The following is a 60,212-nucleotide window of genomic DNA, read 5'->3' on the forward strand; positions in this document are numbered from 1 at the left end:
GTTGTGAATTATAAGACTGATTTATGTCAGTTGTGTTTTGTTTCAGTGTCACAGATGTATTCCCTCAAGTTAGTTTCAACTTTGCACAAGGCGCATCCTTGATTTTGAGTCCTATCGACTACTTGATACAACAGAATTCTATTGTGAGTCTCAAGCACCATGTAATTGTCTGATTGCTTATTTAAAAGATCACATCTTTTGTCACTCTTTTTTCATCTCGTTCCCTCTGTATTAATGCTCGATTTGCATACACTGCTTCTCCGGAAAGGAAAACATATTTCATATTAATAATTACTTTTCACATGTTACCAAATTCCTATTTAAAGAGCTTTCGGTGATACAGGGTGGTTCAACCGTGTGGTGCATTGGATTTTCAAAGAATCAGGTTCAGGGGATTACAATTTTAGGAGGTACTCACTCTATCCTACTACTGCTTAATCTAAGTTCTGAACATTTCTTTAATGTTTGTCTTTTAATTGGTTGAAATATTTTACTCTGTTTATAGATCTCGTTTTGAAAGACAAAATCTTTGTCTATGACTTGGCTGGAGAACGTATTGGATGGGCAAATTACGACTGTAAGTCTCTATTTGCCTACTTGAAATAAACTGAACATATCTTGTTTATAAACATATCCACCAGTTCTGAATGGTAAAAAATGTTTGATCAGGTTCGACTTCGGTGAATGTCTCGGCAGTTATTAACAATGGTAAAAGCGAGTATGTGAATAATGGGCAAGTGAGTGGCAATAGTTCACCCAAAATTGTTTTGACAAGAGGAGTTATAAAAATAGCATTTTTTGTGCATATGTTAGTAATTGGTGGCTTCCTATATTTATAGCAACTGTGAATGGATCATTCCTTTTATTTTATTTTTTTTTCTTGCCAGCTTATATCAATAGCAACTGGCAAATAGGTTTTTTGGTTTTTTTTAGAGTTATAATTGTTGTAAGTAGCAATAGATGTGATGTGAGTGACTTGTCTTGTTCTGTATGTTAGGCAGTGTTGTAGTAAAAAAATAGTACTAGTATATGACATTCATACATATGTAACAACAATTGTTTGAAGATCAGAATCAATTTTCACACGAACCACTTTGTGTTTTCTTTTATGCTAAAAACCCAATTTTGGTAGTTTACTTATGTGTGGAATCATCTACACTTGTTCAAGTACACATTGTTTAGTTTGATTCTCCTTCTTAATTTCAACTTCAAACCCAAATAAAATTCTACTTGAGAAGCCTGCTCAAAATCTGAGTCTGGCTGGAAACTGAAATTAGAACGATCGCAATTCCTTGCAGAGTTTCAACTTATCAAGTTCAAGATTATAAGAAGTTGAAATTTTATACAAGTGGTCAGTCCCTTTTACGGAAAGTGTGTAGTTATAAAAAAAAATGTTTATTCATCGTGTAAATAATTATTAATTTGCATAATAATATTTGAATTTAAATAATTTTTTTAAAAGAAAATAAATTTTAATAAAATATAGAGAGGGAATAAGTTATAATAGTATTTATAGATTTTAGTTAGGAATATAAAATAAACTAATAATAATTATTTTTTAAGAATTATAAGCCTATTAAACTGTTGTTTCTATTTTCATTAATAATAATTGCATTGCCAACTACGATTTGATCGAATGGTTAAAACCATATGCCTCCCTCATTGAGATTGAAGGTTCGAATTCCGTTGGAAACATGTTACAAAAAAAAATGCATTAAAAAATTAATAAACTGTCGAAATTCGATTTCAACGATAAAAATAATTACAATCTGATAGATAATAGAGAGACTTTTTCATCAATTGCAAAATTTATTGTCAAATCAACATCCGACACGTGACATTTTATTGATAAATAATAATTTGACACATGTATTTTAGAACTTTGAATTTAGTTAAGTTTCAAGTTAAAATTTTAAGTCAGTCATATTTTTTTCCCTATTCTAATTAGGAAATCAAAACACAATAAAAATATATTCCTAATAAAATTATAATACACTATATTTATCTAATTTTTTATTTAACAATTTTTCCTATATAAATCCATTATATTTATTTTTCCTATTCCTAATTAAAACGGTCACATCTTCTTTTTTCCTATTCAAACGGGAATATTAATTAAAAAATTATTCCTAATAAAATTAAAATATTTTTTTCAATTTTTTTATTAAACTATTGTTTTTAATAAAAATTTATTGTATTTATTTTCCTATTCCTAACTAAAATGAGCATATCTTATTTTTCAAACAATAGAAACAATTAAATTAATTAGATGCAATTATAAATTTTATTATAAAATCAAATCTTCGTGACTTTTACTTTTTTTTATGTTTATTATTTTTGAAAATAAAATAAAATAAATTTTTTAATTCTAATAGGATTATAGATTTTGAAATAAAATCAAAATAATTATAATTGATATAAAATTAAAATAATTTCCTTTTAATATGATATTTAACATATATTTAACATTGTTCAGTACAAAGAATGATCATATATTTTATTTATGATACATTTAAATTATTAATTTTTAAAGATATGGGCTCACTGACTTGTTTGGACAATTCTATCCTATGCATATAAGATTTGTACATAAAAGAAATTATTGGAGGCCTCTCGTTAAATAAATCATAAGCTCGAGGACTGAATAAAAATTACATAAACAGTGAAGTCCTACTTAAGTTAGGATTCGGGGTTTTGTGTTATCTATCTATCACTATAAACAAGACAATAAACCTTGTTTGTTTTTCACCGTCGCGACGAGTTTTGATTTTCTTGTCAGAATGCAAGAATTATGTGCATTGTATGTGGGAGATCTCCATTCTAGTGTGACAGAAGCAAACCTAATTTCATTATTTTCAAGATTCGATGGCTTTAGGTCGGCTTTTCTTTGTAGACATTGGATTACCAGAACATCTCTTTGTTACGGTTATGTCAATTTCGATACCTTAGAACGAGGTATTGTATATATAATCATGTCCACTTATAAATAAGTACTAGTTGTAGGTATATATACATATTTCTTCGTTTTTCTTGTTTAACGATATATGTTTTTATGAAGAAGTAGAGAAGTTTGCTTAAACTTTTATCGAGGGTAGTTTAGTTCATTGAATTAGAGATTATATATAAATTGATACAACTCTATTTTTTTCAATTGTGTAGCGATCATGGCAATGAAGGCTATAAATTATGAAGTACTGAATGGTCAAAGAATTAGGGTGATGTTGGCTGCAGAAGCTAGAAGCTGGAAGGATGGGATCGGCAATGTATTTGTTAAGGTGAAATTCCGTTATATAAGTAATTCTTTGCTTAATTTATTATTAAAAGTATTATTATTAAAATTGATGAATACTATTGACAGAACTTGGAGGCCGCAATTGATAGTTTGAAGCTCCATGACACATTCTCGAGATATGGTAGAATCATATCTTGTAAAGTTGCATTGACTCCTCAAGGAACCAGCGAAGGCTACGGCTATGTCCAATTTCAATCACCTGAATCTGCCGATACAGCGATTCGGGAGGCCAATGGTTCCATCATTCAAAGCAATCCAATGTTAGTAATTAACATTTGTTTAATTTTTATTATTTAATCTAATAATATATTTTTCTTACTTTTCTTTATACATATATATATATATGTTATTATTAAGTAGTAGTACAGTATATGTTCTTTCAGTCTATTAATTCTTCAACAATATATTTTAATTTGTCTAGATGTGTCGAAAAATTTATAAAGAAAAGCGAGAGAAGTAGTAGTGAACCAACATTCACGTTTAACAATCTTTACGTGAAGAATTTGGATTCAAGTGTGACAACGGAAATGCTAAGGGGAAGCTTTTCTGAGTTTGGAAAGATAACGAGCTTGGTTATTCAACGAGACATCAATGGCATCTCCAAGGGTTATGGTTTTGTATGCTTCGAGAATCCAGATGATGCGAAACGAGCAATGGAGGCCCTTAACGGAACAACATTTGGTATATATATATTCCAACTTTATTATAGTAAAATATTTAACTATACAGAATTCTAATGCTTAATTGTTTGTTTTGTATTTTATATATATATATATATAGGCTCAAAGACACTCTACGTCGCAAGAGCTCAAAAGAAAGCAGAAAGGCAGCGATTCTTACGGTCTCAATATGAGGAAAGAAGAAAGGAAACTAAGGTTAATATTTAACTTCTTTAAATCATCATATGATTATTTGATCTGAAAGTAGAGTTAACAAGTTGTTATTTGTTTTGTATATTATGTTAGGGTTTGAATTTATATGTGAAGAATATAGTTAGCAAAGTGAACGAAGAGCATTTAAGAAACGTGTTGGGTCAGTGTGGGAGAATAACTTCAATCAAGATAATGAGAGATGATAAAGGAATTAGCAGAGGATTTGGATTTGTGTGCTTTTCTACTCGAGAAGAAGCCAACAATGCCATTCATAGGCTCAGAGGTAAGTGAACTTAATCTACTTAAGTGTGATATTAATGTGTAAAGGAGTAGTTATAATAAAAATTGTGTATGGTAAATGATGGTATGGACAGGAATATTATTTCATGGAAAGTCGTTATATGTGAGCATAGCTCGAAGCAAAGAAGAAAGGGCTGCGTATCTGCAAACATTGCGTACAACTATCATGCCATCATTACCATGGGGACTTCCTCCTACTCCATTTCCTATTCACCCTCCACTTTTGCCTTACGGTCAGTTCTCATTACTTACTTACTTACTTTCCATTATCAAATTTAATTTAATTACACCATTTACTCATTATTTTTACTTTATTAGGTGTCAATTAATCCTTGAAGCCAATATGGAAGAATGATGGGCGGAAATTAACAAGCTAGTGCCATTTGAACCGATTTCAATATAATTGCCTCGAATCTACGGCCTTGTTTTTTTTTTTTTTTTTTATAAAGTTATTTTCACTTTTCAATACACTGGTACATAGACACTCTTGTTTAATGTTCTCTCGACTCTAGATCCTGTTCATCACAACCCAATTTTGTTTGTCTGTCTATCAATGGAGAAGTTGGGGAAAAGAAAAGGTCTCTCCATATATAACTATTGTCATTCCTACTTTCTTAGGAAGGAAGCTACTACTGTATATCATTACAGTCTGGAACCCTGCAATATATATTCCTCTAGCTACATCCAAAATTAAGGGTTTTTGCAGAAGGTCCTAAAACAAATGAACCTCTAATGAAATAAAATACTTAAACACAAGGCTACTGTAAAAGTATGATCTAGTATGCCAAGATAAGAAATTCACAATATCAAAAGGAAAGACGAAAGAGAGATGAAATTCCTAAAAAGATAAAGGCCACATCTCATATTAGCATATATAGTTTGGCAGTCACATATCCAAAAGCACATATCCAAAAGATGTCTTGCAAAAAACACACAAAGGGCAAGAGTTCTAAAGCCAGAGTTCAGTAAACAGAAGGTCTAACAGTAAAACATATGCTTCCTGACGCTCTCCATAACGGGAGGCACATTCACCACAGGAGCAGTCTTCTCCAGGGTACTGTTGTTGCAACTCGAACCAGCATCCGAGAACTCCCCCTCGATGTAGTACCGTGCTCGGAATGCAGCCAGATGCGCATAGTACGCCGGAGGGACAACAGAGACAGATTTCGTGCACCTTGCATAGCTGAAAATACATACAAACACTTCTTTATTAAACTCATACAAACAAAGAAAAGTAGATTCTCATATAAATTCAATTCAATAACAAGGACATATATACTCACGTGTAACAGAGGCTGTTTGTCAGATTTTGCATATGGTCGGCAGTGAACTTATTCTCATCATACAGCACATGGTAGTGAGCCGGCCTGCTTGTTCCCTACTCACAAAGCAACAGCACGAAATCAACATTTTGCATATATGGCACAAAATCGACAATTTTGCATATAGGTAATCGTTTATTTGGCATAAACCATCTTCTTACCTGAATTCCAGCATGACTATTGAGATAGAAATCAAACTCTGTAGGGTGGCATATGTGGGTGTCCACAACAGTACCTGACATTAAAAACTAGTTAATTATATTTCGCAACATTGAAAACCAAACAAACAAAGGAAACTAAAAGAACCTGGTAAAATATTTCCACTCTTGTCCATCAGGTTCTTCTCATTATGGTTAGCAGGGAAGAAGCGAGTGTGATGCCTCTTCTGCACCACAACAAATGTGACAGGTGGCAGATATCCGGGTTGAAGCGACTGGCAAGCCTGGAGAGCAATTGTGATTTTATATCAGACAAGCAGTCAACCAATATACGTATGTATGTATATAGGAGAGAAAGAGGTAAATAAAGATCTTACTTCTCTAATAGCAGTCATCTCATACTGTAGCACCTGGCTGAACTGTCCTTCTGAGACACCATCTCTGTTATGGAAAGACAAGAAAACATTTAGCATCTAAAAAACAATACTAATGAATATACAGTTGATTTATTTTGTAAAGAAGCATATTTATATAAATATATATTATATTATATATTCAAACCTGTAAAATATGATCTGATGAGGCTTCTGCTTTGTTGCTTTGTAAAAAGAAAGCAGCAGCTCTCTGCATAACAGAATTAAGAGAAGGATTAACAATATCATTGGACTCATTCAGTAGACAAAATTTAAGATCAGTGTATTATTATACCTTATCATCCCACCATGGACAATTCCCTTCTGAGGATCTACAGTTTTCTTATAGAGATCTTGAATTATCTCTTCTCTGTGATGCTGGGATGAGACAAGTCCCATGTATTTTGTGACTTCTGGCCAGTCCATGGACGCCACAACCTGTCGGATAGGATGAATAAAAAGAATTAAAGACAATCAAGCATCAAACCAAAAGTAAGAATACTAGTACAAGGCAACCAACTTACAGCAGCAATAGAAGGACTCGTGTCCTCTCCTGGTTGAGGATGTGTGACATCTGCTCCGAAGATGATTGTAGGACGATCTGTGAGCATAGGAATTCTCTTTTCCAAGATGCAGTTTCGCCCGCCGGTCTATTACCATGTTGCAAGAAGAAGCCAACTGATATTGATTAGAACTTGAGCAGTGAAACACAGATTGCAAAGCACAAGGTAAACAACAGCACATACCTTAACATTGATCTTCATTGCAACATTTTCAAAGTACTGCTTGTTAAGCTTCCCTACATTTTTGGGATGACAGCACTGAGAAACAATCCCCAATTGTGTTTCACAAATCTTCTTTATCTTTCCTGTAAAGAAAAATGTGATTAGTAGCAAGGAGAACCCTGATTCTGACAAACAAAAGCAACTGACCGCAGCAGTACTCACCGTAAGACCCACTGACATCTGGCAAAATCACGATTAGTAACTGGATTTGCTTATCCTTAGAGCCCCTACGCTCAAGTTCTGCAGATGATTCTGTATGAATCTCGTGAAGAGTTTTCTCGATATTCCTTGGTTGTGCAGAGCGAACAGGAACAATTGGATGACTTGCAAATTTCTAACACCACAATCAAAGAAGATGGAAACACAATTCAATCTCTCAAACATTGAGGACTCCACAGTAAAAATATGATAATCAGCGTCCTTACCATTCCTTTGTCAACACACATGCTTACAAGGTGATGACAAACTTCCTCTTCTCGAACTCTCGTAGAGAAGTTGACACAAGTCCAAGAATCAATCTTTGCCCCTTCATACAGTACCTACAAAACAGCCATCCACAGCTGCTCATTACTATTTTGATGATACAGAGATTACATTTGAATGGAAAGGGAAACTCAGATAGAAAATTTCAAGTAGGCATCACTAAAAAAACATGTCATGAACATCAAAGAGTCGAAAGGAAAAAAGAGAAGACACCAACTCATCAACCAGGAAAATCACTCTCACCAAGTTTGAATGCAGTTACCTTGTTGATCATGTTCCATGATCCAAAACGGGGGTTAACAGTAGATTCACGTCCACTGCGATGATATTTAACCTATACCAACAAATGGTCAGCGAAAATGAACAATACAAATATTAAAAGTATATATATATAGTTGTCATAGTAAGCATATTTGCAACCTGTGGTGGTTCCAGTACTCTAGCTTCAACCACAGTAAGGTCGTTCTTTACTCGTATACCAAATTGGTCCTTCACCAACTCATCAGCTCCAAAGTTTATCCCATCAACCATCTGCAAGAGAAAAAGATGCATGGGTTTTTGAACCAGAGAAAGAAAGTAGAAACAAGAATAATGTACGAATAAATACACATAGGATTCACAAAAATTAAATTGATACCCGAGCAACACTGGACTCCCTATCCCGAGGACGCTGGCAGGTGGCTCTCAGCATGTTGGTCACTTGAGTCTCATTCAGCTTTCTTGCATATCTCTGCCCTTGGGCGATAGTGCACAACTGGAAAAACAATGATGGTAAAATGTTTTAAATAATGCTCAAACGACAATAAAGATAAAGTAAGCTTTACAAATCACCACAGAGTAAATACAAACCTCCATAGGGAGATACACAGGTTTTGATTGACTTCCAGCTTGCAGGGCTGGCAAACTTTTATACTTTAAAGTAATACCATATTTCTCACGGAAATACTGAGCCACAGAAATCTGAGTATTCTGATCATCGAGGGTAAACCTACAAAATTAATTTATAAGCGGAATAGATTTGTTGAATGATAATATTTAATGCATAAATATAATAGCTTACATTAGTTGTCCGGCTGGTTGGTCCGATACACCAGAGATTTTGTGAGTTTTAACGTATTTTCCGTGCGAAAGCTTGACTCTAATTGATTTCAGCGCCTTTTTAACCTGAACAGAACAAAATGCAGAGAGCACAAACCAGTCCATCTTTAAAAAATAGATACAAGGGTTCATGACACTAGATGACCACAGGTAAAACTGACACATACATTATAAGAACAACCCAAATCGAACAATGAGGTGCACCTACCTTAACACGGTCTTGATCAGACAGAGGCCTCGAAAGGTCTCGCACGCTTAAATATTTGCTGATAAAGTCTGTCACACAGATTGGTTCATAAAAGGCTCTAGCAGAAACATCTGCAACACAAATAACAAAAACTTTGGTCAGACGATAATCCAAATTAGAATAACCTAAAATCAGATAACTGACAAGCACACTGCATACCAATGTTCAAAGATAGTCCCATCTGAGTTGGACGGAGACTTTGGTAATAACCACGCCAATATTCCATACCATTGCCAAGTTCACCTTTAGGGCCAAGAGAGGAGTGAAAGAAGGATCTCCCAACTACAGTATAACTGAAAATATCCACTTTAAAAAGTCAAACGAGAAACAACAACTATATCAAGAGATTAATTAATTCAAAAAAGAATTTAACCAAAGATTACTTCTCTGATGGTGATGCTCTCAGGACAACATCAAGGAGTTGAATTATTTCATGTGGAGCATCCATTTGCTTCCTGGCTAAAAATTGCTTAAGATGATAAATGTCAAGCTTAGCTACCCACTTGATCGACACGGTGAACTCTCTGTCCCTCCTATAAAATCAGCATAAGATGATCAAACCTACATATATCTCCAAAAAAAATGAAGTACAAACACACTACCAGATAAATAGATCCATCTCTACCTCGAAGTGCTAGATGATCCAGCTGACTCTCCGCCATTTTCCACCAACTTGATTTTAAAGTCCTTCGACTTGAAAGGCAGCTCTCCTGGAGTGTATAAGCTTTTACGCCCATCATAAGCTGGCATCATTTCCCCGAGGTGTGATTTACGATACTGTGAGACGAGCTGTTTTATGATATCCCTATTAACTTTCTTAGAGGGACAATCAGGGGATATGGAAACCTGTAATAATAAAATGGTCGAGTAAGAAACTATATAGAATAAAAAGATAACGCCGATAACTAAAACAAAAATAGCAGATCGAAAACAATAAATGAATAAACACATAAAAATCGTAGAAAATCAAACGAAGATAGTTAGATACAGCCAGATTTAACCCAGAGAGGGATCCGTAGAACACAGGCTAAATATCAGAGACTAAATTTTTTTTAAAAACAGAGACGAACAGAAAACAGAACTGAACGATTTTCGGTACACAAACAAGGAATGAACGTTTAAGAAAAAAATCAAAATTACAAAAACGAAAACAAAGGTGGTTAACGGAGAGTTACGTCGTAATGATTCAGGTCCTTGTCCGCGACGTCTACAAGAAAGTGATTGGCTCTAACCAAACACTTCATTCCGAGCTTTCCGTAGCCTGGCCTGGCCGGAAACCTACTCCCCTTAGAGGAGGCAGGCGGCAGCGCATTAGGAGTCGATTCTGCCAATGTCAGCTTCTGCATGTCGCCGGACAGCGTCGAGGAACCGGAGGTCGAACCGCCGTAGGTTGCTGGTACAGATACAGAGGTGGCTGCAGGAGGAGGAGCAGCCACAGAAGGAGAAGACGGAGGAGGTTGAAAATGGGACTGAGACGGAGGAGCACCTCCCGCGTAAGGAGATCTTTGTCCACGGCCGCTTCCGCCAACGGTACGACCACCAGTGCGACCTCCGTCTCCACCAGCACGACCGCCACCACGCCATGCTCCGCGACCGCCGGCGGTTGGCAAGGAAGGAAATGGCTGATCACGAGAGTCGTTGTGACGACCACCACCACCACCACGGCGAGACATTTTGTGTAGAGGGAAAAATTGAAGATGCGATTAGGGTTTGTTCGAGTGATTTTTCAGAGTGTTTGGTAGTGTATGCTTCTTCTGGTGTGTGGAGTGAGGACACTTTTTTCTTATATAGAATAACTGAACGGTTTTGGCAAGGAAAGCGACCAATTAGCAGTTATGAAAAATTAAATATAAATAAAATAAATAAAGAAAAAAACAAAAAATGGAAAGAAGCGCGGAAATTTAGTTGACGATTTTCTCCTCCGGGGATTCGTAGGGTGAAAGAAAAAAATGATTGTAATAATTTTTGGATAAATTTGACCGTAATTTATGGATTTATTTGCAGTTGTTTTCGTAACTGATATTTTAGTTTGTGAGTGAGGTACGTGGGGCATAGTGGGAAGTTAAAGAAAACTACCGTGAAAGAAGAAGACTTGACGGTAACTGCTAATTTGAGCACGGTCTAACTGACGGACATCGATATATACTTCTTCCGTCTCAAAATAGATATAAATTTTTACATATAAATTATATTGAAAAATTCATATCTTCCAAATCGCCACCTCCAGTGGAAAGTTTTGCCGTTTGGGCTAAAGACGGCCCCTTCGCTGTTCCAACAAGCGATGTTAAAGATCTTCAGACCCATTTTGCACAGGCCCTAATCTATATTGACGATATGCTACTATTCTCTTCGTCAACTGCAGATCATATTCAGCTTCTCCAGCAGTTTCAGTCCATTACTGAAGAATATGGAATAATGCTCTCAGCCCGAAAGATGGTGTTGGCCCAGCCCAACATTGATTTTTAGGTGTCCATATTACAGAAGGAAGATTTGCACCACAAGCCCATTTAGCAAAAGAATTGCTCACTTTTCCAGAAGACAACTTGTCCAAAAAGCAAGTTCAGCAGCTCTTAGGCGTCATCAATTACCTCAGCAACTTCGTCCCGAAGTTGTCCAAGCTAACTCAACCCCTCAGAAAGATGTTAGTAAAGAATCCTGCAGCATGGACGACAAAACAAACAGCAGAGAATCCTCCAGCATGGACGACAAAACAAACAGCAGCAGTCAACTCTTTAAAGCAAGTCATTCAGGAGCTGCCACCTCTCAAGATTCCCTATACCGGGACGCGTATCATTCAATCTGATGCAAATGACAAGTACTGGGGAGCAGTACTTCTTGAAGAAGTTGATGGTAAACGACAGATATGTGGATACAAGAACAGTCGCTTCAAAGATTCCGAGATGCTCTACCATTCTACATTCAAGGAGATATTAGCGGTCAAAAGAGCAATAGAGAAGTTTGAATTTCACCTGATTGCCCACAAGTTCAAAGTCGAAAAGGACATGTCATCTTTTCCAAAGATGTTATAGTTCAAGCAGAAGGTGGTTCCACATCAGCAATTGTTATGTTGGAGTGAATGGTTCTCAAAATATGACTTTGTTTCAGTCTATTTAAAGGGAATTAAAATATTCTAGCAGACATACTCAGTCGAAAACAAGTATCTCTCATTAACTTTATAAATCTCATAATGTCTACAAAAAAAATCTCTTCTTCTTCTGTCTCGTCTAACTTGAGCCAGTTCAGTCTTTATGATTTCGAAAATAATCTTCCTTATGATGCTAAGGAATTAATCCAGTCTGAAACTCTTCTTCAAAAAGCCAAACACAAAGTTTTTTGGTACCAATCCATGATACTTCAAACTTTTGGCCCCAATAATGATTTCATTAGTTCCCTAGGAATTCATCCAGATTACCCCTTTGCTCATCTTTACCACTTCAGAAACCTTAATATGCCAGAAGAAGTTATGTGTTTTCTCTGGTATCTTTGTTCTATCTATATAATAGGTGTTCACTTTGATGTCCCTACTCTTTACCAATATACTTCCAATACTAATCCGAAAAGATTTCCTGGAAGCCTCTCTACTTTTCTCACTTGGTTCCAATCTCTAGCCTCATGGAACAACAAACTAGTCAGATCAGCGAAGAATGTGATGTCGACTCTCACTTCAAAAAGATTGAAGCAGGAGTACCCAAAAAGCACGTCTTACTGGCATCCTCATTCAATTTGGTTCTTTCATTGTCCGATCAACATTAATCCAAGCTCCAAAAAGGTTTATGCAATGCCAACTGTAAGTCTTTACAAGGACTACCGCCATTGAATAACTCCTTCAGTAAACCCGCCTGATCAGAAGATTTATGAAGACTTTCAAGCAGAAGCATTCGGCTTGAATCACACCAGGCAGACTTTTCTTATCCCATACAACAACCATTGGCAGTACTATCCTTTCGAATACCAGCAGAACCTAGACGAAGATCTCATGTTGTTTCGAGAAAGAGAAAAAGCTCAGCAAGCAGAACAGGCCCGGTAAGATCGACAGTTTCAACAACAAAGTCAACAGGATTCGACCCAAGACAGCCCATTAAGAAATGAGTCTCTGTCAGGCTACTCACAAGATCCGCAAGATGATATCATGACAGATTGGGAACTTAAAGCCCTTATGGCCTAAGGTTTAGATCTAAATGCTAAAACAGGCCCAAATTCAAGAAAGAGTCCAGAATACTATTCAAGTCCAAGCCCAGACTGTCCTCGAGATTCTTTTGGAAATTACGAGTTTGGTTGTTGTGAGTGTTTGAGATGGACCATTAAGTTAGAAGACAAGAAAAAACTATGTATAATTATTGGTGTTTACTGTGTGTCATAAATTATTGGTGTTTACTGTATTTGTAATAATGCGACTGCGTCCGCACGTTTTATTCTCGCAGAGTTCAGTGGGTCTGTCCACTAACTTTTGCAAGTTGTCATTTATCTTATTATTGCTAAATGACGTCACTAATGATGTCAGGTATCACTAGAAGATCACTAAGGATAGACGTGATCTGTTTCCTATTGGTCCGTGAGATTTCCCTTATCTTATCTCATCGTCTCCAAAACTAGTATAAATATGTATGTATGTTTGTTAAGGAGGGCAAAACTTCTGAAAACGAAATTACACCCCCCCTCTAAATAAAATCATGTCTTTCTAAACGTTTCCTTCTATTTTCCATTTCTATTTTTAATTTGCATATATGCTTCTATACATAGTAGAATAGTTATATAATAGTTGAGGTCCTATGTTCGCTAGTTGATTAGGAAAGGATGTAACGGTCGGTAAGTAAGGTTAGTAGAATATATATAATTGCTTTTTGATTTTGTGTGGTGCCTGTATGAGTGATTCTCCGTCTGACAGTGGGCTTGATTGGCGTTATGGCACAGGCCGCAGCCACATAATCGTCCTTTACTAGACGATAAACCTCTATCAGGCCGTCGCATTTCTCAAAGCAATTTGCATGTATTCTTCTTGAATCCGATTTTTCGTCTTAAAACCTTATTTCGACTTACCGTAATGCCCTACCCCCAGTTACTGGTATCAGAGCCTTGACTATTATATTGTCGTTTTTCTTTGAATGGTTGCTTATATGTAAGATTGCAGATGCGAAATTGGAAGGTGAAAACTTTCAAATATGGCATCCTCTTCAACTCTCTCAACAATAGACTCTCAATTTGCTATTTCTACGATTCCTAAGAAAAATAGTTATACTTCTTCTAAAATAGATTTTCTTTATGAAATAGAATATGTTTCCAGGAGATCAACTTCCTGAAACAACTCTTCATTTAGTTAATCCCTATGAAATATTTATTAAAAGACCAAGCCTCTTTTCCGTTCGAGGTGTTACTCAGTTAATAAAATCCAATTCAGAAAATAGAGTCAAAGAGTACGTCCAGTTCAGTAAATTCTCTTCCTATCAAGTACCAGCTGCTGAGAAAGAACAGTTCATTTCCCTGAATATCCCAGCAGACTTGCCGTGTCAGTGGCAGCAAGAATGTTTCACGCATCTACACTTTGGCATGGTTTGAATAGGTCTAACCCTTCATGCAAGGAAAGGACTACCAGTTACAACTAGAATTGCGTTGCTAGACTCTCGTCTAAAGCAGTACCAGCAGGCGTGTATTGAAACAATCCAGACGACTTTGAATGCAATGAACAGTATTTGTTACACTATTTCCTAACTTCAATGTCTCTCTGAAAGATCCAAATCTTTTAAAGGCTTTGAAAGTGCAACTACAGATCGTAGGAGCACCAATGCAGGAAAAAGTGTGGTGGCCACGTTACACCACCAGATAGTTTATTGAGTACAAGATCACGCCCTTGATCTTGTCTTACCTTCATCAGACGAAGCACTTTTTTTGGAAGTGTCTTCAGCCTCTCAAGCTCCGAGCTCTATTCAGATTCCACGGCAAATTTCTCGAGAAGAACTTCTCAAGAAATTACCTGAATCATGGGTGACCAACTACGAAAAGCTGCACCAGTCTAGTCACTCTCCAATTCAGATGATGGAAGTTAGCTATTCTTCGAAAGAAGATGGCACAACAGAGATCAAGTTTGAAAAGCCGAGATCATCCTCTTTCCGGAGACCTTTATTCACTCAGTTCTCTTTAGAACTTCCAAAACCAAGAAGTCCATTCAAACCAGGTCAAGTTCGGCCCATCCATTTTCAACGGAATGGATTACCTATCTATCCTTTCAAGGATGAAGACGATCATTATTACTTTGATATTTGCTTTTGCTCCCATTGTCTCGATGACAAGGAAACACCTGAAGAAACAAGAATTTGCAAGCGAAAGCAAAAAGATCCGTTATGTCGACGGTATCTTGAAGGAGATCCAACAGTCGGACCTTTAGGAGAAAGTGGCTATGAATTTATAGTCAACTATGGAAGTCCCGAAAAAAAAGTCCCGACGACGAAACCTCGTGGTTGCAAACCTGCAACTCGTCTCCCTAGGGAAAAATCGAAGCCTCTAAGCTGTTATACATAAGCTCTCAGAATTCTGGATGATAGAGATAAGCTTTTAAAAGCTTGTCATAGACCAGTGGCATATCAGCCAGTTCAAACTCAATAGCCGGTTGAAGTCATGATGTTTACTCCAGAAGATTTCCCTCCACTAATTGATTTCAAAAGAAATGAAGTCGAGCATACTCCAAAGGTTGTAGCTACTACGGTTACATCAGGAGGTCCAGAGTCAATCCAGCAAGTTGAAAAGGTTTTAAACTGGCAAACAGAAAATGCCATCGCTCAAAACCGAATGTTGAAAAACATCAACAACAAGGTTGACAACATGGCAGCCAAGCAATCAATGCAAACAAATATTGTACAACAAATGATTAATGAGATCCATGCACGATTAGATAGTCTGCATGTGGAAATGCTCTCAATGGCACAAAAGATGCTCGTAAACACTAGCAGTTTCAGATGCAAGGAAACTGAAACAGCTAACTTAAAAAATCTATTACGAGATTTGCAAAGAAATCTCGATCAGATGAAGCAGCAGCATCAGTCAAGGAAAAATGTCGAAACTCCATTGTTTGGGCAATCAGTCCCATGGTATTCAAGTTACCAGAATTACCAGAGTCCTCAAGGACCATCAAGTACTTCTTCTCAACCAGGATTCTTGTCGAAAGACCCTTCGCTAACATCGAGGTATGATACATCATCACTAAACCTTTTTCCCTCCGAATATCAGGCTCAAAGAGCAAAATTAAAGAAACAAGCTATGGAACCTTCACCCTCTTACTACAAACCAAAAACTCCATACCATCAAACCCAAAAACTCTCTTCATCACCCTCCAGTCAAGAATCCCAGGAAACCAACCCTATTTACAACAATCCTCCCAGACCACCCAAAAAACAAAATGATCTTGGTATGATTGAATTCTCAATGACAAATCTGTTAAACAATTTAACAGATCAAACCAAGTCATTAAAAGAGCCCAACCCATTAAACCAACCAATTTACCCTGTTCAACCAAAATCAATACATAAGCCCTCTCCAAGATTCAAGTACTTTTACTGAATCAGAAGGTGAATCCATTTCTAGTGATGAATTCATATCTAGTCTACCTAAGCAGTTCATGGCAGGAACGTCAAGTAATGAACCTTATGAAGAAGTCGTGAATACCTCTGATGATGAGGAAATGTCTCCTCAGCAGCCAGCCCCACCAGCTAGACCAACGTCAAGCAAGAAACAATTTGCCTCCAAAATTCTTGTTTTCACTTTGGATGACATTCCATATGAAAAGTGGAATAACCAACTTGATGAGTTTCACGCTTGGTTGACATCAGAAGCTTTAACTGCACCAACTCCAGATGTCATACGGTAGTTTACTGCTAGATTCTCAGGTGCACTGAAAGATTGGTGGATTTCACTCGGTGAATACAGATAACTAATGGTTCTACAAGAATCGATCCCGGTTCTCATGGGAGAACTGCACCGAGAGTTTCTTGGTCAAACAGACCATTTAATAGAATAAATTCGCGAAGAGTTCTTTGCAGCTAAATGTTGCTCGCTGAAAAAGAAAGATCTGGCAAAGCACTTTGAAGCTCAGGCACGAAGATTCCATCATCTTGATAGAAACAACAATTCAAACCTGAAGTTTGTCTATCTCTCCTCGATAGACTCCTATCTCAGCCAGCAAGCAGCAACATATATGCGAGATCAAATGATGGAAGTCAAAGATGCAATTCTGGGTCAGATCCAGCAGTGTATCCTTAAAGCTCTCAACAAGCTGTGTAAACAGAAAGAATTCTGGTCAGAATTTATGAACAAGACAAAGGATCTCTCCAAAGTCTGATCTCGACCAGACCTTTCTATCAAATGCCTTAAATCGAAGAATTCGTGTAGTTGTGACACGAAAAAGAAGCGTCATGTCCGGAAGTACAAGAAATTCTCCTCAGATAAGTTCCGAAAGAAGAAATTTTCCAGATTTTGAAAATGGAGATTCTTCCGAAAGAAAATCGGATCCTCCAAATCCAATTGCTGTTTCCTTTGCAAAAAGGAATGACATTTTGCAAAACATTGTCCAAAAAAGAGCAAGAAACAGATGCAACATCTGGTCCACTCTATTTCAAAGTTGGCACCAGATCTTGACATTGATCGTCACGACCTTGAATCCGTTCTTTCATATGATAGCGATGACAGAGAAGCTCTATGTGAATATTCGGATTCTGACGACAACTATAGTTCATATTCTAAAGATATTGATGAATGCTACAAGATCAGTAGACCGCCGCAAATGGAGGAAATAAAAACTCCTCATGTACCAGTCACTATTCTTGATCCCGATGGAATCTATGATCCTGTCCATATAATTGCATTCTTGGATACATGAGCTCACACCTCCATTCTAAATCCAGATTTCTTGCCGACAAATATGTGGTTGTCATTTCAACAAGAATTCAGAGTTGCAAACTCTTGTTCTCTCGTCATATCTCTCATTTTCTCCCTCGAACAAACCACATTGAATGAGTTTGAGAAGATCAAGTCAGATTTCATTGCTCGTTCTTGTGCAGATTCTCATACCTGACTTTCTTTAGAAATGTAGTAAGCCTCTTTGGTTAAATCCAGAGTTTTTCGTCAGGTTACCTTTCAGGTCAAATGTGTTGACCACTCCCACAAAAGCCAGCCATGCAGGCATGTCGCCTGATTTACTTAAGAAAGCAAATGAGGAGTGCGAACAGTTAATACAGCAAGGATTAGTTGCTCCAACTAATTCTCCATGGGCATGCAAGGCCTTTTACGTCGACAACAGAGCAAAACAGGCATGAGAAAAACTAAGGCTTGTGATAGACTACAAGCCATTGAACGACTTTCTGCAAGACGTTAAATTTCCTTTGCCAACAAGGAAATCTCTCCTCCAACATCTCTCAAGAACAGTCATCTACTCTAAATTCGACCTCAAACATATTTTTTGACAAGTAGAAATTCATCTTGAAGAGCAGTATAAGACAGTTTTCTATCTTAGTATAATATATATAGTAGTATTTCCTTTCAAAAAAAGAAAATTTTTAAAGTATATGTTTCAGTCACATCAATTATTAAAAAAAATGGTAGTTTTGGATTTATAATTTTTTTGGTTTTGATTTTACCAACTTTGACTCAAATTGACTTGGATTTATTTGCTTATATAATCATATTTATATTAAACCAACTTATCCAATCTATTTTTTTTTTTTTTTTAGTTCCAATCTAATCTTATTGGACCTTAGTATTTCTATACAAATAGATTATTAACCACATTTAAATACAAATCCATACAACATACAAATGAAAGCATATTCGGAAGGTACTTAACAACATGTCATGATTTAGTTAAATAATTTCGTTAATAAAATTTATTTTTATTTTCTTAAAACAATTTACTAGATTTTAATATACTTTTGTTCTTAAAAAATACCTATCTACAAATGTCTTTAAGTTTTTCCAAATGTTACTAAATTACTTTTTATATATGAAATAACATGTCACATCTTCATCATGATGAAAAGAGATTCTTTTTGGCTAAAAACCCATTTAATACGTTATATTTATGTTTGTTTTCATGTCATATAATTATTTATAAAATTTTATTATAAAATAAATTCAAAATTATATATTAAAATAAATTTTTTAATGTATGCATAAAACATAAAAATATGTATAATTTATGATAGTAAATAAAATATTGGAGTATAAAAATTGGCCAACTTATGTGATTTGTATTAAAGCTTTTATGGATCTTCACGAATGGCAGCACTAAAGGAATATAAGGATCGAGGCTTTTCTAGTGAGAAATGGAATTCTAGATGTGAGCAGATGGACTAGACCTCCAACGGATTGTTTAAAATGTAATTTTGATGGTGCTCTTAATTTGCATGCTAATAAATTGACATATGGAGTTGTGATTCGTGATGTTGATGGACGATTTGTAGGTAGACTTTTCGGTTTTTTCTCAGTTGCATATACTCATATCATTACCGAAGTTTTGGTGTTCGTAAATCATTGCAGTAGATTATTGACAAGGGTTGAAAGATCATTATCATGGAAACAAATTGCTTACCATTAGTACAAGCTTTTACTTTATCTGTATAGGGATTAAATGAACTAGGTGCAATTATATATGATTGTAAGAATTTAGATTTACGGTTTGAAGTGTTCTCTATTATGTGGATCAATCGCCAGGTAAATTTTGTAGCTGATAAATTTGCCAAAAATACAAGTTTAGAAGTTAGCCATATTTTCTAGGATGAACCACCTTGTATGTATTAAATTGTTTATCTGCTGATCGATTTCAATAAGTTAATAAAGTATACAATTTCAAAATAAATAAATCGTGAAGAACATATTTTTATTACTTGAAACTTATCGAATTTGCATGTATTTGGGAAAAAATATATTCATATTTACAATCTAATTTTAGAGTAGTTAATTCTTAGTCATATATTTTTTTCTGCTTATTTTTTTTAAATAACTTATAATATATTATTTCCGTCACAAAATATATAATATTTTGATTAATGAAGTATAATATAATTAAGTGTATATAGTGAGAATATTTTTGTAAAAAAATTATTTTTTAAGTTATTTCGAAAAGTTTAAGCAATAATTCTTTTAATAAAATATCTTCATTACATCATATTAATTATATCATGTCATATTGATCAAACATGTATTTTGACACGAAAGGGGTAATTAGTTTTTGGTAGTGTGTGAGATGATTAGGATCGATCATCATGCATAGAGCAAGTGTAATGCTCATTTCCTACTAGTTTGTCACATTTCATCTGCGACAATATACATAATATAGTTTTCATTTGAGCGAAGTTTAGTGATCATCCATTATTTGACAGTCCTCTCGTAGATATTCGTTTCAATTCAATCTTAATTTTTAATAAGTGTAACATTTACTATTATTTTTTTGAAGATCCAGATTTACTATTATTAACATAAACAAAAAAAAATTACTATTATATGAGGAGTGAAAATAAATTGTGCATAGAATCATTACAATCGCTAAAACGATGGAGCTATTTTAATGCTGATTTTATATTTGTCAGGTTTGTTTTAGGAAGAAAGTAATGACGATTCATAATTAAATAATCGGCCACTAACTTTATTTTAATGTTACATCAAGGAAACTTTATTTTAATGGAGATGATGAGTTCTCGATGGGACTATGAGTTTTTGTTCAATTGTTTTGTTGTTGGAAATTGTTTGTTTTATAGGAATTGGGCTAAGCGTTATCTTCGGTTTTTTTATTGGAATTCGAGTTTTACTCAGTTGAATTATGACATTTATCTACAATCATGAATGTTTTTGTTTCAAGTTAAAGTTTAATTTTGGGAAAGTTTCGAGAGGTTGATCAAGTTTAGCGCGCATTTAATTGCGTTGAGTCTATGACTTTCAGGCCATGAATTTATTACTCTCGAATAAAAAAGATTTATTAGTACCGATTTTTAGACATTTTGTATTGATCTTTGATTAATCAATCCTATAACTTTTATTTTATGCATTGATTTATTGTTTAAGACACTTTTCTCAATTTATCATCACAATTAATATGATTTCACTATTAATTAATGAAATATAAATTACAAATTTAAAAAAAAAAGAAGAAATTATACTCTATATTTAGGGTCCGTTCATTTTGCAGTTTACGGATATTCGAGCTTGTTTAATCTTGCTCCAAACTGTCTCAAAAACGTGTTTTTTATTAAAAATATAAAAAAAACACGTTTTTTAAGACAATTTAAAACAAATTTAAGCATGCTCGAGAATTTATAAACCGCAAAACGGACGCAACCTTACGTAATTCCTAATCTGGTTTTCTTTTTCATAATGAATCTTTTATCCACTTGCATGGATTATAGTTGAAGTGAAAGAAAGAAAGAATAAGAGCATTAAATATAAAAATGGGGCCCAAATTCTCGCGTCAGCAGTGAAGGAAGGAAGGAAGGAAGATCCACTAGTAAAAAAATAAAAATGGGACCCAAAAATACTACTACTACCCTCCAATTCTCATGTCATGCACATCGGCAGGAAATCAAATGAATAGTACTCCATTGTCCATAGTATAGTACTAATTGTATAGGTGTCCTCTCCTCTCCTATGGGCCCCACTATTATTCTTTTTTTCTTCCCTATGAACCAACTAACTACTACTTGTATTATTAACTCGTCCTCGCTCCCATGAAATTAATCAAATCAAATCGAAATTATATATTTTCTTTATTTTAAAATAGATATAAATTTTTTAATATAAATTATAAAATTTATGTTTATTTTGAAACATGAAATAATATGTGCCAGTAATTCATATTTGCATGGATTGACGAGTATCATACTACTAATTAATTTGTATCAACTGATTCTTTAAAAAAACTGACATGGAGGCGCATTCATATTAAACTACTACATACATGTAGGCGCATTCATATTCATAATCATTTATTTATATATATAGTTAAAACTTACAAGTTCTTGTATGGGAAATAGTAGTTAAAATAAATAAATAGTTTATCATGATTAATTTGCTCTGAGATTGACATGACAGTTGAAGAATTCATTGGTTGAGAACGCCAATGTGGGGCCGACGAATTCAATATTCGCAGGAAATCGATCATTTCGACTTATCATCGATCGGCTCCCTAATTTTCTCCCTACTATTCATTCCTTGTCAAAAAAACTACTAGTAGTCGTATTAATTGAAGATTGTGTAATATATTTTTTTTAAGTAAATTTAAAATTCAATTTATATAGTACTTACATTTCCCAATAGACGATATTAATATATATTAATAATTATGACATTTATCTTTTAATTCAGGTTAGTAATTTAGCTATATTTTACATTAATGATAATTTGGACTCAATAATAAAAAGATAAATTAAATAATTTATATTAAAGATTTTATTAGAAATCTAAAATGGTAATTATTTTATGACAAAATTTTTCTCTAAAAAATGACTACTGATTGTATACGGAGGTAGTAGTTTTCTTAATACTCTCTCTGTAAAATAGATGCATAATTTATTCTTATTTTTCAATTTAACTATTTATCATTTTCTATTAAAATAATGATTGTGATGAAAATATTAGTGTGAAAGAAAGTTAGAGGAAGGATAATTATGTAAATAGTATAATGAAATGCTAAAAAGATAATTATTTAAAGACAAAAAAATCATAAAAGACAACATATGTAGTAATGTGGAAAGAGTAAAATATATGATATTTTCTAATTTTATATTCATCCAAATAAATATGTATCTGACGTTTTTCTGAATGAACATATATGTATTGAAATAATTTTGATAAAAAAATGCTATCATTATGACAAAATTTTATATAAATTAATTAATCTGCGATAAATACTTTTTTTATTTTTAGGTTCTGCGATAAATATTACTGGGAATAAATTTATATATCACACTATTACTTTTTTTCACATTAGTACTAGTAGTCTTACCTCAAAATAAAAAAATAAAAAATACTAGTAATAGTACTGGTTTACTACCAAACCAGAGATAATTGACCTTTTTCCCTTGTTGATCCAGACAAACAAGGTACATAATGGACTTGATTGGATATTCAGCTTAATTATAGAAATGGATAGTTACACGCTTCGCAGTATTTTTGTTTTCAATTGATAACTCTTACTTTTCAATCCCTTCAATAAGTATTTGTTTTTTATTGTGCATATTTTCTTTTCTTTTCTTTTCTTTTCTTCAGATATTAATTTCAAAGGTTTAAATACTTGCATACATAGGAGTATACGGTTACATTGGTAGGTGACTTTTTCCTTTTATGGAACTCAGTAGGTGAAATTTTTCTTTTCAGAAGATCTCATATATATATATATATAGCATAGATGCATTTTTATGCATCTTACTTGATTGAAATTTTTTTCCTCTTGTGAATGAGATGGTCAACATATCGGAGTAGATTCGAGGAAGCTACATATAATTAAAGATAAAGCAAAAATGAAAAAGGACAATGACACTTCCGTTTACTTGGGACACCGACTTGAAAACGTCCCGAAAACTGGTATATAGTGAGAACGGATACGAAACGTTTCGAAGATGTTTTGATTGAAAGTAAAAAATGTTTTGAAATATATTTTTTGGAGTGGAACTTGATAAAAAAACCGTTTGAAAATATTTCCGACTTTGTATATTTCATATTTAAACTTAAATTATGAATTTTTAAGGTTTAATTTCTCTACATTTTTAAAATTATATAATAATTTAATTATTTTTAATGTTATTTAGCATTTTTTTTAATTATTATGTTTTAAAATTAATTTAATAATTGCCGTCCCATACCGTAACTTTTTAGAACTTATCGTTTTCGATCTCCGTTTCCGTATCCGTCCCCGATTCTTAATACCATAAGGTAGTAGCAGTAGCCAGTAAGGAATAAAAGAGACCTCATAAAAAAAGAAGAAGACCTCTTTAAGAAAAAACTCATTATAAATTAGATATACATCGTTTGATCTTCCTTTTGATAATAACTGGTCGATAAAATCGGTCCGTTGAATTGAAAATTGATATTTTAAAAAATATAATAAATAAATCAAATAAATAATTATGTCATAATAATTTGTGTTAAAAAATTTATTTATATTTAAAGAATAGACTAAAAAGAGAAATAAATAATAATGATGGTCAGGGTGAGACTAAATACAAGAATAAATTGCTAATGTCGAGGGATTTGGAGTTATTTGGCTTTTTTATTTAATTAATTCCCTTTAATCAATCATCACCACACAATTAGACCTTACGTTGCCTTTTAAATTTTAGTTGCCACCACCGTATACCGATGGCCACCAGGTACTGCTTAATAATCGCCACCACTCCGGCCACAACAACACTGTTCACCGGCATTTACACCACCACCTACAACACGACAAACCAACCCAGCCCGTCTCTCTCTCTCTCACTTTCTGGTTTCTCTAATAACATTCATAATCAATCAAAACAAAATCGTTCGCCCTCTATATGCATCAATCCATCTCTCCTCTTTCTTGTGTTGGTGGGTAATCTTTCAATTCTTAATTACGATGTACCATTTGCCTTTCTAATTCCAAATTCTACGTGATTGAAAATTCTGTGAATTTTTCTCTGTTACAAATTATATTAATGTGAGGAAGATTTGTTTTGCGGTTTAATTTGTGTTCAAGTCGATGCTTTAGAGTTCATGAACTAGATAGAGCATAATAATTAGAACTGTTGTTAAGTTAGTGAGTAGATAATTAGGTGTAGATGATTTTAGCTTCTCAAGAACAATGATCTTGTTCCTATTGGAGCTGGGATTGCTCTTAAAATATATTGAAATTAGTTTGGAGTTTGAATCGACCATCTGGACCTGTAGAACAACTTTATCCTTGTTGTTGGTGGTGGTGTAGTGGAGCATAGGAAGGACAAAGGCCATGGTGGAGAAAAAAAAAGGAAGGGTGGCGATGTCATGTGTACATAAAAGAGTCCAGTCAAATTTCATTTTCTTCTCTCAAGGGCACTGATATAAGTAAAGTGTCTGCTTTTGCAACATTTCTTCGGTGACCTTGCCAATACCTCTAATATGCAAACAAAAGAAATGCAAAACTAATTCCCTTATTCAAGAAATCCCAACACATTAAAGTAAAATCAACAAATAGATCCAGAGAAACGCGCATTAAATTTAATTAGAACTGAATTAATAAATACGATATATTTAATTAAAATTGAAGGTGGTTGTCGTTGCTGTCGGAATCAGCTGCTCTGTCGCCGAGAGAGGAAAACAGAGTTGAGGAAGTTACCAATTGAATCAAAACTCAAATGTGTCACGACCGAAAATCATCTTTGTTGTGACCGGCGTCTCAATCTTTTCGAGCGAGATTAAGACCGGCCTATTTACTATTTATAATCCCACAAGTATTAAATTATTAAATAATTTATCAATTTACTTAACAAGTCATTACATTTTTACAATTTAACTCTACCAACATGAAGTAATATCTATTTGAGAATGATGAAAGATTATACACAAATGAAAGAAGTTCGAACGTTATCACGCGCTTCTTTGAGTCGCTTAATCTATGCACTGCAAGAAAAATAATGTAGTATTTGGATGAGTGACAACGCACTCAGTAAGTACCAAATACAAAATATAATAATATAAAAATAGACTAATAAATTATACACTCACAGAAGTTTCAAATCGATTAAAGGTTTTGCAAACTCTGTTTCTTCCCAAAAAAATGTGGATATATTTATATATATTTTTGCAAAACCCAACATCCCGACACTCAAACAAACCCATGAAAGTTCAAAAGTTTCTCAAAACCAGAACACAAACCAACAAAGATCCAAACAACCAGAACTTCCTTACCAAAATCCAATAGCCCGACACATACCGAATCGAAACCAACTAGCATAAAGAATGCCCAGGACACACAAATACTCTTACCCAATCCAACGAAAACTCCGACCTTTAACCCGGTCGGTCGGGCGGCACGTGGTACCTAGTGTGTCTATGTACAATCGTAACGACGAGTAACCGCTTCTTTTGGCTCAGGTTGCACAAAGCAAAACCCTCGACCTCACCACAACCTCCGTTACGCAATAAGTCGTATGCCCTCAATGACAAAGACGACAAAGTCACTCTACCTTCAATGATAGATAGTGACGGGATCCAAAACTAGATAGTCCCATATAATCGGTCTATGGCCATAACCTACACATGTGCTTGAAAACCAAATCACAACCACAAACTCAATTCCCCATTCTATTTCACAAAACAATTCCTACACAAATTTCCCCATACCAACTCACAACTCTATATTTCAAACCAATTTTGAAATATATATAATCATTGATCAAGCTAATTGACGACATACATTTTATCAAACCAATTTTTAGAATGCATTATTCCCAAAATATATAAATATATATGTTTATATATTTATAAATCCCACCCAAGGACCTACCCAATTTTCATAAAACCAACCCATGACTGCATATATCAAATCAATTGACACTAACAATTTATATCAAACCCGTTTTTTTTCAAACACATCATTTCCATATATATATATATAATATTTATAAGTACCAATCAAGAGCCTATGCTTTATTAGTAAACCGTTATACTAGTATATCTTGTAGTCGATACTTATCTTCTCCGCAACGCAACTCCTATGTCGAAGAACACCCCGTCCGCACGCTATTACTGGATCGTGCTTTCCAACCCGAACTAAGTCACCTAAAGTAGTTAGAGACGTTATAACAACTTCTTTTAATCCATACCGATTCCCATATATTTTTATGAGATGTCATGAATGCATGAAATGAAATGAAATCTAAGTGTCATGATGAATACACATAACTCCATTTAACAACACATCACGACAAGCCTTCACAACAAATCATACATCCTGAAATTTTAAGGTGAGTACATTCTTCACAATATTTCTCATTTGTTCATATCATAACCAATCCATAACTAATTTTAGATACTGGAATAAGACTTCTTTATCTTTCTAATGATATATTCCATAAGGTTCAGTTTCATCAAATAAATTTACCATGATTTATCATAGTTACGAAATTTGCAAGTTTCACACAGCATGACATACCAACATTCAAAACTCCATAAGTCAAGCTACAAAATACCGATAGACATACCATTTAAAGCATGATAAAGTAGACATACAGAACTTTCTATACATATATCATACATGCCAATTGGATGAGTTTGACATGACCGAAAATATCACGAAATACAAAACATCAACAGAAGAGTTACCCAGTTTTACAGATTGACACTCTTTCATTTAAAAATATTTAACTCAGACTTGAGAGGTCCAATTCACAAGTTGTTTAAATCTCATTAAACTAGACACACACATTTTTATATTAACATCTTATTCAACCTCTAATTATATCTCATTAATTTATTATGATTTTTCAAAATAACAGTACCTATAGGTATCCCTCAGACTGACACAATAACGTTCAAAAATTCATATTTAAACCTTCCATGATCCGTTTGAGAATAAATTTATAATTCTGGAAAGTAGACTCAGTCTATCTACTCAACTCCATCTTACACACATTCTGTCTTTATATCATGATTTTTCTATAAATTTCTAAAATCATATCAACAGCAAAATTTTCCAGATTAACACACCAACGTTGTAAAATTCATAATTAATTCATCTTCGATTGACACAAAATTTACATAAATTAAAAGTAGACAAAACAAGCTTTTCGGAGATATATTATTCATGGTATTACTCAATAAATATCAAAACCAAAACATCTAGAAAACACAGAACACGAATTCTAACCTCATCTAAACAGCTGAAGATGTCGATCCTAATATCTTCTTAACCAGCTATTGGAATCTAAATTCCTTTGACCAAAATAAACAAGGCCGTATTGGGAATACTATATCCAAAAATCAGGACGATCGGACTCTGATTGATATTCCGTTCGTCCGTTCTATCATGACTGTGCACACCAGAACTCATCTATCTCTTTCTCTCTTCTTTTCCCGTTCTCTCTTTGATTGTTATTTTTTTTTTTATTTCTTTTGATTTTTTGGAATGATGGAGAAGATAAGGAAAAAATTATTTATTTTATATTAAGTTTTTGAATTATGATAATCCTCAAAGTTTAGTTATTTGAGTTAGTAGTCCTCTATATTTCATTACGAATACAATTCTATACAACATTCAAAACATGTCATGTTAAGTAATAAATCTAATTCTTCAAAAAATAATAAATTTAATTATATCATGTCTATTAAATGTATGATTGATTTCAAACTAAATTTTAAACGGTAACGTCAGAGTGTAACAAAATCTTTCCACATTTCAATTAAAAAACCCAAATAAAGAAAATTGAACTCAATAAAATGAAGAAAAATACAGCAAATAACATATATTTGTTATCTATTTTCAACGTTAAGGAAGTCAATCAAAGAGCTTGAAAGAGATGTATTTTCATATTTTTTAAAGACCAGATCGATTACAGTTTTTCAGAGATGGAAGTTATAAACGTCAAACAATAAATAAGAACGGATTACGGAACTAGTAACGGTAAATGAAACTATTGGTCAGAATAGGGATTATAATGTCATCACAGTAAATAGATTTAAAATGTTCATGACATTAACCATTTAATTCATGACAATAGCGTTACCGACATGTGGTCTCTAGTAGGTATAACTTATACATTTATTACTAGTTCAATCAATCATTTTGTTTTCCTGAATTTTAATACGAATTTAACTAATACAGAGTATTTAATACTAGTCTAGTCCTCCTAGTACTAATTTTGGATTTCACTACAACGTCAGATTCCTCCTCATAATAATTACACAAGTTTCCCGAGGAGGAAAGCGTCTCTTTCTGCTTTTCTCGACTTCTTTTTTTTTGAAAGAGCCAGTTAATTTAGTTTTATATCATCCATAATAGGAGTGAGTGGCTATTAGAATTTGACAGATAAAAAAAAAATTAATTGGGCCTATCTAAAACACATCATTTTTACACAAGGCCCATTGTTTACCCACGCACGCATGACTTGTGACGCACGCAAACTTGTCCGCCACGCGTGACCCTAGCTAATCTCATTTGAAAAAAAATTTGCTCCTCCCACCGATTAAAGTGTATCACGTAGAAAAGATAAAAGCGCCGTAGAATTTATAATTAAGGGGTTGTTCGGTTTTTATTTTTAATGTTCATAGTTAAATTCACGTAGAAAAGATAAAAGCGCCGTAGAATTTATGATTAAAAGATTGATTGTTCGATTTTTATTTTTAATGTTCATAGTTAAATTTGACAGTACATAATTTTATTATTTTTTTTCCTTAAGGTTCACCATTTTTCCATAAAATACAATAATATATATCTATTTTTATGAATCCCAAAATCAACGAGTAAAAAATAGATAAAAACAAATATAATCTTATGTCCATTTTTTCTCTTTCCTACTTAATGGATGCAGTGAATGTCTTTCATCTCATTTAATCAGTATTTTTTTCTTTTTGATAGATACCATCTAAATATGTGAGAACGATGCTGCTTTGACGTCATTTAAAATAAAATCAAAATTAAATTTTTGAAAATAACAAGTGTAAACAATACACACGATGAATAAATACTTTTTTTTATTCCTTAAAAATGATTCTTATACAAAGGAAAATTCTGTTTAAGAAATTATGTACCTATCAAAAAACAAAAATTTGGAAATTTAAGCCATAAAAGGTTTTATATTTTAGGTATATATCATAAAGGTTTTCTAGAGAATCTGGAATATATATTTCATTATTTGTAATTTGTTTCTCCCATAGATAGATGTATGTGTCCTCATGACCTATTAAATGTCCAATTTGTCTATTAGAAAATAGAAAAAGAACAAGTCCTCAATTTGGAGTAGAAGAAGAACAGAGTTCATGAATTTGCTCCTCATACATGCATATTATTTCATTTCAATAGTCAATACATAGATTGAAAATAAAAATAATTACTTTTTTTAGTTTCATTTGTGACCGAAGTCAGAAGGTTTTCTAAAGCAGGTGAATTTACTATCTATGGCGATAAATGCAGTAATATTGCCTAGGTACGTTGGACATTATTCTTTATTTTTTGCAAAAGAAAATAATTAAGGAAAAAATAAACGAATTATATTTCTACTAGAAGAACATTCCTTAATGTTACTTGGAACAAGTTTGATTTTCTTATGCATATGTATGGAAATATTGTTGTATGGACTATGGTCCGATCGAGTACGCAATTGTTTCTTATAAATAGAAGATGAATGAAATTTCTTCTCACAAACAAAAATAGCTTGACAAATCAATCATGAAGGTGACTATAGAGAGTTCAAAAATCATAAAGCCATCTTATGAGTACAACATTCCTCCACCAACCACAGACTTTTTACCACTGAATGTCTTCGATAGAGTCACTTTCAATACCCGAATGGCACTTGTTTATGCATATCGCCCTCCAACCCTGACCCCAATGCTGCAATCGAGCAAGGCCTGCAGAAGGCCTTGTCCGAGTATAGGGTATTGGCCGGGAGGTTTGGTCAAAGTCAAGAAGGCGATCCCATCATACTTCTCAACGATGAGGGAGGGAGATTCATCGAAGCTTCCACGGATATCAAGCTTCAACAAATTTTGCCCTTGAAGCCATGTAAGGATTTACGACGCCTTCATCCTGACTTGAAGGATGTGGAGGAATTGATGCTCGTTCAACTCACTAGGTTCAAATGTGGTTCATTGGTTGTTGGGTTCAGTTCTCACCACTTCACGGCTGATGCGAGTTCGGCAAGTAATTTCTTCATGATCTTACAATTTTCGTCCCTAGAGACCCAACAAAGATTGAATTCAAGCACAGGGGAGTCGAGTACATGTGCAAGAAGTTCGACCAGACTAATAACAATATTGAAGATATTGGTGAAGATATTGTTGTGCATAAAGTTCATTTCACAAAGGACTTCCTCGCCATGCTAAAGATCAAGGCTGCTGCGGGAACAAATAATCGGTAAGATTAATTATAATTGTGAATGTACTATATATATATTACATCCGTCCCAAATACTATATCATGTTTCCTATGCAATATTATGTCATGTTCCTATGCAAAATGCATATAGAAAAGGCCAAATATTTTAGGACGGAGGGAGTATATATTATTTTTTCATTAATAAAATGATATATATGCTGATCGCAGGCCTTATAGCACATTTGTGAGATTGCTTGCTCACTTATGGAGAGTTATAACAAAAGCTCGTGGACTCAACAACCTAGAAACAACAAAGATAAGGATCTCAGTCAACGGGCGTTCGCGAATGATCCATAGAATACCTGACGAATTTTTCGGTAACCTAATTTTATGGGCATTCCCTAGCGCTAAGGTTAAGGATCTAATGTGCGAGCCATTGTCGTACCCAGCCCAGCTTATCCGCAATAGCATAGCCAATGTGAATAACAAATACTTCAAGTCATTCATCGACTTTGCGAGCTATGAGGGTGAAGACGAGAAGCTAATCCTGACGGCCGACATGAATAAGCCATATTTGTGGCCTAATTTGGAGGTTGATAGTTGGCTTCATTTCCCATTCCGTGATCTTGATTTTGGAACCAGAGGTTCCTTCATATTCATGCCGTCTTATTACCCGACGGAAGGGATGATATGTTCCTTTTGCCATCATTCTTAGGTGATGGAAGCATAGATGCTTTCATTCCTCTCTTCAAGGACAATTTACCTACCTTCACCAAATTCATATATTCTATTTGATCATTAGAATTAATATTTCCTCTCAACCATTATTACTCTTTTTCATTACCCAAGACACTATATCTCATGAATTATTTTGCTTTTCCAGCAGGTCGATCGCGACCGGGTCTCATTTACGCAATATTGTTTTTTTTTTTTTTTTTGGGTTATATCTTGTGTCTCCATTTTGATAATTGATATTGTTGCGGTCCATCAAACGTATTATCTAAAATTCTACTTGTTTTTCTTTAGTGAACTGCCCATGCACATAGGTGACATTGTCCTTCTGGACATTATTATGAATAAATGAAATTGAAACTTCCGCTGATTACTATAAATATAAAAAATAATAAGAAAAAAAAGAAAAGGTTACTAGGTAGCTCGAGGTAGCTAGTAAACTTTTTTTTTTCCAACCTCCCAAATTATAAGTCATATTTTTTTTATGTAAATACATATAAAGTATTTTGAACATATAACTTCATCATAAATTAATTAATCTTCTAATCTTTACTCCAAATACATGTCGACAAACCTAATATTCATTCAATTCGACCTTGATAAAGCTACTTTTTCTCTTTGCAACCTGGAAAAATAATTAACCAACATTAATTACATCGATTATATTATTCATAAATAAAGTAAACTTAAAAAAAAATACTATTTCCGTATCAAAATAAATACATGATGTTTTGTAATTTTATATTATATCGCGTATTTTGATACGTGGATGGAGTATTATTCAATCTGTCATGAGGTTCCCTCAAGCACACAAAGAATCTGTCATATAGGAAAAACCTGATTTGATCTGTTCTTGCAATGCATTAAGATTAAAGAGAATCTCACCTAGAAGATTGTTTAGAACTATATATCCCCTTTAAACTTGTACAATTTGACCCTAAACGGGTTGATATTAATCATTAATCATTCCGATAATTAGTTTAGGGTGAGATTTTCTTCTAATAGGGCAAAGACGCAGTCTACAACGTCTCTCGTGATCAAAATGAGGTATTCGATGATGAAGTTAGCCCCAGGTATCACGATTTCCATCAATAACTATAGGTTGAGCTAAATATTCATCGTATTTTGCAACGACGAAGCTTTTGATGGATGAATTTGAACCCTCTCAATAAACAAATTTCTAGAAACATGAGCTTGCTTGCCGATAAAGTAGGATATATTTGATCACACAAACGAATTAACAAGTTCCATATACTCATTCCAAGTGATTTGGAAAAATGTATGCATATACTTCCCCAGGATTTCATAGCATGTCCTATCCAATTTAGCTGCATGAGATCAATTTGTTGTGTGCTGTCATCACTAGATTTCCATAAGACTTTTCTTTACTTAGTTGCCATTCAGTTTAGTTCGGTAAGTAAGATGGAAATTGGTTTTCAACTTCTCATATCTTGCTCATGTTTTTGTCAACTTCTTCCAAAATCATCTTAGCTAGCTAAAGGCAAATTATGTTTGAAACCTTCTAATAATTTGTGAACTTCATGACAAGAATTGCAAATAATCTCTCTTTCCGCTGCCGTTTGATCGATATTTAACTTGGAACATTAACATTTCCGAGAGAAATTCCGATTAACCTCGAAGCAGTTTTCCAGGAGTTATGAAAATGCTCATTTGGCTTTAGTAAGTAACTCATGCGAATAGATTAATGAACAGGTAAAAATATCGCTTGCTCCACAAGTTATCTAATGTTACGGGAAAAGCCCAAATGAAACCCATAGTACACAATTGCAGGCCTTATTTGTAAGCTTGCTTACTCGTTCTACTTGACTCATGAATCATGCAATGTTTACAAGTTGAAATCCATCAGTACTGCAAATCTCAAATATTGAATGAATTCTCAGAGAGCCATTACTTACTGGTCAAGTAAATGATCAGTACGATAACTTCAAAAGTAGTATATTATTATATATATATTCAGGAGTTTGTTTGACAATTCCTACCAAAGTAATCTCAAGTTATAAACTCAATGTTTCCTTCCAAGGGTTGTGACTATACAAACATAAATACATACAGAATAAATTCGGATGGGAGAAATATATTTGATCAGTTAGTTGAGTCCTTTTCATTTGAAGGCATGATCATAATCATGGTACCTAAAATATTTGTTGACGAACTGAGCCAAAAATCTCGAAGCCACAAAGCACAAAACTGCCACAGAGACTATTGCTGTTCTTGCTGCTGTTGACATCAAACTCTGTTTGGTCGCTGCCACTATTCCGATAGAAACAACAGAAACGACTTGCAAAACAACCTCCAGCACATTTAGACATTTGTACGCTACACTGCAACTGCTACAGTTAACAACATGGGACCAGTACCTGACAAAGTTGTGAAGAAAAAAAAAACCCTCATAACAGCAATGTCAACATATATCATGATGCTATCTATGCATGTGAATCCGTGGTAGAGTGCATTTGCTCTTATTTACAGCTTGTTTGAATAGCCATCAACGCATAAAAACATAAAAATAAAAATCGATCATGATAAATAATATTTAGATTTGTAGTTGGTTTTGAAGTTACCTGTCCAACAGCTGCTCTCGTGGAGGAGTCGGAGGAAGATCTCTAGTGAACTTTCCTCTCCAATCTACTTGACCACCAGCATACTTGTTTAACCACCTTCTGAAGGCAACCACAAAAGCATCCGACTTTGTCGGCACATAACAAGCCTTCTGCCAATTACCAACTTCCTTAATCTTTCGCTCCTGTAGAATTCATTACACAGACATAACTTGGACTAAGCAAGATAAGGGCAGGTTGATCTCTCTTCAAATACAGGGAGAATCAAAGTTACCTCGAGATGAAGAAGGTATAAATCCGAGTCTAAAATTAAGTTTTGTCCGATATGAAAATACCACCGGGGGACTACTTTGTCAATCCATAGGCCGAAGTTCCTCGGGAAAACCCATATCAATCTGCTATTACCTGGACTAACCGGAACACAAATAAAAATTAAGGCCAATCTCCGTTGCTTCGTGGAGCTCTGTACCTGAGTAATAAAGTCATATCAGTGAAAATCATATAGAAACAAAGAACAACGATAATGCAAGAGCACCACAAACTCACATTTTTTGTTTCGGTTCCCTGATCAAAATAAACATAGAACATGCTTGGTGGCATGAATTTGGCTCTTCCCCCCTCCTGCTTTCCGATGAAACCATCTTTGTCTAATTTTTCAACTGTCATATTAAGTGGTTTGCCCCCTTCTCTGTCAACTTTCTCTTTCGGTTGTCTCATTTGCATTATCCCGTGATGTGCATACGGAACATGGGCAGGATCCATAAGATTTTCAATCAAGACTTCATAACTGAAAATGAACCTCAAAATTAACCGACCGACAAAATAAATAAATTCCGCAGCATATTCTATACTACAATGAAGATATTATCTAAAATCGCCGCTGCCTCTCCCTAAAAAGGGTCGTTGAAGGTAAAAGTAATTAGATGTATACCCATAAGGAATTTCTCTATTCCCCATTAGCTTTGTGAAGGATGGATCATCCAGCTCAGGAATGAAGGGAGGTTTTTCCTTTGTAAGAATATCTTTATATTGAGGATCAGAGTTCGGCCAAAACCATAAAATATCGTGATGGACAACGGTTGGATAAGAAGCTACACATGCTTTCTTGTTAGAGTGCACCTGTAAAATTTCAACAGACACTACATAAGACTCTGCCAAAGGATTAATTATAATAATAATGATCTGATCGAGAAAACAATCAACAACACAATATTGTAAAATCCATACAGGAGGCCCATCTTGGGGAGCTTGAGGGATGATTTTGCATTGACCAGAGCCATCGAAACACCAGCCATGATAGACACACTGCAATCTTCCCCACTGGTCAATCCTCCCTTCAGATAATTGGAAATTCGAGAACCTGGGTTTGGTTAAGTGGGTTTTGTTATTTGTTGTTGCAGTGGTTATGTTGAGTGAAGGAACAGAAGCCCTCAACAGAACTTCCATGGCTACCTCACTTGAGGATGTTTCTGATAAATTTTTTCCAGCTTACTTAACTCTGAAGACTCAGACTCGTTCAACTGTGAACTAGTGGCTACAATTTTTTCACTGTTTAATTTAGAAGTACCTCTAAACTGGGACTTTTTGGCTATTGCATTGTAGCCTCTAAAGTTTATTTATTTTACTAAATGGGTCCCTTAATTTTGAAACAGTTAACGTCGCTCCATTTACCGTTACATTAGATGATGTGTCACGTTAAAAGGATGCGAGCAAGTTCAAAGCCCAGGGGTCACACGGGGAGAAAATTAAGTTTAGGGAACTATTGAGTAATTAATAAAAGTTTATAGAGCAATTGTTTTTTCTCATTTAAGATAAAATGCGTGGTGTGGAGAACAAATATTTAGTTTTTTTCTGAAGGTAAGCAAATATTTAGTTAGTCAACAAGATTGAACACGTGCGCCCTGGTTCTTCACTCAAAGTACCAATATTTAGTTACTCAACAAGATTGATGGTTTACATATTAGCGGTAAATATTATGACATTCAAATTACTAAAACATAGATTTTAGAGATCAATATGTCCATCTTATATCATCTCCGACCACATTCCCTATTTTATCCTCCATAATTTATTTTATCATCAAATTATTATAATATCATTATAAAATATTCATCGTTTATATGTTTCCATCTTCGATCCATATAATATGATACAAAGAAAAAACTACTATTATGTAAAATATATAAAGTTTGATAATTATAAATGTATTTTTCAAAATTATATTCCCAAAAAATTAACTGTCATATTTTTCTGTAAAGTAAATTTAAAATGTGATGATTAATAGAGACGAACGTAATATATTATTATTGAAACTCATTTCCATCTTAATTTTAATTATCGCCAACTTAATTAAAAATTACATAATTTATTTTTTTGTGAAAAATAATATTTGGAGAAGTTTACTTTGAATAATGACTTTTATTCATATGATAAAAAGTTTCAAATACTCTACCATTAATAGTATTACAATTTAAGCGAAAGCATGACTATATTGCTCCCATAAATATTCAATTTCAACCGTATGAAATAGTGATAAGTAAAAGCAGGAGATAAATTAAAATAAAGGATGAACAGTGATCTTCCATATTTGAAGAGGAATAATTTTTGGACAAAATTTATGTTTGGACATTGGACAAACTCCTCTAATAAAGTGGGGGTTAGTTTTCAAAATAAATTTTGTCCATTTATCAGTCTGCATATTTGAAGTCATATCCTCAAAAATCATTATCCAATAATTGCTAAGCATATCAAAGTAGGGGATATGGTCCAAAAAAACCATGCTCCGTTCGCCAAATTTTGACAACTAAAGGACTCTCATGTAGATGGACTTTGAAGTTTGATCGCTGCAGAAGGAGATGTTAAATCATTAAATCTTGAGTATTAGCGTTTAGCTACATGATTTTTTGATTAGAAATTATGCACTTTGTTAGCTTTTATTCGGGCTAATAATATTTTTCAATCCGAACAGTAGAAAAATTAATAAAATATTACTTCGCGTTTTTTTTTAATATTTTTTTATCCGTCTGTTAGATTCACTAACAAAATTATATATTTCGTTAAATTTTGTCTATGTGGTAGCCAACTTCTGCCAGTTTTGCACAATCATCGCCAACAAGTAACACATCACGTGCTGACTCAGCAAAAATGACACCTCATCATCATCAACCTTCCAAAAGAATTTTCAGATTCCGGCGACCGACACTTTAGGCGGCGCCACCACGACTTTCGTCTCGTTGAAACGAGTCAAGCCACATAAAAATTTCTAGATTTCGGTGACCACCGACCATCGACAGTGGTCCGGCAGCCCCTTGAGGTGGCGACGCCATCTGTGGTAGTCGAAATCAGAAAATTTTGTTATGGCCAGACTCGTTTCGACCATCGACGATGGTCCGACAGCCCCTTGAGGTGGTGTCCGATTTTTCAAATTTACAATCGTTTGGTATAGATCTAGCTTAAAGGTGCGGTGGCCGAATCTTTAAGCTTAGATCTACACCAAACGGTTCTAAATTTGAAAAATTCGACACCATCACGATGTTTATCTCGTCGAAATGAGTCTGGTCTTAACAAATTTCCAGATTCCGGCGAACGCCGATGGCGTTCCGGCAATCACTTTTGGCTGATGATGACATGTCATTTTTGCTGAGTCAGCACGTGATGTGTTGTTTGTTTGGTGATGACTGTGCAAAATTGACGGAAGTTGGCTGCCACATAGATAAAATTTGACGAAAAGTATGATTTTGTTAGCGAATCTAACGAACGGATAGGAAAATGTTGGCAAAAAAGCGTGAGATAGCAGTTTGTTAGTATTTTTACCGTTCGAATAGCAAAAATGTTATTAGCATGCTCCTGTTGTATCCATGAAGAGGTGGAAAGTGCAAACCAACCAACGACTTTTCTATAGTGGTCCTAGTGGATTGCCTTATGCTATCAGTATACCATGCTTGTTAACAGTCCAATGAAAGACACAAGTAAACAAACTTCTTCTATCGTCCTCCTATAGTCCTATTGCCATTTTTTCCTTTTCTAATTCTAGGCATTATTGAAATTTACATTTCATAATAACATAAATTAAATTTTAATTGAATAAATAAATAAAAATAAAATTGTCACCTGGCCCAAACCAACAAGCAACAACACCAGGTTTCAAAGCACAAAAGCCCTTACCGCACCACTATTTTGAGATTTTCAATTCAATTCAATTCCAACTAAAAAACCCCAATTATTCTCTATCGCGACGGCGATGGATTTTCAGGTAGTCGTCTTAGCCGGCGGCGCATCCAAGAATCTCGTACCTCTCGTATCCAAGGTTACTTCTCTCTCTCACTCTCTGAATTCATTCTTCTTAATTTCATCGAATTGACATTTCACTTTGTTTCGGTTCAATTGTCAGGAGGTTCCAACAGCCCTCCTTCCAGTCGCCAACCGCCCGGTTCTCTCCTATGTGTTAGAGCAATTGGAGCTAAACAACCTAACAGACCTCATTGTGGTAATAATTTTTATCTCGCTCCAACTGTTTTTTAATCCTATTGATTATACCTCAGCTGCTCCCCTGAGTGAGATAAGTGACACTTTTTTTGTTTTGTTTTCTGTGTGTAGGTTGTTGAAGGGGAAGATGCAGCACTATGTGTCGGTGCTTGGATTTCCAGTGCCTATGCTGATCGCCTGCATGTCGAGGTGTTTTCATAATTTCATCAATTCTCTATATGTAGTATTACTCACTATGCTCATTTATTGCACATAGTTGTACTTGATAATCTTTGAGGTTTATATTAGAAGTAGTATAACTTGCCACTGATATACTTAACTGTCCATTAGGATGTTGTGAATGGGTTCTTGAAGTTTTGTGCTCTTTTATTGTTATAGTTCTATCTGATGCACCAAACAAGGTTTATGATACATCTAGCACTGATTTCACTATGAGTAGGTTGCTAAGTTATGATCTTGCAACTCTTGGAGGGTTGGACCTGTACATGTTGAAGATACGTACCACAAATAAGTACTCGAATGCACTATTTGGGTTTCTATTCTCTTACATTTGTGTGAAAAATGTGAATAGGTTTGAATAAATTGGGAATTTAGCTGTTCCGTGATTGCATATTATGTTGTAGAAAATGAACATATATATATGCTTGAATCAAGTTCAGCCACTCTGGTTCTGCTACTTTGTTATTGGGAGCTTACCAGATTGGTTTACGTATTTATGTCAATATTTTCCTATTCTAGTTTCTTTACGTAATAAACTTTATGATATATATTATTTAAAAATTCAGGTTGCAGCTGTTCCTGAGGATGTTGGAACTGCAGGTGCTCTCCGGGCAATTACGCACCACCTTACAGCAAATGACATATTAGTAAGCATTTAAGTACACAAATTTTTTCGAGGACCTGACTATGGTTTTCTGACAACCACTCATTATGTTTCCTGTAGGTTGTGAGTGGTGATCTTGTTTCTGATGTTCCCCCTGGTGCAATTGCTGCTACTCACAGACGGAATGATGCAGTTGTAACTGCAATGTTCTGCACTCCTCCTGTGACCGGACACTCGGAAACAGGATCTTCTGCTGGAAAAGAAAAATCCAAAAAATCATTACACTACAACATCATTGGACTGGACCCTACAAAGCAGTTTTTATTACACATAGCAGCAGGTGAGATATCTGCTTATTATCCTTTTTCCTGAAAGTGATGCAGCGTGATCTCCTCATACCTTGTCATTGTTGTCAGGAGCTGAAGTTGAGAAAGATACTCGAATCCAAAAGAGTATTCTCCGTGCTGTGGGTCAGGTAGATTCCTGTTTGTTTATCAATGCTGTTTTTGGTGGCAACCTCCTTTACCTGTTGGGTTTCTGCTAAACTCATAGATGAATGGTAGCTCCATTGCTTGGTGAATATGAACTGTTAAGTTTTTTGCATTTGGTGGGATGCCCTTTAATTTTCAAAGCATACTGATCACTGCTTAATTTGGACCATGAACTTTTCATTCTTTGCCCAATAATATCCACTTGCCTCAATATGTACGAGGTGATGACTTATTGTCCTTCCATAGACAAATTTATGTTAAAAAAAGAAAGAGTATCCAAGTACAACCACCATGGACTAGGTACTACATGAGACAATTCTTGTTTATTTACATTTTTTTTCAACTTATTTTTTGTCAGATGGAAATCCGAGCTGATCTCATGGATGCACATATGTATGCTTTTAAGAGGTTGGTATTAAAAAGTCTTGCCCCCAGATAATATATTAGACTGCTGAGCTATGCCTTTGATTTTTTTTTTATGTCTATATGTTGTATGCTCATATCAGATGTAAACTTTTAAGATATTTGGACTCGTGCTCCCTTGTCACGTGTCAATCTACTAAGTCGTACATTTGGTTTTCGATACACTTAACTGTACTCAGTTCCCCTTTTTCTCTCCTAGATCCGCTTTGCAAGATGTCCTTGATTTGAAGAATAAATTTGTAAGCTTAAGGCAGGATGTATTGCCTTACCTTGTCCGGAGCCAGCTGGTTAGCCTGAAATGATTCTTGCATATTATTTATTCCTAGTACACAAATTTTCTTTTATCCAATATATGACACGGTCTTAATTTTTTCTTTCAGAAATCAGAGATATTATCGAATGGTGCAACACAACCAGAAGAAAATGGAAACGAGAATGTTAATTCCCAGAAGATTCAACCATTCTTGTCTAGAGTCCTTGCTAATGCATCTAAGCCAACCTTCCATGAACTTTATAACTCTGGTGCCAATGGTTCTGGCTCAATTAAGAAAACCCATAAATGTTGTGTTTATGTAGCCCATGGGAGCAAGTACTGTGTTCGGTTAAATTCCATTCAAGCATTCATGGATATCAATCGCGATGTGAGTAATATAATCTCTTTTTTGAAACCCATTTTTAGTTCAATCTTTCGTGATATGGCGACTTAACTTCACTTTCAAAATTTCAGGTCATTGGTGATGCAAATCATCTATCAGGATACTCCTTCTCAGCGCATAATAATATCATTGATGCTACAGCTGAGCTGGGTTCCAAAACAACTGTAAGCCTTACACCCTTCAAATGTAATTTGGATTAAGTCCTCAAACCCCTATGCACCTGTTTTACACTTATTAAGTTGTTCATGTTTGCAGGTAGGACCACATTGCATGCTCGGGGAAGGTTCACAAATGGGTGATAAGTGTAGTGTAAAACGTTCTGTCATTGGGCGTCACTGCCGAATAGGTTCTAACGTGAAGGTATCTTCAGATCTTCCTCTTAAAGCTGTATTCAATGCAAATATTTTGTAAACTACTGTTTTTTTTTTTGTTTGGTTATTTATGCAGAGAAAAAAATGTTCAAATCTTACAGTCCTTTTAATTAAGCATTTCCTTTTCATTTGCCAGATTGTGAACTCAGTTGTGATGAATCATGTTACCATTGGAGATGGTTGTTCAATCCAAGGTTCTGTCATTTGCAGCAATGTACAACTCCAAGAGCGTGTAGTGTTGAAGGATTGTCAAGTACTAAATCTCGCTCTCCTCTTCCTTATTTGTCCTTTTTTACATACTATGTCATTGTCATTCATTCTTCGTGTATCTCCATCCATCTCAGGTTGGAGCAGGCTTTGTGGTGACAGCTGGCAGCGAGTACAAGGGGGAGTCCTTGGCTAGAAAAGAGAAATGAAAAATAGAGGTAAAGGCGTATCCAGTGAGGGAAATTTAGGTGCCGTGCCTTTGAGCATGGGTCGAATTTGGCAAATCCTTAAAATGGTGATGCCTTTTGGCATTGTGTGAGAAAGTCATAGCCAAATGAGTCTTATTCTTTAGTTTTCCATCGAATTTAAGATTTGTTTGCTTTGCCTTGTATCTTATCCCCATGTATTCATAGTTTTGGTCAGTAATAGAGGGGATGAGCATAGGTTAGAATCAATTTTGTCATACCCTTTGCAGAAGGAAAAAAAAAAAAAAAAAAAAAAAATTTTACCAGCTTCTTTTAACCTTGAAGTTTAAATTTTCTTGTAACGATTGGAACTCTCTGTTCTAGTTTTTGTGGGTATATATACTTTTGTATCCGTAAGACGCGAGGTTACTATTATCCAGGTTTGATCCCTCCAAACAAGTTGATTTTGGGTGTTTGAATTGAGAAAGGATTTCAGACTTTGATCCATTGCTAGTTTGTTAAACTTTTACAAGTTTAGATGAGCTCCGTGACTCAGTATGTAATGCAAGGACATTTCTTCAAGCGGCGGCAAATGAAGACATGATTAGGTCAAGCTTGTATGTTATTGGTAGGGCTGGGCTAAAACCGGACCGAACCGAATCGAACCGATAACCGAACCGAAAACACCGATAGCTATTTCGGATTCGGTTGTGATATTTTAGGTTTTCGGTTTTTCGGTTCGGTTTCCGGTTAACCGGCGGTTAATCGGAAAACCGATATGATCACAAATACCCTAATAAATTCAAAACAGATCTAAATCTGATACAAATAAATACAACATATTCCAAATTTACAATGGCTTATTGGCTTCTTCATCGATACTCAAAAAAAATGGCTTCTTCATCTTCTGCTTCCCTTCTCCGCACCTCGAGCTCTCTTCTTCTACCACAGCCTGTCGTGATACCGGCTGCACTCTTCTCTGACGACATGATAAATCTAGTATATGTAAAGAGAAAATACCAAGATCCGATCGGTTTTGGTGTACATAAAAGTAGAAGAAACAAGAATTATAAGGAACAATAGCAGCGGCGGTGGTAAAAGAAGAAAGAAGAAGTTTGGCCCGGATCATCGCCGGATGTAATTCTCTCGTGCCGAGATCGGGACGTGTTAGAAGCTTTTGAGGTCTGATTAGTCCATGGTGGTTGTGGTCCTTGTGGAGAAAGTCTAGGAGTTTGATGAGGTTTAGATCTGATTTCTGATGTTCTAGATCTGGTTTATTTCTTTATTTTTTCTTTATTTTTTGATGATATATACGTGTTGTTACTCCTTAGGAAAAGATGATATATACGTGTTTTATGTGTGATGGTCTAAAAGTACTGCTGTCATTGTGGTCCCAATATATTCTTTTATTTTTTAATTAGGTCTTTACTTTATCTTTTAATTTATTTCGGTTTTTATCGGTTTAACCGATACCGAACTGATAATTTTCGCTTTTAACCGAACCGAGTTTTCGGTAGGAAATTTTTTTTTTTCGATTTGATTCGGGTCGGTTCGATTATGCCCACCCCTAGTTATTGGTGACCACACAATTGTCCTGATATTTATAGTATAGCGGCTTAAAAGATAGAAAAAGATGAGACCAGACTTGAGTGAAAGTTGGATAATGATACCTTAACAACTCTCTACCCCAAACCGACCTAGTAATGATCTTTTATCCATAGCTCTTAGTGGTCTTAAAGTTTAGACATTTTTTACTACCAGAATCAAAAGTGACCAGTAGTAATGTAATTTATAGTTATAAACAAAGTTCTTGAGAAGAAGAATTTAATATAAATTGAGACATAGCTTCAACATTAACTGAGACAAGCTTACAAGTAGAATATATTAATATAATAACCCTGCCCGCTCAATAAATGTTTCAAACGACACTAGCTATATTTGGCTTCAACCAAACCTTTCAAAGTACAATCGATCGTGGAAATTAACTAATAGTAACAACATAATCTGTAAAGAGAAGGCATTCAATAAAATAATTTCGTTAAATCATTTGAGGACGTATTTAACGATGCCTGGAATGTGGATATTGACGAAGTAGTCTTCCCAGTCGATTATTGTTGGATCAAAGTAGAACAGCTCCTTCTCTTCAATGCAGCTCGCTTTAGCGGCAATTTGTAGATTTTTCGAGTTTGAGTCGTCAAAACTGTAAATAAAAATGTCATATCACCAATTAAGGTCGGATAAGAAGACATTATTAATTGAAGTTTTAGAAGAATATAATTAATACGTACATGCCCTTGAAGAAGAGATACGGCCTGTAGAGTTCAATCAACCTCATCACGAATTTGATCTTCCTGTTGAGATCGGTATACTTATCTTGAAAAAGATGGCAAAAGGCTGTATTGGCGAACTCCAATCCCTGAATCAACGTCCAATAAAGGCTTGAGAATTAATATATATTTACTCCCTAAAATCAACTTATTTGACCTAAATTTAGATTTATCAGGAGTTTTAATTGGTTTCTCAATAAATAAGAATTGCAATACCTCATGAACTTAATTCACCGATCGAGTTGTTTCATTAATTTCTCAAACAAGAGAAAGTGACAAGGTAAGCAAATTCTCGAATTTCAACATGAAAAAATTAACTTAAGATATGACTAAGCAACATGCAAGTTATTTCAATTAATTAATTAAATGATCTAATTTCAAAGTGATAAAACACTAATTTATTTAGAACGTGTATCAAAATGAAATTTAGGTAGTTATCTTTTGAAATTAAGTTTTGTGAGTATGTATAATTAATTAATACATTTAAATATATGAATATGACATGTTAGAAAACATGATTAAATAAGCTATAATTTAATTATTTGAAACGTGTAAAGGCTTGATGTGATCATTAATAAAATACCCATATGTAGTATACATGTTTAAAACGTGTATCTCAATGAAATGTAGATCGACTTCATTAATTTGGAATTAATTTTCTTAAGGTAATTAATTAAAGAGCATGTATATATTATATATGCAAATTAAGGATGTTAAATTTAATTAAGTTAGGATGGAACCTTGAGCAGTAGCAAGTAACGAACAGCCATGTATCTGCGGAATTTAGCCATGGTGTCAAAGACAGTGACGGTTCCAACGATGACAGGCTTACCGTCCTTGTTGATCCATGGTTTCCTTGTAAAGTAAATGTAGCCGACATCTTTAAGATCTTTGTTAGTCATCGGTTTTCTGAGTGACGATCCGATATGATAAATCACATTATCACATGGTTTCTTTGCATGGGCAGCCATTGACACTAGTATTGCATTCACCACCATATCAGCTGGTATCTGTACGTATTTATTATAATTTATAATCACCCCCCAAAAAAAAATTAATATTACAAATAAGTTAGGCTAGTTAAACTTCGATATATAGTAGGATTTTACATACGTTAATATATGTATATTAAGATTGAATTTTTTTTAAAAAATGATCGAGCTAGCTAATTGAAAACTCACCACATCAACAATAGCTTTAAGGTCTCCAAGAAAGCATGTTAACTTTCCTTTACCATAACCGACGGCCAGACTATCAACCGTTCTGTAATTGACCAAGATAATACAATTAATTAATTAAATACCATATTATATCTATAAAATATATAAATGATTGATTAACTTAAATGGATATATATATGATTTGTAAGTACCTTACACCTTCGGTCCAACCGGGAAATGGTTCTTTCATAGTGCTAGTAATAATGGTAGGACGAACAATGACGACCGGTAAATCCCCTTTGAGTTTCCCTAAAAGCATCTCTCCCACTGTTTTTGTGAACACGTATGTATTTGGCCATCCATAAACCCTAGCCCTGAAACACATTACACAAAACCAATTCAATGAGAGCAAATTCAATCAACGATTTATGAGATTAATAATTAATATTCGAGTTCAATTCAAGTTTGAATATCTGTTAAAAATATCTTCTTCTTTTTTTGTTGCAGTGAATAAATGTGACACATCCACAATTCATATAACTCTCCATTTAAAGTTGAGACCTACCATTCTGATGCTACTGTGTCATCAGAATGTTACCGAAAGATTACAAGCACTCCTTCAATTTGGGTAGCTGACTTGGCTTTGTGTTTGGTGAAAAAGTAAATCATCTAATTAAATTGTCATCTGTGTTCGGTAAAATAAATTAAATACTATGAAAGTGTGCATTCATTGCCTTTTTTACAATAATCTTTACCTTTTAATTTTACCGTCATTTCATTTCAAGTGTTCTTTTGGACTCAGACTGCAATCAAGAAGTGTACTTTAGCTAAAAATTGCATTTAATTAACACGGTTGATCTTTCACAACAATTTGAAGACTGAAGCTGTATGTAATTAATATGTATAAATAAATAAACTGATGACTAGTCTTTTGTTATGTATCTAACCACAAGTTGAGCAAATTCTAAGTTATTTAACATAAAAATAAAAATAAGTTATGAAAACAAGTTATGTTGATCAAATAGTTATTCGGATGAGATTTATTTCTAAAGATTATAGGAGTTGATTCTCCATGAATGCGAATGCGAAATACTATCTTCTTTGTAAACTATATGTGGAATTTCCACATGCATGATATTAAATTTTGTATATATAGCTTGACTATAGGGGAGAAGAAAAGGTGACCAAATACGTTATCTTGTCTCGTTCTGCAAGGTCGAGATCTAGTTGGGCCAAATTGCAATTGAAGTGAGGTGTGGGCGAACAATAAATGAGTTCAACTAATAATTTTATTTTTCATAAAAAGAGTGGGGGGTGTTGCCATGCATTATTTAATTTCAAATAGAAAAAATAAAATAAATGAGTGAATGGACCATAAATCAAATTTTGATTTAAATACTTTGAATCGATAGTTGCATCTTCACATTGACTATGCTTTCAACATAAATTCTAAAGCCTTTATGGTTGATGGTTGTTGTATCATTGTATGTAAAGTAAGTTGGTCAACTAATTTCTTTATTTTTAATAAATATGAAGAGTTATTAATCATTTTTGGCTTAAGGGAATAGCTAGGACATATAATAATCTTCTTTACCGTAATTTTTTAAACAGTAGTTTGATCGATACCCTATTTTTTTTATTTGAAGAAAGAGGTCATGTTATACTTTTTCTCATTACAATAAAGTTAACAAATATTAGGTGAATAATCTTACGAATATTAGGTTAATCATAGGTGAATAATTATATCAGTATTATTCATTTTTTTTAACTCAGTCATTTTGTATGTAAATTTTATTTGGACCACCGATTTTATTAATTCCTTGTCAGGATCAGAATATAAAAGAAAAATGTCGTACAAAGACGATCTTCTATATACGTTTTTTGTTTTTGTTTTCTTTTTTCCTTTAAAGATTATTCACCTAAAAATTTCAATCTGTCATCAATTTGATACTTGTACATACATGTCGCTACAAATATAAAATTAGGAAAAAAAAAGTATTCTAGTATTCTGACCTTTTAATTCCCAAGTCCTTCATGGCGAGGGCAATTTCCTCGTTGGAAGCTCCTTCTGCTCGGAGCATGTTTAGTTCTTGCTCGATCACCTTCTTCTCGTTCTCGACATCTAATCCCGGCTCTCCATTTAGGCTTTGACCGTAACTATACGGTGTCTCCGATATTAAACCAGGTGTTTCTCCACAAACGTAAGCTGAAAACAGTAAATATATAGTTTTATTAGATAACCTAATTAGCCCCTATGACTACTATATTTAAAGCAGACATGGCAAAATCATGACAGCATTAATAATATTCCAATTAATTTAGATAGCACATATATAAATATTAAATAATAATACTTTCTTACTTATTTGGTTACACTTTACTAACCTGTAGATATGTGAACAAGCACCTCTAGTTTGGCACATTTCTTCCCAAAGCACAAAACGTTTTTGGCTCCAAAAGTGTTTAAGCCGAGTGCAATGTCATATCTGCATCAAATTGTGTAGGGGGACAATTATATCTTAATCAATATATATATCATGAAAGTGTAGCTAGCTAGGTCATAAAAATTATTAAACGATTTCGATTAATGTCTTAATAATGTATTTACGTACCTTTCATCAAAGTTAGTTGTTGCGGCTATATTTATGATAGCATCAAGTTCGGTCAACATCTCTTGCTCAATATTAGGGTCTTTAAGCCCCAAGTCTTCCATTGATATATCTCCAGGGACCAATGTGGTCTTTTCTGAAATAAGGGTGCTGAAGTTTTCTCCCTGTTTTTCCTTGAGGACTCTAAATAAATCCTTCCCAAGCATCTACTCATAAATATAATTTTTATTAATTAGTTACCGCTGGAATTCAATGGAAAGAGAAGTCATGATCATATATACAAACAACATGATGATTCAATGATGTTGATCAGTATAGATTAAGAAAGCGAGTGATAGAAATAAAAACTTATTGTATGCTTCTTTTTGGTATGTATTTACTTTCAAGTGAATAAGTAGGTGATGATGTTGCAACAAAATGAGATGTGCACCAAAATATATAGGTAAACCTTATCGGCCTTTCAATTAAATGCTGTCCTCCTCCACAATTTAGGGCACTTTTTTTTTTTTTTTTTTTTTTTCATTTTGGGTAATACTTTTCATAATCCACGGGGTATTTGCATGCTACGAGTTTTCAAATTTATTATGATATGATAGTATTCCAACTACAACCAATATTCATCTTTTGGCCGGGGTGCAACATGTTGGTTCTTTCACACACAAACAATTTAATTTTTTTAAAAAAAGTACTCATTATTAAATTAAATATATATAATAATAGTAAAACAAACTGCAGTCTTAAAATAAAAGAATATATAATTGAGTTTGTTATTTGTTTTTTCCGAAAGGATCAGAAGTTAAATGCTGAAGAATTAATGTATGTTTTAGTTGAATTAAAATATTTTTGTTAGCTGCATTAATTTATGTGGATGAACTCCAAAAACAATGGAGATATATTATAATATATTTTACCTCTGTATGAAGGCGATGAGTGGCAGCTTTAACATCGGAAGCTCTAAGAAGAAGATAGAGTTTCTTCACATTTGGCTGAACCCTAAGTATCTTCTCAACCGTAACTGGAAACGTCAAATTAAACTCATGTCAATGTTAATATATAACATAATCATAATGCATGAATTAAAGATGAAGAAAATAATGTCCAATCGAGGTGTGTAATACTTTTAGCCAGAAAGCCCGTAGCTCCGGTGATCAGAATGGATTTGTTCTGAAGAAACTTGAGTACACTGCCAAAATCCGTGGGAACAGTAGACATAATTGATGAGATGAGGGACAAACTAAGGAAGGATGAATATCGAATATGTGAATATGAGAGGGAGAGAGAGACAAATTAAGAGAGAGAAGTCGAATTAAAAATGGTAATGGGGGCAAATTGGTTTTTTGTGAGTCCATTCCAAAAGGAGAGGGGTTGCATTTATAGAGAAAAAATTAAGAGAGAGAACAATTATAGAGGTGGAGTGTACGCAAGTTGTTGCCCATAACATTCTTCTCCCCTTTGGGTAATTCATATATTCTAAGAGAAAACCTAATTACATATATAAGATTTTGAGTAATTTTTAAAATAAGATGTTGTCGGACTCTTATGGGAAATCTGGCCGTACGTGCCATAGATGAATATATAGGTTTCTTTCGTATTTCTAATCATACAAGTTTTTGGATAAAAAAATTAAAAATTGTACAAGTTTTTATTTTATTTTGATCTTGACATGGTCCTTAATTTTCAGGGTAAAATATTCAAAAAAATAAAATAAAAATAAAAATAAATAATTTTAGGGTAAAAAAATGTCCCGAACCAATATTGTTTGAATATCAGGCATTACGACTCTCAAGTACATTAATTTTGTCACTAGAATGTTGGTCAATAGATGCATCATTTTAATCAGCATCATCACGCTCGTACTAGTTTTGAGAAAATTAAAATTAAATTTAAAATACTAATGTTTAAAAGATAAAATAAATATTAATTTAACAATTTTAATATATATTAGTATTATTAGTAGACTTTTTTTTTCAGTTCAAATTGATAATTTAATTAAAACATCGAACAATTCAAAGTAGTTAGATTATCCACATTTGGAGGTACAGAGCCATTATCAAAACAGAAGAAAAGAAAATACATATCGAAATATGTCAATTCATGACTATCCTATTACTAATTCTACGAACTAAACTAAATTGACAATTACTCAATTAGAAAATAGAATTGCGACTTTATCCATGATGGACTAAACAATATTTCCTACTAATAACAAACATTTTTGAGGAGAATTTAACGCTTCCATTAGAACCTTGCGGTCTTCTTTTAGAATTAAAGATCCAATATTGCAAGAACAAGCAAATTCTAATGCCTTCATTGCAGCCATCGCTTCAGCTTGCAGTGGTGATTCTGAACGTCCAATTACACCGGTTGCAGCTTTAATAATTACTCCATGCTGATCCTTAACAACCACACCATACTGATTACTAGCATCGGTGAGAAAAGAAGCATCAAAATTTACTTTAAATACACCACGATCAAGAAGTCTTCAATTATGGAATGGCAAAATATTCCTCTGCTGCACTGAGGTGCCATTTTCAATAGACAAAGAACATAAAGTAGCTAACCACTTTTTGCAACCAGTAATTGATGAACACAAGATAAAGCATTTCTCTCGAAATATACAATCATTTCGATTGTTTCAAATCCACCACAATCTGACAATGAAGAATTTTAATTCATCCAGAATCAAAGATTAAAAAACATCATTTAGCCACAATTGAGAAGGAGAAGAGTTGAATCTTCTAATGTCTACTAAATTAAAGTGCTGTCAGAATCTTGAAGCCCAAAAACAATCACGAAATAGATGAATGATAGATTCATTATAATCCATACAAAGTAATGGAATTTCCATACCTCGCCTGATCAAAGTATCTCTTGTAGATACAATACCTCGACATACTCTCCAAGCAAAGAATTTTAATTTAGGAGTCGTGTTCACCTGCCAAAGTTTATCCCAGAACTTGAAGAGAATCCCATCCGTGAATGAATTCGGTTCACCATTCATACTTTTAGCAACATGGTATCCAGATTTAACAGTATATACCCTAGAAGACGTATCTTCCCAAATCCATTGATCTTTGAAACGACCATTACATAGAGGAATAGACATAATTGCATTAGCTTGAGAAACTTCAAAAGCTTGACAAATCAAGGGCACATTCCATTCCGAACAATCAACATTCAATAAAAAGAAAACAATATTATCAATGCGAATTGGATGACTACCGAACTGAATGCAATGTCCAGGTAAAGATCCAATCCATTTATCATGAAAAATCCGAGCCTCTAAACCATTTCTTATTCTCCACCTTCCACCAGATATTAAAATTGTTCTAGAATTAATGAATTCTCTCCATATCATAGAAAGATTCCTTCCAAAAAAAAGCATGAATAAATGAAGAACGTGGAAAATAGTTCTCTTTGAAGATGCATGTAAGCAAACTGTTTGGTTCAAATAGTAACTTCCAGCCTTATTTTGCAATTAGAGATAGGTTATACAACTTCAATTTTTGAAAACCTAAACCTCCAGACTTTTTTTTTCCACAAAAATCATTCCACGCTAACTAATGCAGTTTTCTTTCTCCTTCAGCAGATCCACACAAGAATCTCGAACAAAAATTCTCCAGATCATCAATTAAGCCAATAGAAAATTTAAATAAACTCATAACATAAGTAGGAAGTGTCTATAAAAATATTTTTATAAGGACTTCCCTTCCAATTTTATTGAGAAATTTCCTTTCTAATTTACAAGTTTTCTTCTAATTCTGTCACGAAAAAATTCAAAGAAATTGATTTATTCTGTACATTCATTATCGGAAATTCCAAATAAGAATTACACTCCAAGTTATTGAAAACCTGTAGTCTTGCTTTAAGAATCTCCCGGTGATGCTGATCAATATTCCTATTGATCAAGATATTGGTGTTCTCAAAATTTATATCCTGTCATGCCGCCAATTTGAATTTATTAAGAACATCAAGCATGTGCCCACAATCATCCAATATTGTACGAAAGTTATTAGAAGACTTTTTTAGTAGACTTTTCTTAGTAGATTTTTTTTTGAGAATTATTAGTAGACTTTTTTGATGCAAACTTGTATTTCATTATAAATAGTTAAACAACACAAGAGTTGTGGCTTGTAAGCCTAAACCAATACGAGTGGTACAAGTTACAGAAAAGCTGATCGATTGATTAATCGAGGGCCTACACCCCTTCACGGCTATGGTGCGACAGCTTAATAACTTTCTAACCCGAGAGTCAGAAAATCGTGGTATAAAAACCAAGCAATCAGCGCACCTAAAGGCGCGGTAGATGCTGTATAATAGGCATGATTGAATCAATTTCTCGAAACTCCCTATAACCGATACCACCGATTGGAACGACATCGTCTATAATTGAAGGTAACAACCCCAAAAAGGCTGAGAGACACTCGAATTCCAAACTACAAAAGACACATGACGAATCACAAGCCTGTTTGAAAGTTGAAATCGAGAGGAATTCGATAACTTCATTCTGTAGAGCAAAATTGAAGTGAACCCATCTTCAATTTCAAACCCAGAGTGAGTACCAACAAGCAGAGAAATGGACATCCATCGCAAAACAAAATACATATAATACTGAAAATAAAAATAAAAATCCGACAGCTGCTTCCAATTATGGCCACCACAACCACTCTACCTACAGGTGCGAATTCTAACTGCCACCAAAAATTCGCCATGGAGGGGTGCCAGATCTGACGAATCCAAATCAGAACCGAATGTCTTCCACCCACAAAACTTCGACAAGTCCGCATCATCGAGATATATGAGGTAGGAAACAAACCAGATCTGATAAAGAGAATAGATCTGACCTATGAAACCTCCGTGAGAAGCTTCCTCCTTCGACCTTCCACATGGACAGAACGCCTGAAATCCAAAGAAGCTCCGACGAGTCCGCACCGCCGCACAATTTTGAATGGCGTTTTGAATCAGATCTGAAGAGGAGGAGAAATCTCTAACCTGAAAATAGAAGGTGAGGACGAAAATAGAGACACAAAAAGAAGAGCCGTGAAATAAAAGCACAAATAAAAACAAAAGCCCCACCGCCACCGGAGAAGGTGGGTAGCGGTAGGGCAGAGGAAGGAGGTGTAGGGTTTTCTCTATCAGAGGGTTTTTTTTTTCTAGAGAGAGAAGAAGATTTTTCTTGTATATGAGTTATTAGTACACTTAATGTGATATGATCATATATATAAAATTTTAACATGTATATTTCTCTAAAAATAGTATAATTTCAAACTTTACAGGTGATAAAAGTTTCTATTTGTAGTTGACAGATAAAAATCCAAAGTCAGTGTACTTATATATCTGCATTTCAACTATTTCATAAAAAAAAAAACACTATTTAGTACTCAAATTATTTGTTGAGTTAATAATTGTTCGAACCACCAGGAATAAAAGATGCATTTATTTTAGTTAAATGTAACAAGGAATTGAAGCCCCCTAAGGCCTAAAGCACTAGTGCACTACCCCCATCACCATGGACATCAATCAATTACTTTACTATCCATAATTTTGAATGAATTAATGACTAGCTCCTAAATACTTATTTAATCGTGTTAAGCATCGTTAATTTAATTTTCAACGTAAGGCACGGATAGTGTTTCAGTTATCAGTTGGGAGGGTCCAGCCGACCACACATAACAAAACAAAGATACTAATTAATGAAACCGCATTTCCATCCCAATATATATCATCTAGATAATGAAAGTTATAAATTTTAAAAAATAATTAATAAAAATAATTATATGTATGTTTATTATTTATTATTTAAAAATCATAAATATTTAATTAAAAGAAAGTTTTTATTAAAATAAATACAATGATAAAATTAGAAAAAAAGTTCAAATATGCATGAATTTCATAAAACGATACATGAAATGAACCAAAATAAATTTCATTACGAGACACTTGAAGTGGATGAGAGAAATACTATTTGTTGTGTTTTTTTCAGGATCCAGCAGACCACACATATCAAAAACTATTGATCCGAATCGGCTTAGCCATTTTAATTCTAATAAAAATTTCAGCTCCTCATCTATCAAAAAAATAAAATAAAAAATGATATGATCATGTTTAATAAAAACATCTCTTAAAAAAGGGTAAACAGACACAACATACATTCACAAATGTACAATCACACAATATTGACGTTGGAGGAGACTAATATGTGTCTCTAAAACGTTTAAAATGACGAAATCATCAATTATAAAACCTATTAACATCATTCTTCGCATGCTGATGTCGTATCTAATTATCATTTCTAAATTCAGGATGAGGACATATATACACCATCCAAATGTTGACATCATTTCAAATAAATTATTATAATGTGCAAATTTAATAAGTAAAAACATTTACTTGTGAAATGCATAATAAGTTAAATAAATTGGGGATAATCTTTTTTTCTTTATTTTTGAAAATAAATTTTCCGTATTTCTATATATACTTGACAGTTTTACTTAAATTAATAGTATTAAAATTTTTGTATTTATTTAAACTTTCAATTTTTTGAGAAAGAAAAACATGATCTCACCAAAAAATTAAGCTTTGGTCCAACATTCCTTCCTATCCAGGCTACATTCGTTAATAAGACGCTTCAATATTTCTTTCTCACAGCACATTATATATGATTTTATTAGAAATAATTTTTTTCTCTTTGACACTAGTAATGATATTTTCGAATAATACTATTTTTTTCCCGGTTTTTTATTATTTACCTCGTTCCATAGGTTGTTTTAGTGGCCAATGTTTTCTTTTGGAGTTCGTTTTTCTTTTAATCATTTTGTCATCCAATTAGGAAAACAAAACACCTTTGAATAATGCTTTTACATTTTAGTTAGAACTTAATTTGTCAAAAAAATCACAATTAGATGGATTTTTCCAATAAGATGTAGTAGCATTCTTACTAATAATACCGTACATGCAAATTGCAATCACATTAATTACTTCCGATTTCCAGTAACTAGACCAGCTACTTGGAATGATAAAGACATGTCAAAGTTGGCATTAGAAGGGAATTGAGTCGGACAATATTTTGGTTGATAGCTCTATTATCATATAAGAGTGAAACCATTTATAAAAACAATTAACCAATTATTGTATTTCGAAAAGAAATTCATTGATAAATATGTATTTTTGGCCGTCTATTAATACATATTTTTTTTTTTTAAATTTTTCTAAATATATATAAAAAGAGATGTACATATTTTTTAATATTGATTGAATACATTTCTTTTTAAATATATAAAAAAAGTTAAAAAAAACATGTATTTGTAGATGGAAGGAATAGGAGTAACTGAATATAATATTGACTACTGAAATCAAACTTAATTAGTAGAAAGAATTGTGAAATTTCAATTATAATACTCTCAAGTTTTATTGCATTGCCCCTAGCTCATTGATAAAATTGTAACTTTTTAAAGACCTCCAATCCAGTCTCCATACTGATACAGTCATATATGGTTCGACTGGTTTTCTCTAATTTTTCATTTTTCTTCATTTAAACATATGAATCAATCGTAATCTTTTCGTCTTTCAATACATGTTTTTTAAGATATTGACACATAAAATAAGATTATAAAAGAAATACAACAAAATTGATATAATAAATAATAACTTATGTACGAGATTTATCTTTTTTAGACAAAAAAAACTCTAAAAAATATGTATTCAGAGACGGAGAGAATATTACATTTTTTGGCCCTGCGAATGATCCTAATCCATCCGAATTACTGTCAAGTTTATTATGAGAACTTTGAATCCTGTTTATTAACGGGAACTCTGATAAAAATAAATATTGTCTTAATGACTTAATGTGCCATTATGCCAAGATGTGGCGGAGTAAAAAAAAATTAGAGAATGTAATCATTTTTTTTAGTGAAACCAAAAATTGTAATAAGCTTTCTTAAAAAAAAGAAAAATTGTAATAAGCTTACTAATAATTTTTAGTTTTCCCGGGTTTTTCACCGTCAATAGCAATGAGACCAATCTCTCGTTCCCACTGTCAGCGTATAAAATGATAGGAAACTGTCCGCATAATTTTTTTCATTCGTAGAAATTGAAATCGAATCCTCGACCTACTGATTAGAGGACGGGACGCTGAACCACGCCTACCAGTGATTAAGCTTACTAATATACGTACGAGATAATTTGATGATGAGAAAGTATTACGAATTCATATTATTAATACTATTATTTTTAGCTAAAGTAGGTACATATCATGAATAAGATATGGTCATACACAACTCGCCAACTCCGTTTCTGCAGGCTGGCTGACACCGCCATTTCCAGCCTTAATTTGGTTTCCCATAAAGTTATAATTCACTTGCGTACAATATGTCCTAATTACTTGAACACTCATTTTCGAAGAAGAAAATTTCATGAAAAATTGGTCTCGATCGACACGAAAGAAATCTTAAGAAAATCGATCGATTTATACGTTTACATATCTTTTTTGGAATCAATTTTTTTTTTTTAATTAAAGGGTGTTATATTTGGCAATTTTCATACTACTGATATGATTTAGCCATTCAATTAAGTTTTTATTTTTTTAAGCCCATTCAACTAACTTTAATTTATGTTTAACTTTTTCGGTGCGCGCATTTCCGTTAAGAGTAAAGCTTATATATTTTTGTCAATTTGAAATCTTGCTTTAGATCTTTAGATAAAAAACCAAAAGTTATGGTAGAGTCTTGTGCTTTAATTCTATAGCCAAAGATGAAAGTTCTTTACAACTCATAGTGTAAAGAGTAGAGTGGATCAAATTGGTTCATACCTCTAATTTAAATTATAATGTGATCGATGTTGACTTTTCACACAAAACGCGGTCACATACTAAAAAGTGAGTTAAATACAAAAATATGGTTTGAATCCAAGATGTGAACAGTTTTTGAGGTGGAGACTAATAGGGATATCGGAAACATGGTTTCCGATTTTGCTTAATAATTTGTATTAATCTTAATTAATCATAATCGGTAACGATGTAAACGAATCACATTATTAAGGTCATCATTACAGAATAATTATGGTGATAATCGGTAGCATGGTTTCCGATTTTGGTCCTCCACAAAATCGGCAACACCATTTCCGATTTTGCTTGGTTTTAATTGCTGTGATTGGTTGATTTTTGGACAAAGCATTATCATTGGCTGCTGTGCTTCTTGTCATTGGCTGTGGGAATTGTATAAACGGAAACATGGTTTCCGATTTTCGTTTTTTAATAATAAAAAAGCCCTTAAACATAGAAGATTAATTAAGGTATCCATGCAATGCACAAAACGTTTTCTAAATAACCAGCAAAAAGTAGCGCAGTATTTTTCAAAACTACGCAATACATGGAACCTGTTGTCTACATAGAGCTTGTTAATGTTGAGATATTTCTATGAAAATTAATTAGTTTAATTGCTTTCTTCAATAATACTACACAATTTATAAATAAATTGTGTGTAATCATTGTCTTTATCATGACATGATAGCGTAATTTTTTTTTTTTTTGCACAAGCAAAATCGGAAACGGTGGTGCCGTTTTTGCTTAATTATTGGTTAATTATCATACAATAATTTTGTCCCAAAGCATAATCGGTAACGTTGTTACCGATTATGCTTAATTACCGGGTGATTAAGCACTCTAATCCATAATCGGAAACGATGTTTCCGATTTCTCTATTTCCGTTTACCGTTCCGTTTCAAACACTAAGACTGTAGCGCGCCCACTAAAAAGTATATTTTAGGTATGACATATGTAAAAATACAATATACTGTTTAATTTTTATGTCTAAATATGTGAATTGAGCTCTAAATTCTAATGATTTCGTTTAGTATGATGTGATGATATCTTTTCAGATAATAAAAGAAATCTTGATTTTTCTAAGTCAATCATATCATGAATTCATGGATTCGATTTCAAGAAAAAATACTTTTTATATGGATAATTTATATAATATTTTAGAGACCACAATCCAACTCAAATACAAAAGTGTCGAATTTCCGAGTTCACGGAAATCTTAACTTAGGTATCATATTTGACTTGAAATAATTTTTGACAAAATTAGAAAGGTAGACCTGCTAGCTCAAGTCACCGACCCCTAAATAAATATCTATTAATATGGTTAATACTATAGGGAAAAAAAAAAACCCTCCTACATGAATTACTGCGAGCCAAATTCTTGAGCTGAAAATATCGTCTACATCCATACTTCTGAGAAGAAAAGTGAAGGATTAAGTTGCAGATATTGCTATATGAATGAATGTGGACTGTGGAGGGATATCAAAACAAGTACGATTCAATTGAATGTTTTATGGGGCAGTTACCTTAACCCGAACATAATTGCTCACAGCCATGACCATCATTTATAAAATAGCTACAGGATGCCCAAAAGATATACTATCTTAAAATACATGATGTTTTTATTTTTATTTCATGTATAAAAATAAAAATAAAAATAATATATATTTTAAGATGAAAGTAATATAATTTTTCTTTCGACATACTCTCTTTCGTCTCTAATTATTTATCACTCTTTTGGTGTATGATATATAGAAAAAGTTATCATGAATTAAGGACAATATTACCTCAAAAAATAATAATTAACCGTGCTTTAAGATATATATATATATATATTTATAATATGTCCAAAAGATATTTAAACTAAACGAAATATATTATTATTGCTAAAATATTACTACATCCATTTCACGTGTTTGAGTTTTAAATTTTAATGATATATATTAATGATATTTTTATAAAGAATTATTTTTAAATTAAACAAAATAACATATATAATTTTTAAAAAATATTTTATTTTTAAAAATTATTATCATTATATCTATTAATTATATATATCATTAAAATTTAAAATATCAATTAGAGTATGTGAAAAGTGCCCCATGGGTCAATTTATTATTCTCTTGTTGTTTTGACTTTGAGTTTGGAGTGTAAACAGAGATATATTACTTAATGGAGAAGCACATGGTTGACCATAGCCGACCATTATCGATATGGATGGTTGACCAAAAATAGAAGAAGCTAATTTCGGTAAGCTGTACTTATAAATTTCTCAGCAAAAAGAAGAAAAAGGTTAGACTATATTTGGTGAAGTTCTGCCTCACAAAGATACATAGCTATCCGCCCATACCTAGTAAAAAAGAAAAAAAAGATGAAGAAAAAGAAAAAGAAAAAGAGGAAGTTCGCAATAAAACTATTACTCCACTGTATATATATATTTTTCTTCGAAAACACTAAATAAAAAATAACATTAACAAGAATATAGTATGTTCAAAATACTTTCAAAAATAACAAAACCATCGGCCGAAGCCTAAATTAAACCATCAAGTCGTTTTAAAGGTGCATAAAAATAATTTCGATTTCAAATAGGAAATTTGAGGATGCCATTTTATCCCTTTATCTATTTTGCAGCGGGACACATTTATCAATTTTAAACATTCATATCCAACTTTTATTTAAGATGTCCAACATTAACACGGCGGAAAATAATCTCACAAATTTTTCAAGATACAACGGATACTAAAAACTAAATCACAATCATTCGACTCACAGGCCACCCAAAGTAAATCTGAATGTAAAATAAAAACTTAATGACACAGTAAGCTCTGCTCAAGTCCATCACCAAGTACGTAGGTAAACGAGTAGCAAGCCGCCTAAACTGCAACGACTTCTATTAGTACCAATCTATCAACCTGTATTCCGAGTCGAGCATAACTCATAAATAAAACGTTTATTCTTTAAATAAAACAAATACAATGTAAAATATTTGCTACACCTCAATCCAAACATAGGACTGAGAATCGGATCATGTGTAGTAGCTCCTTCCATGACCCATCTCTGTTGGATCACATGCCGACGTAGTAATTCCAATTATTAGTTACGACCCCGCCATTTCCCGATTATCGCCAATCTAATTACTCAATATTACATCGGTGACGCCCCTGCAATTTCCAGATCATTAATGGTTTCACGTAACAAAAGTCTATTATTTTATTTGCTACACCTCAGTCCAAATATGGGACTGAGAATCGGATCATGTGTAGTAGTCCCTTTCATGACCCAACACCGTTGTGATCACATGCCGACGTAGTAATTCCAATTATCAGTTACGGCCCCGCCATTTCCCGATAATCGCGAATCCAATTACTCAATATTACAT

General features: G+C 33.6%; 6 protein-coding genes across 6 annotated transcripts; 3 read left to right on the forward strand and 3 right to left on the reverse strand.

Annotated features, from left to right (window-relative positions):
- Nucleotides 1–2,780: 2,780 nt before the first annotated feature.
- LOC139884406 (polyadenylate-binding protein 7-like) lies at nucleotides 2,781–4,793 on the forward strand. The gene is made up of 8 exons (XM_071868443.1): nucleotides 2,781–2,955; nucleotides 3,160–3,275; nucleotides 3,359–3,552; nucleotides 3,714–3,973; nucleotides 4,073–4,167; nucleotides 4,258–4,447; nucleotides 4,539–4,697; nucleotides 4,783–4,793. The coding sequence occupies exons 1-8, from the start codon at nucleotides 2,781–2,783 to the stop codon at nucleotides 4,791–4,793; spliced, it is 1,200 nt and encodes a 399-aa protein (XP_071724544.1).
- A 649-nt stretch (nucleotides 4,794–5,442) lies between these two features.
- Nucleotides 5,443–10,643, reverse strand: LOC139884407 (protein argonaute 5-like). The gene is made up of 21 exons (XM_071868444.1): nucleotides 10,146–10,643; nucleotides 9,596–9,816; nucleotides 9,354–9,503; nucleotides 9,130–9,263; nucleotides 8,932–9,041; nucleotides 8,686–8,789; nucleotides 8,475–8,613; nucleotides 8,263–8,379; nucleotides 8,046–8,156; nucleotides 7,888–7,959; nucleotides 7,568–7,681; nucleotides 7,305–7,476; nucleotides 7,104–7,225; nucleotides 6,882–7,007; nucleotides 6,653–6,795; nucleotides 6,506–6,568; nucleotides 6,322–6,385; nucleotides 6,093–6,228; nucleotides 5,948–6,021; nucleotides 5,748–5,842; nucleotides 5,443–5,647 (listed from the first exon to the last, which is right to left on the reverse strand). The coding sequence occupies exons 1-21, from the start codon at nucleotides 10,641–10,643 to the stop codon at nucleotides 5,443–5,445; spliced, it is 2,970 nt and encodes a 989-aa protein (XP_071724545.1).
- Nucleotides 10,644–30,322: 19,679 nt separating this feature from the next.
- On the forward strand, nucleotides 30,323–31,765 carry LOC139884402 (agmatine hydroxycinnamoyltransferase 1-like). Its single transcript, XM_071868440.1, is given in 5 exon segments — nucleotides 30,323–30,475; nucleotides 30,478–30,802; nucleotides 30,805–31,009; nucleotides 31,199–31,658; nucleotides 31,661–31,765. Coding segments are annotated over 5 exon segments (1,248 nt in total).
- Nucleotides 31,766–33,824: 2,059 nt separating this feature from the next.
- On the reverse strand, nucleotides 33,825–35,727 carry LOC139884408 (protochlorophyllide-dependent translocon component 52, chloroplastic-like). The gene is made up of 6 exons (XM_071868445.1): nucleotides 35,509–35,727; nucleotides 35,213–35,400; nucleotides 34,828–35,068; nucleotides 34,556–34,744; nucleotides 34,285–34,466; nucleotides 33,825–34,080 (listed from the first exon to the last, which is right to left on the reverse strand). The coding sequence occupies exons 1-6, from the start codon at nucleotides 35,725–35,727 to the stop codon at nucleotides 33,825–33,827; spliced, it is 1,275 nt and encodes a 424-aa protein (XP_071724546.1).
- A 2,794-nt stretch (nucleotides 35,728–38,521) lies between these two features.
- On the forward strand, nucleotides 38,522–41,946 carry LOC139884404 (translation initiation factor eIF2B subunit gamma-like). The gene is made up of 13 exons (XM_071868442.1): nucleotides 38,522–38,587; nucleotides 38,672–38,767; nucleotides 38,878–38,955; nucleotides 39,552–39,632; nucleotides 39,710–39,929; nucleotides 40,006–40,064; nucleotides 40,439–40,488; nucleotides 40,703–40,790; nucleotides 40,884–41,144; nucleotides 41,231–41,323; nucleotides 41,415–41,519; nucleotides 41,667–41,783; nucleotides 41,875–41,946. Exons 1-13 carry the CDS (start codon nucleotides 38,522–38,524, stop codon nucleotides 41,944–41,946), a joined length of 1,386 nt encoding a protein of 461 aa, XP_071724543.1.
- A 2,019-nt stretch (nucleotides 41,947–43,965) lies between these two features.
- On the reverse strand, nucleotides 43,966–49,230 carry LOC139884403 (fatty acyl-CoA reductase 3-like). The gene is made up of 10 exons (XM_071868441.1): nucleotides 49,137–49,230; nucleotides 48,930–49,033; nucleotides 48,022–48,224; nucleotides 47,795–47,895; nucleotides 47,423–47,615; nucleotides 45,622–45,783; nucleotides 45,431–45,512; nucleotides 44,990–45,259; nucleotides 44,211–44,338; nucleotides 43,966–44,122 (listed from the first exon to the last, which is right to left on the reverse strand). Exons 1-10 carry the CDS (start codon nucleotides 49,228–49,230, stop codon nucleotides 43,966–43,968), a joined length of 1,494 nt encoding a protein of 497 aa, XP_071724542.1.
- Between the last annotated feature and the right edge of the window lie 10,982 nt (nucleotides 49,231–60,212).

This window comes from Rutidosis leptorrhynchoides, unplaced genomic scaffold (assembly GCF_046630445.1).
Source record: "Rutidosis leptorrhynchoides isolate AG116_Rl617_1_P2 unplaced genomic scaffold, CSIRO_AGI_Rlap_v1 contig549, whole genome shotgun sequence".
In the NCBI taxonomy this organism is placed as follows: domain Eukaryota; kingdom Viridiplantae; phylum Streptophyta; class Magnoliopsida; order Asterales; family Asteraceae; genus Rutidosis; species Rutidosis leptorrhynchoides.

Coding starts and splice junctions, on each gene's coding strand:
- LOC139884406 (XM_071868443.1), top strand. CDS start 2,781: ATGCAAGAATTATGTGCATTGTATGTGGGAGATCTCCATTCTAGTGTG. Junction 4,168..4,257: donor AAAGAAGAAAGGAAACTAAG/GTTAATATTTAA, acceptor ATATTATGTTAG/GGTTTGAATTTATATGTGAA. Junction 4,448..4,538: donor TGCCATTCATAGGCTCAGAG/GTAAGTGAACTT, acceptor TGGTATGGACAG/GAATATTATTTCATGGAAAG.
- LOC139884407 (XM_071868444.1), bottom strand. CDS start 10,643: ATGTCTCGCCGTGGTGGTGGTGGTGGTCGTCACAACGACTCTCGTGAT. Junction 9,042..9,129: donor GGGACTATCTTTGAACATTG/GTATGCAGTGTG, acceptor TTTGTGTTGCAG/ATGTTTCTGCTAGAGCCTTT. Junction 8,790..8,931: donor CTGATCAAGACCGTGTTAAG/GTAGGTGCACCT, acceptor TGTTCTGTTCAG/GTTAAAAAGGCGCTGAAATC.
- LOC139884408 (XM_071868445.1), bottom strand. CDS start 35,727: ATGGAAGTTCTGTTGAGGGCTTCTGTTCCTTCACTCAACATAACCACT. Junction 35,401..35,508: donor CTCCCCAAGATGGGCCTCCT/GTATGGATTTTA, acceptor GAAATTTTACAG/GTGCACTCTAACAAGAAAGC. Junction 34,745..34,827: donor AGGGAACCGAAACAAAAAAT/GTGAGTTTGTGG, acceptor ACTCAGGTACAG/AGCTCCACGAAGCAACGGAG.
- LOC139884404 (XM_071868442.1), top strand. CDS start 38,522: ATGGATTTTCAGGTAGTCGTCTTAGCCGGCGGCGCATCCAAGAATCTC. Junction 38,588..38,671: donor TCGTACCTCTCGTATCCAAG/GTTACTTCTCTC, acceptor TTCAATTGTCAG/GAGGTTCCAACAGCCCTCCT. Junction 41,145..41,230: donor TCATGGATATCAATCGCGAT/GTGAGTAATATA, acceptor TCAAAATTTCAG/GTCATTGGTGATGCAAATCA.
- LOC139884403 (XM_071868441.1), bottom strand. CDS start 49,230: ATGTCTACTGTTCCCACGGATTTTGGCAGTGTACTCAAGTTTCTTCAG. Junction 45,784..47,422: donor AAGGACTTGGGAATTAAAAG/GTCAGAATACTA, acceptor AATGTGTTTCAG/GGCTAGGGTTTATGGATGGC. Junction 45,513..45,621: donor GGTTGGACCGAAGGTGTAAG/GTACTTACAAAT, acceptor GGTCAATTACAG/AACGGTTGATAGTCTGGCCG.